Below are 72,089 nucleotides of genomic sequence, written 5' to 3'. Positions count from 1 at the left end.
ACAACCTTAGTGTGAAACACATTTATTTGACTATAAATTCTCACAGAGGCCTTTTCTCACACAAAATTTCAGTTTTGAGCTTGGTACTGAACTTTTTTCACGGTAAAAATAATAAAGATATGACTTGTTCTCAATCTTTTGCCAAAAGTCACCACATTCATGCTTTTACATGGCCAATTTTAGTATTTTAAATTTTTCCTCTTAAATTGATGCAATTACTTTACCGGTAACTTAAAATCTTAACTTCGAATACAGTATATTTCATTAACAGCAGATATTATTTCTTTTCAAATATTAAAAGGAAGAATGTATGCTGAGAAATATTGGTGTCTTTTCTTCAGTTGGGGACCAGGTAATACAGTATGTGTTCTCTCAACCATTCTAGGTTCTTTAACATCCAGTGAAAACTTTAAATTCTATAATACAAGGATAATACTCTGATAGATTTGAGAGGGGCCGATGACTAATTGATGCAACCCAGTCCATCAATTCTTCTTTTATAGCCATTCTTATCAAGCTGACATTGAGCAAATACCAGGAAGAGCCCCGGGCATGTCCATCACAGAGCTAACAGAGTGAAAAACAATCTCTCTCACACACACACACACACACACACACACACACACACACACACACACACACACACACACACACACACACACACACACACACACACACACACACACACACACACACACACACACACACGCACACCCGCACACACATAGGCATACCTGCAGGCAATTTGAAATAATCAATTAGCCCAAGAAACGTCTTTGAATTGTGAGAGGAAGCTGAAGTACCCAGAAAAAAAATCTATGGCAAGCACAGGCAGAACATGCAATGTCCACTCAGAAATTCTCTGATCTTTATTTCTAAATATATTCTGAAATTGTTTTCTAGCTGCATTGAGTGGAGTTGTTTTGAAATAGCAATTTTAATCCTGTGATATTGGTACTGTTGTCAGAGGCAATACATGTGTGTGAAGGCTTATATGTATCGTAGCATGATGTTGAAGGGATTCTCGGTGAGAGGTCACGATTCACAAGCAACACAACAGGGCTGTCAAAATAGGAATTTTTTTTCTCAGCGTGTCATCATTAGTATGAGGAAGTGAAACCTGGCTGCTTTTCCTCAGCCTTGTGAGTGAAGGCTACTTCTGCGTCGTGGTGGCCAGAGCAGCAGGTTCACAACAAATGGCGAGCACTTACTGTACATGACTAACTACAGCCTACATGGCTCCTATGTGAGCATTGCAATGCAAACAAGCAGAAAAGGCTTGCAAGGGTCAAACAACAAAGACAAGAGTGAAAGATAGAAGGAGCTGGGGAGTGGGAGGAAGAGAGGACACAGGAAATGGAATGAAAAGCACACTAAAACAATAATGACTTCCACTAATTGTGTTTCCTATGTCCAGTGCGAGTGTGGTGACATTTCAGTTCTGTGTTTGTCGGTCAAAGGATGCGCTAATTAATATGGTAATTTAGCCCCAACGCCTCCAGTGACAACCACACCCCCTCATTAGCAGCCACAAGGACAAGGGTCAGATGCACCAGGAGAAGGAGAGGGAGAGGGAGAGAGAGAGAGAGAGAGAGAGAGACACGGGGGGGGGGGGGGGGGGGGGTCTTTTTTTCTGGCTTTGCCTTCTCAGCAGCCCCAGAGTTGCACGACTCTGTAACGGGAACAAGTGATTATTTCAGAAAAAATGGGGAACTTTGTCAAAACGAATCCCACCCACACACCATCTCTCTTTCTCTGTGCCTCTCAGTGTCTATCTCACTTTCTGGCTCTCTCTCACACACAAGCACAAACTTTCATGTTGAGCATGTGTGGGCACACACATGCTCTGGTAGGTATAAACACACACAGCTGTGCAAATATGCAAACACATACTTGGAGCCACACGAAAGCATACACATATAGGACTTGTACATTGAGGCAAGTTGCTTGATTGATCCCTGCAAGCCAAATGGGTTCTCTGTCAGTGGTGACTCATGTTGCACAGAATTTATCTGCCACCATATTCAGTATCATTGATGAATGGTACAAGAATAAAAATACAAGTTCACATATTATAAATCACATTTGAGTTAAATTATAGGAGATACAATAGTATTTCACTTGCAACACTCCCGCTACACAAGTACACTGAAATATTTCAATGCTGCTGAAAAAATGATTTTACCTGTAAGAAAACGGGGGATGTTCTTGCTGTAAATAGGGGCAGTGATGAAGTAAAAGAGATTTGTCACTGTAATTAAGTAATGTTTCATCTTTACTTCACTTGAGTAATTTAATTTCTGATAACTTTGCCTTTTAAGTCATACATTTGAATGCAGATGTCTACTCCTTACATTCTCTTTATGCTTGTTTCAACTCCTACGATGATGACTGAACATAAAAGTCAAGTGAGTTTCTGATACACTAAAAAAGAATATCAATCTTTTCCAGAGGAGTTTGAATTCATCTTGGTGTGAAAAGCTCAAGGTTTTTGAAGCAGCATTATAATAGCCTGCTTCAGTACAAATAAATATTAGTAACTGGTCCCTCGCCAAGCTATAGGCAATAATCATCACTCACCATGAGATGTCAGAATAAAACGATACATTGGCTGTTGTTGTTGTTCAGAGCAAAGGCATCAGTGATTGTTTTCCCTTATTTTTATTTATTTTCCAAAAAGTGCTCCATGTTTCATTACTATTAGTAAGTTAAGCAGTCACCAGGAAAAATGCGGTCATAATAACAGGAAGTTGGAAGTTCAAAGGTTAATGCATGTGCTGCAGTGATTGGCTGATTCACATCACACAGCGGTTTAGTTTATATATATATATATATATATATATATATATATAAATACGTGTTTTACTGGTGTGTTTATTAATTAACCAGGCAAAAAATTGTAATCTTCACAAATAAAAAATAGTCTAAATAAACCACTGGAAAAAAAATGTATCACATTTCTTGGGAGTGCTATGGGGGTGCTTTGGCTATCCTAGGAGGAGCTGCAGCACTGTTTTCTGATGAAATGTTGCATTTGAGAGCAATAAACGGTGGTTTTAGTTTGACTAATATGTTTGTTTTAGGTGCAAAACTTTGGGAAATGTGTTTAATTTCAACTTTCTTCCACGGAGAGGTTTTTTGGTGGGGGACTGGTGTAGCCGTCGGCTGTTGTTCAATTGGCTCACAGTGCGTTTATTTCCTTGTGATTAGCAAATGGTGTTATTTGGCAGCATTTGGGGTACCACCACTCAATTCTGTCAGTTCAGATGGTTCGATAGAGGTGTCAATCACCAGGATTGGCCAAGAATGGCTGCGATATCACCCTGGGTGTCTGTAGAAGCACCAAGAACTTTACTGTCTGTCTTTACTGTCTGTCTGTATAGAAGGTAATGTGTAGAGATCAGGTAAATTTTAAACAAAAAACAAAAAGTGTTGTATTTGGATGTGACAGACACCAGTAGTCACATACTGTATATGTAAAATATATCATTTGGCATGAAATTTTAAATGGCACTGATGGTACTAAAGTGGCCATTTTGGAGATTCCGCATGACCCATCTGCACTGAAACCTCTATAATTCTGCTCTGCTTCACTCTATCAGAATCAAATTTGGTAGAAGTTATGTTTACATATTTTATTATTATATTTTAATGTTTTAAAGCTGCAATTGCATCATTCTAAAGGCATATTCTAAGTGTTTTTTTTTTTTTAAGGTAGATATAAAATCGTTCATTCATGCTGTGTGCTTTCATAGTTTAGCTGTTCCTGTCACTTATACTCAGATGTGTATAACACAGCTGGCATTAGGGTGAGCACTCGTCCTGTTCTGTCTCGGATGCACAGCGCTCTGATCTCTTTTCAAAAGATGATCGAGTATGAAGCCAACTTCATCAGTCAGACGATAGCATGGCCATCATGGCCCTACCTGCCCCTTGGTACGGGAAGTGCACGTTCAACCTGATGTGGGCCAGCTGCTGAGGTAAGGGGATGACATGATGCCTGTTCGATCCGGCCGAACCGACATAGCTACAAAGAAAAAACGTTTTCTTTAAAGACCAAAACTAATTGATAATGTCTATCCATGGCCAGCTGCTGTTGTGTTGACTGATAAAGTGAGTGTGGCATGCATGCGGAGGCCGTGGCTGCCACTGAATAGAAATAGAGTGACCGAACACAAAGAGTTAATTTGCAATAGTGAAATACAGTGCTCACTGCGAAGCCTATATCACCATGTCAGACTCTATTAAACCCTTCAAAAGGTGAGAAATCACACTCTATATACACACCTAATTTGCTTTCTTTCTGTGTTTTTTTTCCCTTGAAATATGGATCTGTAGATCAATTTGAGGAGCGCCCCTGGCTAGCATGTTCCAGGTTTCATTGCAAGGCGATCATGAGCCTGTCTGGTTGCCGTCTCGCACTGCTTTGGTTTTACTCTTGACTTGGCTTCATTGCACTCCAGCCTGGTCATGATTACTTGATCTCACCGGTGGTCAGTAGATGTCAGGAAAGTAAGAAAATATTTACAAAGACAGTAGTAATATATATTTTATTGGTTATGACATGTACAGTCTGAAACTAATATTTCATGAGCCCCAAAGAGGCCATAAACTAAGATGTGTTTATGTAAAATGTAGATAAAAAAAAAACCAAACGCTCTTCCCCTGAAGCTGAAGTGCTTTTTGTTTATGAATGGAGCTCGGAACTCATGAAGGTACCACCGATCTTTTTAATCGTGCAAATTTGGAGCGTGTACATGATAATGACAAATAACAAAGAGATGAGTCCAACAAACATATCCAAATAAATCACAAGCAATGCTGTCAGCACCTGTAGACACCAACACATGGGATGAATCAATGCTTGTAAAGACAATATTTTCTATTTCCCTCTCTTCCATTATTATTGGAATGTGTTATTTTCTTTAGAACTATTTAAACTATAATAGACTAATGAAGTCTGACCATTTTCAATTTAGAAAGACAAGTATGTTTGTTTATTACTCAATGGATCATGTGGAAATACTATGTATTATGTCGCTTCACAACAGAGGTCAAGCTGCATAAAAACGAGTTGAGTCCATAATATAAGTTACAATGGCTTCCTGTGCTGACCCAAAAGGGAGCAGCTGGATAGACACTTACTATATACAGTAGATGCACAACTATGATTGTATGGGGTTGGAATTTTTGCTCTTTCCCAGTGGGAATTTACTTGTTTGACAACACTAAGATTCAAGAAATGATTACTCTAACAATTGCCAACTATCCATGATGGCAAGCCATTTTAAATTCTGAACATTTTATATATTGCTTTATGTATGTTTATACTGCTCTGTATGAACACAAAAGCAGTCACAATAACAGAAGATTCTACCTCTCATCCGTTAAAAGAAATGTTCATGTGCATGCTCGTAAAGAAAGAAATAGCAACTGAACCTCTGGATTAATTGAAATTAAGGTTTTACAATTTGGTTTTCCTAAAGACACAGATAAGCACCAATACAAACCAAAAAAATCAAAGCCAACAGGGTCATAAAAACATGTTGAAGTGGTTGTGCTTCACTTTTTATTTAAATATGCAAACCTCTTCCACTACCACCAACTACATCATTCCTCTTTACCTCCCCTCTGTTGTCCTGTCCCATCTGAAAACACCTTCCACACAGACACAAACATTTGCTCGGCTCATTAATTAACAGCACAAACAATTTTAGCCAACTCCTTCAGCTTTCAGATGCAGGGACTTTTTTGTCCATTTGTGTGTGTGGGGAGGGGATGTTTGGATGATCTGAACCTTCTTGTGAATGTAAATAATTTACCTTTACCTTTATCCTGATGGAATCTTAATTGTGCCTCTCCAGCTTGCTTTGCAGTAATTCATCAACGTCCTCCATGACCAGAAAAAAGATGTGCTGCCTGTTGTTGGGAGAAGAAGAGAGAGCGAAAGAGAGAGAAAGCGAGAGAGCAAAAGAGAGAGAGAGAGAGAGAGAGAGAGAGAGAGAGCAAGCACTTGGAAACAAAGTATGGGGATGCACAGACAATGAGACACATGTACGTACGCACGCACACGCACCCACACACACACACACACACACACACACACACACACACACACACACACACACACACACACACACACACACACACACACACACACACACACACACACACACTGTTGTAGATTAATGCTGCCTCTCAACCAATTAAATGAGAGTTTGTTGTTTTCATCTGATGCTGCTGGTCATCCATTGTCTCTCGATATTGATCTATATTTCAATGGAGCAAATACAACAGAGAACAATGAGTGCATTAGGGGCTGAGGCTATGTTAGCCCAAGAACATTTGGAGCTTTATTGGCGAATCCATTCATTCCAGTGCAAGGTATTCTTTATCCTGTGAGACTGATAAATGCAAAGATGAGCTGCATGCACACACAGGGCTGGAAGCCATTCAGAAGGGCAAGATACCATATGTGTGTGTCTGTGTGTGTGTGTGTGTGCCTCTTTATTTGAGTGCGTGCAAAGGGAGAGTCAGAGTGGTGGAGGGGGATGATTGGGAGGAAAGGGGGGTCGACTCTTTATTTTTCATTCTCGGCATATCAGCCTTGGAGGGCCTCGGAGGTGCAGCAAAAAGCCATGCATCTCAGTCATGTGACTCACAGATTGTAATTGCGAGCCTCTCGGCCCGAAATGAAAGCAGCATTTGGCCATTTCTCAACACGAATGGGCTAAAACGAGACCACAAAACCCCACCACTTCCCTTCGCGAGAAATGTCCCTGCACTCCCACTCTGCGCTTTACCAGAAGCAGCAGCAGCAGCTGACAAGGCAACAGTGGCTCTGTGTAAGAGTGTGATTTGTCTGCGTGTGAGTGTGTGTATGAGCGTGTCTGACTATGTGTGTGTTCACAGACAGGGCCTACGCTGGTCTCTGCGGATTTATCTGTGCTTAATTATGTTGCACTGTGGAGTCACAAGCCAATTATTTGCCCTTTCAAAGCTTTAGAACACACTCCGACAGAGAAGTTCATGAGAGGCACAGTTTTTCAGCTCAGCTAAAGTACACAGATGTGTTGTCGTTAGTACATTTATTGCCTTCACGAGACCAAATGTGTTATTTCATGTCTTGCTTTTAAAGTATGACTGGTGTGGTTCGAAAGAGGAACACAGATCGTAGTAAAAAAAAAAAAAAAAAGAAAGAAAAAAGCATGTGCACCCTTCTGTTTTTTCCACTGTAAACAAAAGATGACAGAAACTGTGTTTTGGACTGGTGTGGTAATAAAGGTAAAAGGTCACTTTGTGTGTGTGCACGTGTACTTGACACACGCATGAACGTTGTGACATTGTGCGTGTGTGTGTGTGTGTGTGTGTGTGTGTGTGTGTGTGTGTGTGTGTGTGTGTGTGTGTGTGTGTGTGTGTGTGTGTGTGTGTGTGTGTGTGTCCTGGTGATGAAGGGTCAGCTGAGGGTCACAGTGATCCAGTTACACTCATCTCTCCGTCCATTGATCCCTACTATTCCTCTGATACACTACTGTTTCTATATTGACATCTAAACATACAGACAAATGCTGGAAGGCATACAGTCTTCCAGGGTCTGAGCTCTTTATTGAGCCATGCGAGAGACGCTAATGACCAAGATCGCTTCCAGCGAGCCTTGCGTGCCGTTCCCCTCCACCTACTTTGACCTCTGTTCTCATCTCAGTGGCGCACGACTGCCTTGCAATGTTTTTGTTTTGTTTTTTGTTTTTTTATTATTATCAATACTCACCTCAGCCTTCCTTGTAATTTGTCATTTGGTCTGCTTTTCATTCCTGCTTTAGTTTCCATTTTTCTCTCCCCTCTCTCTCTCTCACTCTCTCTCTCTCTCTCTCTCTTTCCTTCTGTTTGCCCCTCCTCCCTGTGTCTCCCCTACCCTGCACACCTGCTTGGAAACCCAGCCCTGTGCCTCCCAGCGCAGCCACACTGGAGAACAGACGGCCCCTGTGTTTTCTGATAATCATCACATAGCTTGCATGCCTGCTCCTCTTCTGTCTTTCTCTCTGTTCTTTCTCCTCTTCACGGTGCCCCTGTCTGCCAGCTCACTCCAGCAAAGCCTATGGCAACCTACCTACCCCCCTCCACATTCTGTCCCTCACTCCCCAGCTCCTCCTCCTCCTCCTGCATCTGCCCCACCATACATCAGCCTTCTGACATTCTGACTTAAAACCCACAATGCCTTAGTTACATCCTCTTCCCTTTTTACTATTAATTACATCAACTGTGGCTGTCAGTTGGAAAACAAACATGGTGGATATGTTTTCTCAGCAGCAGAAGAAACAATTGTAGGCTATGCCTTTAAAAGAAACAAATCCCTATGTCAACTGACCTTAGTTAAGCTCTTGGGGTTGATTTCTGGTCTGGCATTAAGGAGAAAAAGCCTAAAAGATCATATTGTAAGGCATTTTGCTTTGCATTTAAGTGTTCATAACTTACCCAACAATGCCAAGAATGCTCACATACTGGGCTAATTGCAAACGTAACTATTCTTGTGGTATTTTTTTTTTATTACACTCTGTGAATTCACTTCAGAACCTGAAATTGTTGTCAAAACAAAAAAATTTTGTCAGTAAAGCCACAGCATAACTTGTGTGCACAAAACAAGCAGTGTTGTTCTGACATTTCACATTTCTATAACAATGACAACATTTATGCTGGCATTTATTTTAATCAAACCAGACCTGCTACATGTCAACACATTAGAATGGGGCTCTTATAATCACATGAATTTCTCTCTTAAATCTCAAACTGACTACAGTAACATGTCAGGTCAGCAGTAGTCGGAGGAGGAGGATTTACTTGAGGATTAAGCAAATAGTGAACACTTCATGAGGTGTCTAATGTTGTGTTAATTGAGTCAGGCCTGCAATTATCCTTCTTAACGAATGCCAAAGTAAGCAACCCAGCTGCTAATATCCTGCATTTAAAGGGATGCATATGAGGGACAGTTTTTTTTTTTCATTCAACTTATAGTTAAACAAAAGAAAAATGTCTCTCTAAATGTCTGTACTTCATCCCCCTCAGCACCTCTCTTAACTATTTAACCTAGCCACTCCTGTTTTCTCGGCCCGCTTGCTCGTCCCATCACGCCTGTCTCTGGTGCAGGTGTTCACATTGCCGCGGGTGAAAAGCAAAGAAGCAAGAGGAGGCTGAGTGTTTCATTCAGCTATTGAGCTAATGGTTCCTCATTCACCACCCACACTGCTTATTAGGCCCGCTCTAAATAACCAAAAAAGAAACAGAGAAGCGGCAGTCGTTTGCTCCCGAATGCTATTCACAGATTCTACACCGTGTATTACTCCAATGGCTACATGAGCGAGGATATCAGCTCTTGGTGTCATTATGTGATCAAGTGGTTCTCAGTCATCCAGTGGTCTGTGTTGTTTGCACTTCAGGGAATGAACACCCCTGTGGGCCCCCCTAAGTGTCTATTGTGCCAGTGTAAAGAAACCCAGATGGAACAGGGGGCCCTGTTGTAGCAGAAATTGTTCATTTATTAATTCATGCTATCATGTTTCTGGGTTTCATGTTTTACAAAAAGCGCCAGCAATGGGCAGATTAGCCATCAACGCCAGCTGTCCAGACTAGACTCTCTCTCTTTGCGTCTACAGTTCCTGATGCACTGACCTATCTGCGCTTGGATCTGTTTAGCGTTGCTTCGCTATCGTCTTCCACCCTCCCCATCTCTTCTTCCCATGTACTCTGTGGCATTAAGGTCTGGGTCGGGCAGATGCACAGAGCCTTAGATCAATCAAAGCAATCAATATTTCCCAGACTGCCTGAGAAGATCAGCACAGACTGACAGACATCTGACAGCTCTGAACCAGTCCAGTCTGGGCCAGTTTCCTCTGATTATGGATCAACTAAGTTTAGTTTGTTTTGGTTTGAGTCACATCTGCTCTGCTCTTGTTCACTTAAGACACGGCTTCATTTAATTTTTGAACAGTGCTGCTGTTTGTTAAAGACAACAGTTTACAACTCATTATTCAATATTCCCAAGCAGACCATCCCTTATGGCTCCACTTCGAAAAATTTGATTTTAAGATTCCTCTGCATGTGAGTTTACTTCGGCTTTTTTTGTGCATGTGTGTGTATGTGTGCTTCTTCTTTTCTTTTTTTTCAAATATGTTTTTGGGAGAAAACTCAGTAATTTATTTCACATCCTGAGCATGAAATTCTGCAACAAAATGACAAATGTGTGGTTTGAATAAATAACAGCAACCTGTCTCTCTCTCTCTCTCGCTCACACACACACACACACACACACGCACACGCACACGCACACGCACACGCACGCACGCACACACGCACGCACACACACACACACACACACACACACACACACACACACCCACCCACACACACACACACACACACACACACACACACACACGCACACACACACACACTTCTCTCTCTTCATTCATAAGTCATTTACTTAAAAGACAGCTCTGCTAAATGTCAAGAACCTGCAGGGGAGAAACCACAGAAAAAAAACCTGGTTTCATTGTTGTGCTCTTTGATTTTACAGAGGTCAAGTGGAAAGTCTACAGTCATCTTCTGAAAACAACTTTTTCCTGCAGAAAATTGGCATGTACTGCATTTTGTAATTGCCCCGCACAAAGTAAAAGGCCTGCAGATGAATGAGGATGCTGCTGCCACTTGACATCAAATCTGATATTCTCATTTTCTCTTTTTTTCACTTCCCCCTACAGACAAGGCTGAACAGAACACAGTGATAAAAAGCAGGCTGTATGTTGGCTTACATCCTTCCCCACCTGCCTGACACCCCCATCTATGCAGTACTGCTCGTTCTAGGTCATTTTTTTTTTGATGATAGACAGCAACAGTGTTGAGCCGAGCTTCACGGTTCCTGCCTGTCTTCCGGCTGTAGCGTCTGGTGTACGTTTGATGTAGTCCAGGCTCACCGCCGGCCCTGTCTCTGACTGTTGGCCCATGATACTAAACGCAGACAGAGCTGAAATTGGGAGGGGAGGAAGGCAGGAAGCACACTTCACAGACAGTCACCTCAATGAGAAAAGGAAAACAACAACCAGTCATAACTCAATCAGAGCTTATATGTTGCGTGACACAGCAAGACAAGTTTGCAAACCTGCTTTTAGTAAAATAAAAAGAGATATGACTACAGCTCAAATTAAATTTCCTTTCGCAATAACAGAAGTTGAACTCTTTGGTGAGAATTCGGATGAACATGGCAACTCTGGTGATACCAAAGGGATACTAATTTGTTCCAGTTAGAAGTTATTACTATTGGGGGCAATGTTTAAAGATGTTTCAATGGGAACCATAGCAAATACCCCGTCCTTATGAGCAATTACATATTTATTGAACTGAATAACACAAAATCAGTATTAGCAAAAAAAACAAAACTGTGTTTTAATGCTTGCCAGTGGCTTAAACAGCCACATATATTGGATAGAGACTAAGTTTTTCATTAGGTTTCTAATGAGCTGCATACAGCTGAGCTGCCTCTAGCAGGAACCTTTCTAAGTCAGTCACTGTTTTTGCTCAACGTGTAACTCATCCTGTTTGCTTAGTACAATTTGTTGTGTGCATACAGGCCAAACATGTGAATATTTATTCCTATAATTATTAATAACGGACATCAATTGGTAACAACATAGCATTGGATAGTAATTAGTTGATTATCATTGTCATTTGATTATTTAAACAGTGATTCCCCCTTTAATCGGCTCTAAAAAAAAAAAATCTTATTAGCTCAGACTATATAGTCTGAGATACACCTTTAACTTTTTCATATTTTGGACGGTGGACGACCATGTCTGGGTACGTTTGCAGTTGTGCCATATTCTTTCCATTTTTGAATGATTGATTGCACGGTGCTCTATGAGATGTTCAAAGCTTGGGATACAAATAATTTTCTCTATCTTAACCCTGCTTTAAAATTCTCCACAACTTTATCCCTGACCTGTCTGATGGGTTCCTTGATCTTCATGATGCTGTTTATAGACAAATGTTCTATAATGAACATCTGGGGCCTTCACAGAACAGCTGGATTTATACAGAGATTAGATTGCGCACAGGTGGACTGTAATTACTAATTATTTCACTTCTGAAGGTACTTGGTCGTACTGGATTTAATTTATGGAGATCAGAGTAAACCTTTTGATTTTTAATTTGTGGACAACTTGCTATATATATATATACTGTGTTAAATTTATTATAAACAATTATAGCAAAACAAGGTTGTCAAGTCACACTGTGGCAATTGTACATGAGAGCACCAACAAAGTATCTTCAGTTTGAAATCAAATTCCACATCACTTTGAAAGCAAGTTATCGCTGTGCCATAGACTACATAACTCATGGAAACAAGTTTCCCCATTCAGTAATGGGCTGGTGACATTGCCATTAATAATATTTTGGGTGTAGCCAAATATATCTTGCAGTAATGGAGCATTGTTAAAAGGCCTTGGCAAAAAAAAAAAAAAAGAAAAAAATATCCCATTCAACTGACACAAATAAATACACTGTTAGCATGTGTCTTTGTATTCTTAGCACATTTAAATTTTCCCCCTGAGCACTTTTGAAGTCATCATGTGACAAGGTTTGGCTGGAGGTCACAGTGAGTCACAAAGCCAAGCGGCTCGTGTTTCCTGCCAGGGGAGGCGGAGAGCGACTCATGCTTCCTTGCTGGGACAGGAAGTGGAGGGGTAAACAGAGGGAATCCCACACTCTGACGAAGAAACTCCTCTCATCCCACAGGGACTCTCATGACTGCTACTTGCCTTTTTCGCTGTCTCTCCTTCATTCAAACCCGCACGCACACACGCATGGCTGCATGACTGCTCAGTTAAGCATACATGTGCATGCATGTCCTCTTCTTTGAGAAGAAAGGATTTCTGTGCAGAGCTCTGGCTTTGATGGAAGAGGTTTAATCCCATTTGTTCTTTAAAGATTTTTGCTTTGTTCCATTCAGTAACTTCACTGGATCCACTTTTCAAGCCATATTTTAGCATGCGCAGCGTGTTGTTTCATGGGGTGTTTTAATTTAGGTGTGTGCTTGTTTTGATGGCTTATGTGTATTGGACAAAGACTGGAAATAGTAAAAAGAAAAAAAAAAGTGCAATGAAAAGAAGGAGTGATCTGCTTTGAACATGATCACTGTTGTGATGCAATAATGTGCAACGTGCCCTTTCTAAATTTTCTGGGGAATTAGTCTAGTTTGTGAAATGTCATAGCCATTGCTCACCTTGGCGTAGCGCTTTCTCCCCTGTTAGCATGTGACCTTATTTCTCTTATCTGTGGCAGCCATGCAGGACCTCTGCTCATCTGTTTACATGTCATTTGGTTGTGGTACACCGTTATATGTTTGGTATAATCTGGGTTTGAGGCTTTTTTTTTTTTTCTTTTTTGGGGGAGGGCGGTCATTTCACATCTGTGCTGACATGCATATGTTTAGACACTGAGCGTAATATGCAGTATTCATTTTGTTTTGACAACACTGTAAAACCAGGGTCTGACTAATGGGAAAGTGATCTGAAGCCCCTGCATATTTGATGTTAATGTAATAGGAAAGTCATAAAAGCTTTGCAGGTCTCAATTTATCCAGGCAAAGCCGTCATTGATTTAACCTACGAATATATGAAACGATCACTTTGTGGTCCCCCACCCCTTCCTCCAGTTCATCACATCGAATGTTATGCCCGTAAATCGCACATCCAATTCAGAAAGAGTACTTTTTTTTTTTCCCCCACAATTCATTCCAAGAGGTTTAACTATCTCATCTGAATTATTTACTTGTGGGTTTGATGGAGAGACTGGGGAGAACCTATTGATCGCAAAGATTTAGAGTCTGTTGGCTAAGCTAAATGGTGGATGGTTAGTAGAAGCAGTCAGAGGTCTGGTTATCTCGTCTCAATTTTAAGAATAAAAGCCAAATAAATCAGCATGGACGGGAAATGCATCTGATTTCTATTTTGGTAATTTCTTAAAATATATTTTTACCAAAAGCCAAAGCACCTGTTCTAATTCAACCACACATTTCACGCTGACAGATTTTCATAGAAGGGAGCTGTCGAGCTTCACAAAGCTGTCACAACAGATTTCAGGTTGTGTTTCCGTCTTCGGAAGCTGCTTCTTCCTATGTAGAAGCAGCTGATATGTGGAACGTCTCGAGCAGCAGATATAACTGAGGGTCACCAGTAAAAGCCGAAGGCCACCGACCTTAATATTGGCTCAGACTGCCACACTTCTGTGATGATGAGGATGACCCAAGGAATTGCGCATGTGGGTCAATGAATGCCTGCTAGGGCTTCATCGAGGTTTGTGAGGGGGACAGGACAGAACGCAGGGATCAATACATAATATCTTACAAATTGAATTCGACCTGGATCGACCCAGAGGGCGTGTGTGACTGGCTGAGAATTGTGGACGAGTGCACAGTAAATCCTCCTGATCAGTATAGCGAAGTAGACAGGAGGGTGGGGTGTCCTCTCACAAAGGGTGTCTGCTCAGGGGGGGAAGGAGGCGTGAAGTGCTAGGCTTCGAAGGGGGTGATGAAGAGCAGTGAATATGGGGCAGGAGGGGTGATGCAGTGATGGGAGGAGACGGTGGGAGCATCGGTTTATCACCTCCAGTCAGGGGGTCACTCACTTCACCCAGTCATTACCTTCAAAAGGCTTCACCCCCCAATCCATCTCTATAACGGTGGGATTGTTTGGACATAGTCAATTTTATCGTTTCATCCAGGCTCTTCAAATGTCTATTTGAAGTCTTTGTGTATGTATCTCTGTGCATGAATCAGAGACGATGAAGTAGTATTCCTGTTTTTAAGACTAACCTGAGATCAAAATATGGATCATGTTGGTGTCACTTCAACACAAACCGCAGTGTTCATGATGGCAAGATGTTATTCTGTACATATGAGAATTCATGTGAATTATTCAAAAAACAAAACAACTGAGGGCATACTAGTCTCACAGAAAATGGTCATGACATTGAATGTGTCCTAGTCTCTCTGTCATGGCTGAGCTTGAGCTTGGTAAATCTTGTGATGTGAGGATTTCTCAAAAAATGTATCAGATTGAATGGTGACAAGGAGTGAAAGTAGATTCATACGTTTTGTTGTCTTTGAACTGAGCAGGACTCATTCCTAAAGCACGTATCTGATTTTATAACCTCATTATATATAAATCAAGAAAGACTAGTACCAGCTATTTTCTTTATGAGAAAAAGCCAAAGACAAAATGTAAATCATGTTGAAAATCAGTTCAACATGAGCTAAACATTTATCAACACATGTGAAACTTCTTGACAATGTTTACTCATGCACTACAATTCCTCGTTGCAGACCAATCATGAAAATAAAATGTTCTGGTGTTTTTGGGAATCGGACCAAATGATGTAAGCAAAACAATGCCAGACAGTTGTGTCATTTATTCTGTAATATAAATTCTACAAAAATGCTGTGTGCTGAGCTCAATGCAACTCAAGGCTTTCTAGATTGACACCAGCTAGTACCTCACAGACAACCTATAAAATATATGAGATTAAAAACAGCAACAACAGTTTCTCAGTTACAATGAACTACAAACATCTAGTGCTTCCAACTTGCATTCAGTGTTTGTTCTATATCACATTTTTTTGTTGTCCATATTATGTTCAGACACGTCTGTCTATAGTGAAGTTTGATTTCAAGCACACTGAGACCCATTATTTTACCAGAATCATTATGCTTGTTTGTTGTGAACCAAAATTCAGATTGTAGCATTTCCAATGCTACAACTGGACCACTTCAACACAGCAATTAACCAGGGTGTATTTTCACTAGAACTCAGGAATGCAATCTCTGTTACTACTGGATCTTCACTGTTTTCGGTTGTCATTGTTTTTTTGGCAACAATATAAAACTCAACATAGATCTAGATCTAGCCCTAAAATGCCAAACACTACTTTGACTTTCTTCAGCTTGCAGCTGTCACATTGCTAATGCTTAATCTGGAACAGATCCCAGCTAATTACAGCTAACTAATTCAATTTACAATCAATTAGAGTGACAAATTCACCAAATATGTCTATCTGTTGACTATGGCATGACACCAGAGTAAACCCAAATACAGGGAGGAATATGAACATGCTAACTCAACACAGAAAGACAGTGATCACCCATGGTGTACCTTTACTTTGTAATGAGTTTAACTTTATCAGTGCAGGCTAAAAATATCTGAATGATTAGGAATGTAAACATATAAGGTCACTGAAAATGGATCCACTCGAGTATTTCTTCCTGATTACAAAAAGTATTGTTTAGAAGAGTAACTGTTTGTATCTGTTTGTAACTTTTGTATCTGTTTATCAAATGTAACAAAAGAATAACAGTATGACACGCTAGTTTGCATGTCTTAACACAAAAGCTAAAAATAAGGAAGTTAACTGGGTTAGCTGTGCAACATTTTGGCATCTTTTCATCAGAAACACCTCTGTGCACTTTTTTTTCAAGCAATATCTAAAGGTTTTTTTTTTGTTGTTGTTGTTGGGGTTTTTTTTTTTGGGGGGGGGGGGGGGGGGGGGGGGAGGGGTCCCTACAAGTGCAAGCAGCATTGGTGTCAAGTTATCATTTTCCAAATTCAGTTTCCTCAAAACAAAATAAGAATCTACGCTGTTTTCAAATTAGAAAATGGAAGTTGTTGCCCCCCACCCCCCCACCCCCACCCCCGAGAAGCTAATGACAAAGCCAAATGAAAGTGAATTACCTACACATCTGCAGCTTTACACACACACTGCTCACGAGCAAAGGCCGGGGTCAAAGTGAAAAACAATCTGTGCAGCGGAACAGCTCCCAGTCAATTCTAACCCAGAAGGCCTTTTGGTATTGCCCCAGCTCCAGTGACGGGGGGGCTGATGGGTGGGTGTCGTTTACACGGCAGGCTCTACATACAACCGGCTTGCTGGGGTTGAGGGCACATTTATTTGAGTCTGTCTAATTGACATGTTGGGATCGATGGGGGAACAGAAAGCCTCTCTACAGAGTTTGCCAATACAGAGCCGGTCCCCTGGGCTCCGGTACACTGGGGCCCACCACCCTATCAGTCACAGCCATATCACTGAACTAAAAGACACATCGCCCCCTCTTCTAAACGCTAACCCCTTTCCTGCATCATTTTATCCCATATGCAGATAGAAACACGTGCTCACGAGTACAAAACAGAAACCATCCGACAGCCAGTGACACACGTTTGCACACAGACAATCAAACATAAAATCCCTATTGATCACCCCCCCCCTTGTTGCACCAGAGGCCCCACGCTGATTTGAAGGAGAGGGAGGGAGGGTAGCCTAGCAGGAGGGTCTTGGCTGATCCACTGATCCCACCATGGACAATTGGATCACACTCAGTGGCATCTAATGTAGGGCTGGTGATGTGTCACTCACTCACACCTCTGCTTGTTACTGGACAACACTGACACTCAAACGACATCGTTTACCCAAAAGTAACAATTTAAAACTTGAAACTTTCCTATGATTGAAAACAAGATCTGTAAAAGTCATAATCAAAGGAAAATAAGGGAGGATTTATATATTTAAGCATGTATCTAAGAAATTTGCACTTACAGCTCTATAAAAAAAAAAAATGCTGTTAAACAAATTCTATTTCATTAACTTGTTGCACATTCAGGCATCAATATCAGTCTTCTCCTCATGACTCCAGTGTAGTTTTAATAACACATTTACTTCCTGGGAATGCACAAACAGCTGCCATCCAACACTATCTGGGCACCAATTGTACTTCCTCTCAGTGTTTTGGTACAGGAACTGAGCAATACATGATCATATTTTGTACAAAGTATGGTTTTGGCACACTGAATCAAACATCTGTTTCTTGCTGTTCTGCTGGCTTTCATACACATTTGATATAGATTTGATGCTTTCAGAAACAAGTAAATGTACAAATAGAGCATATTTTCTTTTGTTTGTATAGTTAACCATCCAAATTATGTTGTACACAAGAGTGACCAAAAATATACACAAACACAACTCAACAAAGAGAAAACAATAATTTTGTTTATTATGTTCACACTGTCCACAGAGTTTTCAAAGACAGTCAAGTATTTTTTTTGCTGAAAATCTTTTGGCCAACTGAAGGCTGTAATTAAACCTTTCAGCCCCACACAAGTGTATAATTTTGATGACCAGAGACCTAAGGCATCTCGTAAAATAATTTTAACAAAACAGCGATTTGGCAACTTGACTGCTGACACCCAAGATCCTACAAACTTGTACAGACACAGATGTTCCAGCGTATGGCTCTTCAGAGAGATTTAGCGTCATTAATCATGCCCACTGACAGATATGGGATAGTCCCATACTTCCATACTGTGCATGTGTGTGTGTGTGTGTGTGTGTGTGTGTGTGTGTGTGTGTGTGTGTGTGTGTGTGTGTGTGTGTGTGTGTGTGTGTGTGTGTGTGTGTGTGTGTGTGTGTGTGTGTGTGTGTGTGTGTGTGTGTGTGTGTTTGATGGATAGATAAGAGTGCATTAGTTTACAAATACAAGTTGTATTTTTTACACCTTTTACAAGTTTATATTTTTTTAATGGGTTGTTGTATAACATGTTTGTTGGACACTGTGAAATAGCTATTGTCTTTGTTAAACATTTTTCTTCATTCAAAAAAGCTAATTTTTCACATTTGACTACAGTTCTGTCCACAACGTGTTTATGCTTGTTTTTTAAAGGAATTAGGTTAAGGTTGTTGTGATGGTACAGTTAGTGGGTTAGGGAATATATAATGTATGTGGGCCATGCAAACAACACTATTCAAATGTATGAGTGTATGCATTTGTGTTGGTCCACGTGTATATATTTGTGTTGAATGTGCCTGATGAGGATTTCTAAGGAGATGAAACCCCAGAAGGCTCAAGCACCTGTCCCTGTCTGGTTTTTAGAGTGGTATAGCAGAGGGGGGCTTAAGGGTGGTGAGGTTCAATGGTTATTGGCCTAAAATGGCAGATGCTTGTCTGTAGGTGTGTATTTGTGAGCTAAACTGGAGCAGAGCCTCCCATCTACAAGCCACACAGGGTCAGTGAGGGTAGGAATGGGCTTTGAGTCTATTCCTTTTTGCATTCACGCACCTCCTGTTAAGCCCTCCTATCCCCTTACATATGCTTTATTCTTCATAAGCACCCCCCATCATTACAAACAATGCGCACACACATGCATCCCCTCCCCTACTCCTTTTCAAAATGGGTTTGTCATCTGTGTATTAAGCCTTGAGGGCCAAGCAACATGAGACCCCCAACATTTCTTTTAAATCTCAACTCTGATATACAGCCTAAGCATCGGGAGGCAACAGCTAATTGGAAAGGATAACAGAGAAACACAGCTGTGGAGGACATAAATCTGAATAGATGCTTTGTGTTTGGTTGTGAGGTAGTAGTTTTCCAGGTGCAGGTTGTCTATCAGGAACAAATCACCTGCTTGGGTAGTGTGTGGTCATTTCACTTTATTGTGGCTTTTTTGGATGGGAATATAGTTTTATATTTTTACAGACCTGAATATTTTTGTTCATACAGACAATTTCAGCTAATTGGGTCAGCCAGATGAGTATTTAAAAATTAGGCTTGGTGTTGAGTTTGAAAAACTGAAATTACTTAAAATACAATTATGCATTGTTCTTAAAATACTCCCCAGCAGAGCTATGTTGAGGAATCGGTTAAATGTTTCAGCCTGGAGGGCATCATAGGCTGTGACATACCCTATTTGAGCCATGACCTAAAAATTTGACAGCATGACATGTGTGCTCCTGGCAATTTCTTTCTCTCCATTTTCTTTTTCTCTGTTCTTAATGCATGCATGCTGCTGCATGTTCACTTGCTGTCCTCCATTTTCCAATTTGCACCATTTTCAACACAATTCAAACACATGCTGATAATTGTTTTTTTTTTGGGGCTTTTATCCTCTGAAGCAACAAAACATCATTTCACAAAATTATCTAACTGGACCCACATTTTCTTTGTCATTTTAAGTGAAGTCCTGCTAGCATCCAGCTCAGCCAAAGAACCATCAATTTACCAAATCAGTGGTTTCATAAATGATCAAACTGAACTTGAGTCACAAAATACTAATCTGCAAAAGAAACAAGCGCTGAGAGCTTTAAAAGCTGTATTTCATTTACACATTGCAAATTCATCAGTCACACTTTTGATGGCGTGCTTTTGTTATAGTTCATGCTATAAATGCAGCTTTCAAAATCATTGTTCTTGATGGCAGTGAGCATATGGGGATTTTCCACTACAACAGCTTTCTTGAAACCGGTGAAGCTGGGCGAAATACAGAATTCGTCTGCTCATCATTTTTATCTTAAGCATAAGAAAGTTCCCCATATCTGTTTGTTCTGTGCATGCTCTGCAGCTGCTGCCTTTCGGTTGTAGTGTACTAGAAATGACGTCAAGACAGTAAAAAGAGGCGAGTCTCCCTCGCTGCTTCAGGTTTCGGTTTGTTACCATGGCAGCAGCTGCCAATTCCTGCCAGAGTGAGTCTTCCTGTGTTCATTCATGTTTGTGCGCACGCTTCAGAGGAGTTACCAAGCACTCTGTTTACATTACCATATAAGGGGTTTTATGAACAATGGACACAGGGCTTCCCCCAAAGTTAAACCCTGAACAACGACCCCCAACCCCACCCCGTCTCCACAAGAGCGTACACATACACACCAACATGCAGGCAAAGACGGCACTGCTCTCTGCATGCTCCTTATCAGGCATCCAAAACTGCTCCCGTTTGCACACAATTATCTCCACTTACAGTTAAATTGGTGTCCGACTTGACATGGGGTTTCAAAGGACTGTGACACAAAAATAAAACAGTTTTGGTTAGCTTTCCGTCTGTTATTTGATCCTAATGTTAATTATGCAGACGTTACTGTACCTCACACCACACAGTGTACACAACTTATTTTAGTGCTGCTAATGAGATGCCGTCCACCAAACAACTCCCACCATTGGGAGCTTATATCGTCCTTTTTTTCTGTTGGTTTTGCTGTTGATTTGAGCTTGGGGGAGGTTTGAAATTCACCTTTTCTCAGTGGAAACTGTTAAACCCACGCACACAACTGGTGTTTCCTCGCTACGTTCTTAACAAGGGAAAAATAGGAGTTGGAGGTGGGGACACGGAGAAAGCTTGCTGTCAAACAGTCTTTTTGTGGCAGAGGAGCAAGGACGTTGACTCACAAAAGGATATCTGTTACCTTCTAAATGTTGACTACTGTCGCACATAGTTTGGGCTGATTAGCAGGACCTCTGCTTGGCCTGCTCTCTCAGAAAGCGGGTAGACAAGATTAGGCAGAGTTGTGTTCAGTTGCTGGCTGGAGAAAGGCCAGCTCATTTACATTCAGCACACGAGGCTGCGTGCACTCTGTCTGTATCCATGACCTCAGCTGTTTCAGCACACTGTAAAGCCATTCCATAACTCACAGAACCGCATTCACTAATGGGGGGCAAGGGTGGAGAGATGGAAGGGTGGCTGAGTAAGTGGAGCGAGAGGGATCGAGGAGGTGAGCTTGGATGGCAAAAGAGAAGGATGCAAAAAGTGGCCTTATCTGCCCTGACTGCTCTGAGTACCTGTTGGAGGGCATCCAAACCACTGGCCTGCCCTCTTTCACCAAGTGCATAACAAAGAATCACGTCGCCTGTGCTGCAAATGTGGTCAGCACGGAGTCGTGATGCTACATATTTCTCAATTAACTCAGACACTGGTCTAATTAGACAAAATGCCAGAGCGTCTCCAGCAGGTGAGACTCAGGAGAACCCAAAGTGTGCCAGGCTACAGAGGAAGATAAGTTTGTGCTTCGTTAACACTGGATGGTACAGCACATTTACACATCTACAAAACTGGGTTACAGTTTTCTGTCATATTCTAGCCAGCCCTTTGAGTATCGAGTATTGTTTATTTCATATTGTTTAATGTGTTTTTGTCCTTGGATATGCTGTGCAATGTTCTTCTGTCATGTGCTGAACAAAAGATCTTCCGGGGGAAAACAAAGATATCTAGTGTTGTTATTATGCTTCATTGTCATTCAGGCTCACAACCATTCCCAAAGCAAAGGTCTTGAATAAATAACATGGCAAGTTTGTAGTTTAGGTCTGTGTATATATACAACAGTTAAGGACTGAGACACAAAAAGGGCAATAAAATGAAAAGCTCAGCCGGTTCAGCCCTCCAGCTGCTAAAGGTCACCGGAGTAACTGTTGAAAGGTACCTGATCTTCTTCTCTGAAGAAAGAGAGGAGTAGGCCACAGACAAAAAGAGCATTTGACATATAGCAGCTGCCAGAAAAAAAACTCCCAGGAGCTAAATTTATAAATAACAGTGACACTCACGGGTCTGATGCCTTTGTCTGTATTTTGATTTCAAACTAGGTTGAAGACTTTATGCCCATAGTATATGTATGAAGCACCAGAGGGCTTTTTAATTTGAATATGAGTGGAAAAAGGTGAACAAAAGCAAAACACAGGCAAAAAGGTCAGGGTGCACGGTTAACTGCCATGCAAGTTAATTGAATACATAAGACTCCCTTTTTTGAAAACAACAGGTTACAAGTAAGTGAAGATCAAGTATTTGACGTATTCTTGCAGGTCAGTACATATCCATTTAATACTGCACACAGAGACGATAATTTCAAGAGTATTATTACGAATATCACAAAGGAGGAATGTTACTGCTTTGCTTTGGAAATTCATTTGTTTATCTGTATTGTATTTTACTGGTGGCTACTATACTGTGGTAGGTGTCTTCATATTATGTGCTTTCTTCTTTGTCTTGTAATGGCAACATTGGACCAGCTGCTATTTTGGATTTGAAAACAACTTCATGATCTCAATCAGACTTCCTGGTAAAATGAAGCCCACATTTTAACATTTTAAAAACCCTAACAATTTAAGGCTTGTACCTAACAACCAAAAGAACTGACTGCACCACTGAATTACTGTTGCATGGTTGGAACACAAAACTCCACTCGACATGTAATACAGTGACATTTCTGATTTACTCTCACAATGATTCTCTCAGTCTTAAAATAAATTACAGTACATTTGATGAGAGAAAATCCTCCCTCAGTTCCAGAAGCTGGTTTTGTTGCTAAGCAGCTTCATCTATTATATTACATGACAGAGGTTTACTACTAATGCTGTGTGCTCTCAGCTACCGCAAAGATAATTCCTGTTTCTTTATGTTTTCCTGCTTATTCTTTATCTCTCTGATCAGCGGTGTTTGATTAGGGAGTGCCATATGCCTGAATGGGTGTACACATCCTGTTTACCCAGTTACAAGGTTTATTTTAACCATGACCCCTGTACCTTTTTCCCCCCGGGGGTCACAATGTCTGGCTCTCAGGTTTGACTGATGAGGAAAGACAGCTGAAAATGTTCTTTTCTTAAAGTAATTTTTTAATAAAATGTTTAAAATAAAATGCGGGTTAATTTTATAGCAAGACACCCGTCTAAATGTGTCCAGTTGGGACAAAATAAATGATATACTGACATGGGGTTGCTGAAAAACAAAAGCTGGTCATCCGTGTATATATACAAGGTCAAAAAGTAACAGTGAGATAGGACAACCCTTCCTTGTTCCTCTGCTGAGAGGGAAACATTTGGATTGTGTGTTGCTTGTGTGAACACAGGCCCGTGGCGCTATGTACAGTAGCTTCGCCAATGAAATAAAAGTTTGCCCAAAACCAAATTTTCCAAGGGTTTAAAATAAAGTCCCACCTCACTCGAATGATCAAATGGATTTTCAGCATCCGCAGAAACCACTCGGTCAGGAGTAGCATGTATAGTCAGTATGTATGATTTAAAAAAAAAAAAAAGTATGTCTCTTTTGAATAAATCCTGTTTGATCTGGGGATATAATGTGTGGCGTGCTTTTTCTTTAGCGTTAGTGAGGCATTTAGCTAGAGATTTTTATCATCGTTATAAGAAGTGAAATTGGTCAGAGTGGCTCACAGAGCAACAGTTGTTTTTTTTAGGTAGGAGATATATTGAAGCTTGTCTCAGAGTGGGGGACAGTTGACCTTTTGACAAGGCCTCATTGTACATGGAGAGAAGCAAGGGGGGCATGTTCAATTGAGAATGCTTTGTGAAAAATTGTGTTACCACCATCAGGGCCTGAGGCCTTGCTCGATTCCATGCTTCTAATGGCTCCTTGAACTTCCTCAATTGAAACTTGCTTATCGAGTTTTGTAATTTCAGTCTCATCTGAGCGAGGCAGATTTAAACCTTTCAGAAAGGAATCAATTAAAGTACTGTTTGCTTTTACATTCCAAGGCCAGGGTAGTATAATGTATATGCTAAGGTATACAATAGCATCCATTGTCCTATGGCCATTGTATATGTGTGATACCAGAGTGTATGTGGAGACGTCTTCACTCCATGGGAAGTCCCAGTTCACAGCCGAAGACAGCTAAAAATCTTGCATTGTAACTGGTGCATGTATAACCCGTCCTGCCATGGCCAAATGATCACTTGTTTGGGTGTTTGGGGTTTCACAGGGGAATTGTACACATGTGGGTCTGTGAGAGACAGAGAGAGACGAGAGAGAGAGAGAGAGAGAGAGAGAGAGAGAGAGAGAGAGAGAGAGAGAGAGAGAGGAGAGAGAGAGAGATGAGAGAGAGAGAGAGGAGAGAGAGAGAGAGAGAGAGAGAGATAGAGAGAGAGAGAGAGAGCATGTGTGAGTGTGCAGAGGCTGTGAAGAAAAAGAAAAGATATCAAAGGTTTTTCTTCGCGGCCTCACAGCTGCATAAATATCCATCAAGTAATGTTTCAAACAGAAAGCCATTCTTCTCTTTCAACTGCGCAGGGAACAAACAAAAATAGACAAAAGACAACAAGGTCCCTGCTGACCATGCGGACAGCCCTGGGTAATAGAGGAGGAGACTGTGAGGACAAGCTCGGATGTTTATGCCCTGACCTGAAGAAAATGCATTTTCAGTGTGTTCGCTCCATTACTCTCGTGTGCAGATGGGCTTTCATCAGAGCAAAGAGGTTGTTTTCCATACGTAATATCATAAAAGCATGGACTTAAATAAGAGAAGCACAAAACATGAAAAAATAATGTAGCAGGAGTGGGGAAAAGTGAGGATGAAAATATTGTGTAAGGTGGGCTTAAAAATCTATTCAAATTCAATTTGTGCTGTTGGATACAGAATAATTAGATTCACGCCGACTGCATAAAAGAAAATCACAAAGGTATGCACAGATGATGGGACCACATTGGAAAATATAGAAGTAGACGTTTATTTTATCAGAATAAACAGGTTATATTTATCTGGGTCATTGGTGGACAAACAAAAAAAAAGCCAATTGTATATGTGTTGGGTAAATTACAAATCAGGTCCCCATGTTTATTTATTTACAGGTGATGGTGAACATGTTTAGCTCCTAACAAGAACCCCCACAAAAAGGCTTATTGTTTGTTGTGCTGAAAAAAAAAGAGATAAGCACTTTGAAGCAGCACAGTTTGGTTGGTAAAATTGTTTTATAGTAGATAATTGTGGTTTGGGATGATGGAAGTCATGACATCTACTGTTACTTGACTGTTTCATGCAGCACAAGTTCATATGAGCAGCAGTGACACCCTCCATGAAGTGTTTGGTCCATCCATCCACCCCTGACCTCCACCTGACACTGACTCTGACACTCTTTGCACGGTGACGGTAACGCTTCCCATCAAAATTACAGTGCGAGGTCAAAATGAATGTCGTAGAAGCATATGTAGCCATATGCAGAACAGCACATCTAGAAGCTAGTCTCTGTTTGTGAAAATAGTTCTGAAATGTAAGCAGAAAAACCCATTTAGTTCAACCGTCGCACACCTCAGTACATGCATGCGACAAGCAGCGTACACAGGCATACACAGGCCGTCTTGCAGAGGCAGATGAGAAGACATACAAGCTATGAACTTTCATTATGACAAGAGGGTGTACGACTATTTTCTTGCAGGGCGACATCCTGGAATATTTTCCGTTAAACTTGTGTGCATGTGTCTGTTTGTGAGTGAACGCAGGATACAGCTGAGCATGCCTTATCTTAGATCACACAACATGTGAAACCCCAACACTGCGAAAACTCCTCTCAATCCAGAGCCACAGGGTTTCAGTTTGTGGTGACAGCTGAGCTACTCTCTCTCTCTCTCTCTCTCTCTCTCTCTCTCTCTCTCTCTCTCTCTCTCTCTCTCTCTCTCTGTCTCTGTGTGTCTCTGACATACTGAGGCTGTGAGACTGACATTCAGACGTAGTCAGGAATAGGCAGTGACTTCTCAGAAGAGACTCGTGATAGTTGCAGTATGACTGGAAGCCATGTGAAAATTATTAGTGTGCTGCTGCACTCCGTGCGTAATAAGCAGGACAACGTGAAGCGGTAAACAGCAAAAAGAACAGAATTAGTATGAGAAGTATGTTAGCTGCACTTGCCATATTCATTGTAAATATGTGTCAGCATGCTCACTTGTGGTTTTGTTTACTTTGCATCTCACCTAACTGACAGATGGATGGGCTTCCATCATAGTCTGGTTCATCATATATTTTGTCATCATTTGTTCCAGGTCTCATAAAACGATTTCGACTAATGTTCTGCACAGCATGTACAATAAGTAACATGGTCACTCAAAGCATCAAATTTGTCACTTTGAAGGGGCACATACACATGTACACACACGCACGCACAAACATCAGTTTATTAGTAGTCCCATGCAGACGTTCAGCCCAAACGCCATCCACTTCAAATCTACTTTCTTTTTCCAGAGTGAAAACCAAACATTGCAAAGTTGCTTCTCGTTTTCATTAAACACTTTTCATTCAAATTCTATTTTTGCCTTCTTTTTCCACTTTCTTAAGTAATGCTATTGTGTTTTTATTTTCCCTTATTTTCATTCATGTAACTTAATCTGCATTTGTTGATGTCCATTGCTTGTTCACTTTTCTTGGTGGATTGTTCAATACAAAAATAATAATAATAATAATAATTAAAAAAAAATAACTTGTCCTTGGCCTTTGGATGCTGCTCCTTGTTATTGTCACCAGCTCGTACATCGATTCTTTCAAGAATTGCTAACGATTAAATCATACAAGGTTTTCCTCCAGCTAAGTAATGAAAGTGCATCAGAACATCAGTCGTTATAGTGACCCACAACGAACAGACAGTTTCAGCCAGTGTGTCACAGCAACACTACAATCATACAACAATGTACACATTATTGGACAGACTGATATGTCGAAAATAACTGAGAGCAATCTGAGAATTGCACAATAACTGTGTGACTAACACATATTTGCTGTAAACAAGTTACAGAGCTAAATCATTTGTTGAGTCTGTAGCTGGGGTGCACAGTCACTGTGTTGCATTTGCTCAAAATGGTTGTATTGGTAAATGGTTGTATAAAGCATAAAGCTCTCTCTCTCTCTCTCTCTCTCTATCTATCTATCTATCTATCTACCTATATATATATATATATATATATATATAGAGAGAGAGAGAGAGGGGAGAGAGAGAGAGAGAGAGAGAGAGAGAGAGAGAGAGAGAGAGAGAGGGGGTCTGTGTGAGTCTTCAAACACTTTTTAAGAGTTGAGCTGGAGGACGCAGCACTTTTCAAAATGAGAACAGTGGCTTGGTAACCTTCAGTGGTGAAAGATAAGTTAATAAGTGACTCATTTATATGTGAATGGGAAAATACATATGACTAACTGTGTATTTAGTATATCTAATCCATCTGCTTTTGTCAAGTATATTTAATCTTTATATTTGAATGTTTGACTCCATATTTGTGCTATGTCTGTATGGTGGATGTTTGTATATGACAAAAGAATATGATGGAAACTCATCTCACCAATCAAAACGACTGTTAAATCAACCTCAAAATTTCAGTTTAACGTCACTGGCAAAACATCAGATTGAGCTGGTTTTCCTCCAGCACTTGCACCCATCATCTCCCCTTGTGCTTTTAGGGTAATGCATGACCACTGGCTATCAATAAGCTAATCAATAAATGAGCGCTCATTGACATTTGTCTTTCATCTCAATTCTCTAATCAAACCATGCTGGCCTCACACTCCCCACAGGCCACAGACAGAAAGGAGAAGAGTGCGCTTGTGATCAGGAGGCCATGTGTAGGAGGCTTTTATTGAAGTCTTGTCTACAGAAAGAGGCCAGGCATGAGAAAAAGGCAAGGGACACGTTTTTACTTCACAGCCATTATCAGAATAAGGGCGTAAACAACAGTAGGCATCTAAAACACGAGCAGCTTTGATGGATGTGTTAAATCACAAGGTAGCTCTCTATTTCCCAAAATCGCGCAAGTGTAAATATAATGATTTTGACTATTCATCAGTACACAAAATTCAACTTTCCATCACGCTGTGCTGCTTCTTCTCACAGTATTTTTCTTGCATTGTTTGAGTTATACGGAGGCCTCATCTTTCCTTGCCTTTCCTGTTTTAGCTTTTTCTTGACACTCCAAGCCAAAGTCTGTTTTCAGCCTGACTGGTTATAAGAGGAGGGAACGACGAGTGCAGCTTTAAAAATACATTTATCTGCGAGTACATTTGTCAGGAAACCTGCTTCACAAGAGGCACTGCTCTTTCTCCTTCAGTTTGTCACACCTCTTCCATATTCTGCCTCTTCTTGAGATAGGCTGCCCTCTCAGACGGGGAGAATATTTTTGTTGACTCTCTCTGAACCGCGCCACCTCTCCAGCCTCTTTCCAAATATACATACTGAAAAAATTATGACTTCTTTGGCTGGTACATTCACAAGGATCTGTCCATTTCTCCGGTGCAGCAATAGTTCGGTCCAACCATCAAAATGACATTAACTTGTATATATATGTATTGTAAAGTAATATTTTATCAATGCAATTAAGTTACCTTTTTGTATGTGGTTCGGGTTAAGTTACCTTATGAAATATATCTCAGATGTAATAGTACACTGGACAGCACTCACTTATTGAATGAAGTAGTAATGAATACTCAAGGAGACAAGCTGATGTACTCATTCTGTTTTTTATTTATTTATTACCTAAAAAAGAAAATGTTCTATCACAAGTCACACTGAAATGTATTGCTTAAGAAAAAAAAATATATTCATATCTTTTTTCGTTTTTGGGTTTTTTTTTTTTAATATGTTTTTTCCTTTTTCTTTTTCAGAAACATTACTTGTTTCCATTATATTCCACCAAAAACAAAAAAAAAAAGTTTGTTTTTTTTGTTTTGTTTGTTTTTTTTAACGGACATGAGCATAAGCTGCTACTATGTCCGGACAACTTCTCCCCGCTTTATAAAAGAAAGAATGCACAAAGAAATACATAATTCACAGTTACCATTTTGGTTTCATAAATTAATACAGTCACACATGTGCTACACCGGTCTAGAGCTAGAACATTGTAAATTGTATTCTTGAATCCTGTTATTTTCAATAGTTGGCTACAAGAAAGAACAGGCAACTTAAATGACATGATCAGAATTCCACCAACATACTGTTTCTTATCCTCTCTGTAATGCTTTTGTCTTCTTTTTTGTTTTGTTTAATCTTTTCAATATCACACAGAAGTGAGGCACACACAGAGTATAGTTCATACATATACAAAAAAAATCAAATCAAATAAATACAATTTTGGTTGGGCCAGGGGTTCAATTGTCCTTTAACGTTGTTGTACTCTAAAAAAAAAAACAGGAAGTGCATGAAGTCTGGGGTCCTTACAGGACTTTTGTCAATCTGAATCTGGGCTCTTTCTTGCAATCTAAGATCGATGGTGTCGACTTTTCTCAGTTACACCAATTGGTTGCTTTGTTGCAGTTTGTTGCTTGGGGGGGACCAAGTTAAGGAGGATGTAGGATTCAAAGAACAGAGACCAACAAGCATGGCAACACAATGAAGAAACGGGACAAAGACAGTATTTGAGGAACAACACCTACTTTTGAACAGTATCTGATTCACTCAAACAAGCCTCACCCCTAAAATCTACGACTCTCGTGGCAGCGAATACTACGGTCATGTGAAACGACCAATGAAAAACAGGCTGAACTTCGACACTGACACTGCAAGGGCAACATTTTTAAGGCACAGAAGCCTTGACATTATAGAGACTCCACCAGCTAAAAGCACTAAACAACAGATGCCCAGTGTCCTCAGTGACAAAAAAATGGCGCCTTGATGACGAGTCTGACATCGATACGCACAGAAAGGTTCAAACCCCCCGCCCCACCCCATCCCCATTGTCCCCAAGTGTCTCATTTTTTTTAGTGAAAGGTAAGGCCACTTAAAAAAAAGATGAGGTTCACCAAAAAGGTAATCTCTCACTGCAATCTCTGGGAGTGCAATCGTGGTACGGTGGTCGATCAGACAGACAGACGGACAGAAGAGACAGACCGGACGCTTCTCTTGGGTAAGTTTTGCGTAAATTCGCTTGTCTGTTGGTTCCCTGCGAGAATACGTCCACACAAGCCTCTGATGGCATTCAAGCCGAGTAGAAAGGTGGCGTCTAAACAGTTTGTAGACTGTCGGGGTCCTTGAGTGTCATTGTGAGGGGAAAAAACTAGCATTCAGGGAGTCGACAGAGAGAGTCTCTTCACTCACGTTGGGATCATCACCATCATCATCTTCATTGTCACACAACAGGAATGTTCAGTGCTGAGCGACAACGTGAGTCCACACTTAACTTCATCTGTTTTGGTTTTGCGTTGTAATACTTTAGCAGGACACTGTTGTTCAAACATTGAAAAACAAAACGGTACAAAAACCTAATCAACAAAAGCAGCATTGTTTATTTTCTTCACAAATTCATGCAAGTTGTTAACCTTCATTCCCACAGCACCAGTTTCTATTTTTTCTTCCATCAATAGAAAAACGATCAGTGTATTGTCAGACTTCTGCATGCAAAGAAAAATCACTTTTCGCCCCCTCCGCACTTCCTATGTTTTATTAAATTTATAATTTTTTTTTTTTTTTTTTTTTACTACTTTGAGTCCCTTTGTGTAGCAGCAAAACTGTGAAAGGCCTAACTTGATATGTCAATGGGTGTACTGGTGGAGGCACTAGATAATGATGCTGGATAAAGGTCACACGTATTCCTCTTTGCCATAAAAAAAAAAAAAAAATTAAGTCAGGAGGACTTGTGATGAAGATATCGGGGCCAACAAACAAGAACCAACTTCGAAATTTTCCGTCTTGTCCTGTTATGGTTCAAAACTTCTAACTCATGTATACACCGCAGTTGATATCTGTAATATTGGGGGCCGTCAGGGAGAAGACAACTGGACACAAAAAAAAAAACAACAAAAAAAAAACAGGGGAAACTCCAAATCAATTTACAGTAAAGTCAAACAAACACACACCCTTGTAAAAGTTTGCCAACTGTCACATTTATGTACACAAACTTTGAATCCCTCAACAAGTCCATTCGGGTCTGTAAGACATGAGGAAGGCTGGATGAGACTGAGCTTTCCGTATCTTTTGTTGTGGCTTCACAAAATAATTAATAAACAAGTAAATGAATGATTGAATGGATGTACATATTTGTTGGTAGTCAACGACTTGACTAAAGCCACAGAGGGCTGCTGTTTTTAAAAAACAGCAGATAGGAAGAGAAATAAAAATAGATTTTTTTTTTTCCCATATACATTTTTAAGATTTTAAAATCCTCTAAAAGCACTTTCTGTTAAACTTAATTCATTTTGTTTATTCATTAATCATTCCTATCGATAGCCTATGTCACTGAGGTTAATAGCAACACTTCCATATTCTTTTTTTTTATTTTTTTTAAATTCTATTTCAGGCCCACCTCCTCCCCTTTGCACATTTTGACCAGCTGTTATAAATCAAGAACATGTGCAAATCAACAACTACTTTGAACTGTTGTATGAAAACCTGAATGCTTTGTGAACAATGCTACATATTTTTTTTGTTTATAAAATATAATAATATGTTCAAAAGTGGAAAAAGAAAAAAAAAAAGTTTAACCACCCCGTAACAGGTAAAAACTGGACTCTGGTTGTTGAGTTTTGATCAATAAGAATGCCCATTGGAATAATCTATAGTCCGGCACTTCTGCCTTTTTTTGTGTGATTAGGAAACACTGAAGCCTCTGGTGCTTCCATCTTGTAAATAAGTCCAGTGTGGATCTCTTCATTTCTGCCCAGAGTGCACTTGAAGAAAGAAAAAGAAAAAAAAACCTAAACAATCTTAGAAAAAGAATCAAAATACCACCACCACCCACTGAATTCTGCTATGCTCAAGTTCAGGTATGTTCTCTGCAATCATACCGTGAACAAAAAGTCTTGTACACTGTTAAGTCCGGTTGTTGCCTGTCCAAATCCAAGCATCACAAGAAAGTTCAGTTGCTATTGTTGCCACTTATCACAAGGTCAGCTGTGAAGGGCATACATGGATTATAGTCTGCAGGGAGCCTTTTTTCACGAGGCAAAGAATAAAAAGGACATCGCTGATTTTCCTCTTTTGCAGTCATGTATGATGTCCTGCCTATCCACTCCCTCTCAACCACTCTATAAGTATATCCCAAGCAACGTTTGCACATCTTTGAATCTGTGCATCCGAGCAGACCACTCAGGCCATGACGAACTCGGACTTCAAGTCGGCCTTGACATCGGGCTTCCACACGGAATCGTCAAAGTCCAGGTCCAGGGAACCCTCGCTGGACATGCTGCTGTTGCTGTTGCTGCGACCGGCCTTGCGGTTCGGCAGCCATTGATAAGGAGCGCGTTGGTCCCGCCGGGCCTTCCTGCGCAGACGCTTCTGCTGCATCAACAGCTGCAGACGTTCCACCTTACAGCGGGTTGCACGGTTCTCGGTCTGGCGAATACGGTCACCTGCAGAATGAAGAAGAGAATGGTGAAACGATGAGCGAGACTTCTGGTTTATTAACCGCGAGCAAACTTTAACAGGGATTGAAATCAAAGTTGTTGAAATGTGTAGCATAGTGCAATAAAGCCCTTCAACCTTGGCAGCACTAGGACATGCTGGGATCATTCTCTTAGGTCAGACACAAACACTCGCACACTGTGTGCACATCGGGGCATTGAAATATAGTTATGAACCTCCCCCAGTGAGCATTATTAGCTCTCTCGGTGCCATTTAACCCCCTTATCACTGAGTGGAGAGACCTCCCTAAACCAAAGTCTCCTTGAGTAGAAGTCAAAAAGACAGTAACAGAAGAAGGACACACTTTGATAGCCGTCTATGATATTGGTAAACATAATCACAAGTGGCATGCCTTGGCAACTAGATGTGCTCCTAAGTGCATTTCAAGCTGTTGATGTGCCTATAGGAGAGCCCGGTCTCGGGGGAGAAGCCATGCATCACACTGTGAATGCTTTCCTACAGAGGCCGAGTCCAGCTTAATTTCATTTATTCGTATATTCAGGAGGCTTGGAAGGAAGGGAATGCAACCACAATCTATTAGCCAGCTCCATTAGTATCTGTCTGGGAATTAAATAATTAAATAATGGGCTGGAATGTCAATAAACCGAAGCAGAGCGGCCATCTCTGGCTTGGCTGCACACAAGAATACACACGAATACACAAAGACTCTCAAATCCGCATTGGAGTACATCATGTATGCACACAAACACAAACACATGCACACAACACACACACACACACACACACACACACACACACACACACACACACACACGCACACACACACACACACACACACACAGCAAGAGCAGCAACAGCCGCAGTAGCTTTTAACGTGGATCGATGGCAAATTAAAAAGACCTATTGATTAAACCTTAGCTCTAGTGCAGCCATCCATCTCAGGCCCCGGACAACGCTATTGGCTTTCAATAGAAAATGCAAGCGAATGGAAATTGTAAGCGCGGGGGGGGGGGGGGGGCAGAGAGAGAGAGAGAGAGAGAGAGAGAGAGGGGAGAGGGGGCAAAGATTGGGTTTTTTTCCCATCTATTTTTTTCTTCATTGCAGTCATAGCTTCCTACACTCAGCTCATTGACCTAACCCCCTCCCTGGCCACCCCCACCTACTCTACCCCTTTCACCCTGCTCACACACACTGAAGTCCCCCCCCCCCTCCCCTTTCCACTCCAGCTCTTGCCCCCACAACTCCCTAGAGACAGCGAGATGGGGCAGGGAGGAGGAGGAGGAAGCGCGATGGAGTGGGTTAAGGAATTCCTCCCCCAGGGGCGAAAAAGAGAGGCAAAAAGGGATGCAGGAAGAGGGAGGGTAAAAGATCAGCCGTAGGTGTCAGTTTTCCAGATCGATTGTGCTTTCCCCTGCATCCCCCCCCCCTTTGTACCCCCATCGGAATGAATTCCGGACCCTGTGTGGGCTTAATTTACCCCTTTCCTTCATTTGCTTATCGAATCGACCAGTACAGAGCCTTCTCTACCACTATAAATATTCACCGCTGTCTGCATACTAAAGGAAATTCCTCTCGAGCAACCTCAATGCTGCTTTTTTCTCTTTTCTCATATATGTTAACAGAAATAATGGGATTATTCATTTACAGTGAGTAGAAAAGAGTGTATCTCACACATGGCATTCAGGCGCAGAAAGACTCGGTTATTTTTTTTTTTCCACTTCCTGCCAGTGTGGTTTGTCCTGAAACAAATCTATATGCACGTCCAGATGCTGTCCGCTATGCATGTGAAGGCAGAGTGTCATCTTTGGAGGACGGGTGCTGAACACCAGAAGGGGGGCAGTTCTCCTACATTAGAGCCATTGTTCCGTTGCCTCAGCTCCATGTGACATCCATATACACGCTGCCACAGGGCTTTGTTCTCTCCCCCCTGGTCCTCCCTCTTCCCCTTCTTCCCCAGCTGAGACAATCCAAAAAGCAAAACCATCCCTCAGCAGTGGTGAAATATGGCCAAGCACAACGAAACAACAAAAAGCAAACACATGTCTGTTTAAATTTGGCCTTTGTTGTGTTTCAGTTTGAATTATTTGTGTCACATGAGTTATTTCTTTGTCATAATGCTGTATTCCAAAGAGGAACACATTCACAGCGCAACAATAAGCACAAACACACACGCACAGAGTTAAAGGAAGTTTTTCGGTGCAGCAGGAGGCCTTAGCCTTTGGCTTGGCAAGAGCTCTGGGAATGCGCTTGGAGCAATACCAAACTTGCTTGAGTGTGTGAGTGCGTGTGCGCCCGTGCATGTGGCCATTCATCAGCGTCACTACCGGAGCCCTGGGCGGCTAGGCCGGACACAGCTGGCCACAGGGATCTCCAGACTATGTTTATGACAGAAGGGCTATTATTAGGGCTGGTTAAGAAGGACACACACACACACACACACACACACACACACACACACACACACACACACACTGCAAGGAACAGAGTTTGACGTGAGCACAATAACCTTGAAGGACCCAGAGAGAGGCGACTAAAACACATAGTCAATGAATGGCGGGAGGGAGGGAGAGAGAGAGAGCGAGAGAGAGAGAGAGAGAGAGAGAGAGAGAGAGAGAGAGAGAGAGAGAGAGAGAGAGAGAGAGAGAGCATGAAACAGATGAGGACGCAACAACAGAACTTTTCTTAGAAAAGCATAGTAGAAAAACTCAAAAGCAACACAGGTCAAGGGCACAAAAAGGAAGGGAATGCTCGTCTTCTTTTTACCCCTCCCCTGCCTGCCACTCACCAATAAAACTCAATCAGCTTATTTTTCCCTCACAAAACTCTCCTCTTCCAAACAATTTGATACAGGCCCTATCAATACAGTCGGTACTGCAGAGAAGAAAAACAGTGGAAGAAGGGGTAAGAGAGAGAGAGAGAGAGAGAGAGAGAGAGAGAGAGAGAGAATGGATGATCTATGAATAATCGATGCGTCAGTCAGTTTTCCTTGCCCAGCCCAGCAACACAGCAAGGTCTGAGATACGGAGCACACAGGAGGGAGGTGGGTGTGTGTTTTAGTGTGTGTGAGTGTGTGTGTGTGTGTGTGTGGTGGTGGGGGAAAGGCATTGGATAGACATAGGAAAAAAAAGAGGAGGAGGGCTGCAGTATGCAGGCCACAGAGGGAGATTAAAGGAGGTTCTCCTTTTATTGATTGTATAAAGATTGGCCTTCATTTGCAGTTGTCTTAGTGCTGTTGTTTGTTTGTTTGTCTTGATAAGTCTTGTGATCTTGCAAAAGGACATTCTGTTTGCTCAGCATCCAGGGAACCAGGGAAAAGAGGGAGGGGTGGATGAAGACACAGAGAGAAAGAACGAGTAGAACGAGGGAGGGAAAATCAAAATGAAAGAAAAACCCATTGTAGGTAAATGAATGATAAAAGGGATGTGGTAAGAAAAAGATGATAATAAGAAATGCAAGAAAGTATATTAGATTACTATTGCAGTCCACCCTCAAATTTTTCATTAAAATCTTAGCATAACATTGCTACACACTTTACAGGTTGTAATCAAAACACTCCCCATCTCAGTGATCTAAAACAATCAATAATTAGACAACTCAGTATTTTTGCCATAAACTCTGGTTAAAAAAAAAAACAAATGTCTCCTGTCATAAAAAAAAGGCTATAGAACCAGAAACAAACTAAAGCAACCAATCAAATCTCAGCTAATTTGAGCATTTTGACAACCAGTGAAAGGGCACTGACAGCCCTGCAGGGACACGAGCTCTTCAATGACTTTTAGACTTCATTTGCATTCCCCCTTTCCCTCTTGCTCTCCTTGTCGACAATGAAAGGGCACCTGATGTGCTTGGCTGGCTTTGCTAGATAGCTCTGTGCTGCTGCAGCGTCACAGGGGCATTTGTTGAGCTACTGGCGCACGTGTGTCCTGGCAAACGTCCGTTTGTGTGACGGAGAAGAGCAAAGCCGGCCAGCAGATAATGTGCCATGCCTCAGTCACACGGGTCAGGGTTTAAATACAGGACTCAAAGAGGTTAAAGGCAAAAGGATCTCCCTCTGTCTCTCTCTCTCTCTCTCTCGCTCCCCTCCTCTTCCTCTTCCCCCAACTCGCCTGCTCCCATGGTGCACAAAGAAATCCTGACCTGACAAATCGAAGGGGGGACTAGAGGTGTTGTGAGTGATGCAGGCAGGACACCGAACTAAACTGAACTAAGGCAGCTGCAGTGGGTGTGGGACTAAAAGGCAGCCCAATAATCCTACAGCCCTCCCCTCCTCTGCCCCCACAATGGCTCAGCCAAGGTCCCCTGTATGCAGCCTCTGTCCCCTGGCCCCCGCACAATGGGTTTTGGCTGGGCTTGGGGCTAAAGGGCCGGAGGGGGTGCCGAAGAGTTCCACCCTACTAAGTGAAGGAATTTAACTAACAATCAGCCAACCAAACCACCGTTAAATCTTCCTGTTAAAATTCAACGAGAATCCCAGGCTGAAAAATAAAATAAAAAAAAAAAGAACTTAAGTGACACTATACAGGAAAAGTAGGAAACCAAGTCGGTTATCTTAATCATTCATCAGGCAGTTGCTATTGGGGCACGTGTCTATGTTTCCAGCTTTTTATTTACACTCGTCTTCTTCACCTTGTACATGAACTTGCAGTGGAAAGGTTAAAGGCTCTCACGAGGCTGCAAAGCTGTGTGACATTTATGGAGAAGCAGTCACGACCTGAGTTTGACTGCACACACGTATTTAGGCAGATAGAAAGCACGCATTTGTTATTCTTAATTTTTTTTTTTTTTAGCTGAATGAAGGGAAGGTTTGTGTGAAACAGAATTAAGCCGCAGTGTTAAGTCCAGTAAGTCTTCCATCAGGTGTCAGGTGATAAGACCGCCTGAGAGCTCTTAGTCATTGGCTTCCTTAGGACACCATGTGGAGCGTGATACAAATCGGCACATCGCCTCTGTCCATACAAACACAAGAACATTCATTGTCTCGCTGAGCTTAACAGTGCTGAGTTGAGACAGTTACCCATTCACATTGCTTTGTGGTATATAATATGCAGGAAGTTGCATAGTGGCAGCCAAATCAGAAACGAGACAAGCCACCCCATCCCATTGCCATTGATTAATAAGTAGACAGTTGGTAGACAGACGGACAGGATCGAAATACCCCTATGATGAATAGGGGCTTACTGTTGTGGTTATAATAAACCCCATCTTCTGTGACCCCCCTCCTCCTCCTCTCCCTGCCCTCAACTTCACAAAGAAAATTCTTTTCAGAGCAGCATTTTGGAATAAATCTATTTAAAGGCCAAATGAACACAGACAATGTATTGATGCACAACACAGACATGGAAAGAAAATGGGTGAGGGGGGAGGGGGGGTGTGATCAGGAGGAAAACGGAGAGATGTATTTTACAGACATTGCTGTTTTTGGACAGCAAGTCGGAGGATGGTGTGGGATGTGGATTACAGACGAAGAGAGATGACGAAAGTGGGAGAAGAGGAAAAGGGCAGGGTGAGCAAGTAGTTGGGGGCAGCAAAAGAAATGTCTTCCTTGAGATGGTAACATAAGCCATTTGTTCTAACCATGCAGTGAACACTTGTTAAGGACTTTGGAGTAATGTAGTAAAATAGTGGACATTCCCAACGAGTGTGTTTGCGACAGAAAGTCACACAGTGAGGACAAAGCTTCACTCTTACAACATCAATGTAAAGTCTTGCTTATTTAAATATAAGAAAGCAGTAAACATTAAATGTTGTATTTCCCATAAAACTGTGGGTATATTTCTCAAAATGTTTAGGAGCACTTCATGAAAGACCAGCTGGACTTCCTCTCTCGAAGATAAGGAGGAGGCGCGGGACAATGATGTTTTTTTTTTCACCACATTCAGTCTAACCTTACATCACTGCCTGAATGTTATCTGCTCTGGACATCTGTCTGACACTCAACATCCCATGTTTCTGCGAGGGAAAGACAAATTTGAAAGCACCGAAAGTCCAACTCAGTCCCTAAAATGATATAATCTGAAGCTCAGCACATGCCCTAACCTGGCCCTTGAACAAGGATATATCAAGGCTTGTCCAGCCGCAGCCCATGTGTGCCCCAGCTGCAGCCTTTCTTTAGGCGATGGGTTATTTCCAAAGCACAATCTAATCTAAACATACCCCATCAGCCCAGGCTTGAAGGGGTAAACCTATCTCCTCCAAAACAATGCAAACTCCACTGCCTGACAACTGAAGCCTGACTGAACAAGTCTAGAGAAGCTAGTATTGCATTTCTACGGACCCCCCCCCCACTTCCAACCCACTTCCTCTTCTCATCTGTTCCAAAACCCAAGAGACATATAGGCACATTTTTTTTCGGCTCTTTTGACTTTGCTCTTCTCGCCTTGTCAGTATTTTAAAGATGAAAATAAGTACTTGAATAAAACAGAATCATCCCAACAAAGCTACGCTAACCGTGATGTACTAATGGCATAAGAAAGGCACAGATGACAATGAATCCCTCATTAGCTATCAAAGTAAGAGCAGAGTTCAGAGCTCCAGACTTGTCATTTTGCACGCACGCACGCACGCACGCACGCACGCACGCACACACACACACACACACACACACTTCCAAAGCTGCGGCAACTGCAGGAACATCTGCTTCACAAGAGGTTTAAGGGATGAACAATGACTTCATGTGTGTGGGGGTGTTTCTGTTTGCGTTCATGACATGGTTGCATGAGCAGAGGGGGTGCGGAGCAAAGTCACTCACCAGGGGGCTTGCACATGCGGATCTGGCTCTGGCACTGCACCAGCGGGTGAAGAGTCGGTGGAGGTCTGCTGGGGCTGCCTGTGGGCACCGAGGTAGCTTTGGCAGAGAGGCCTGCGACAGCAGCAACTGGGGGTGAGGGAGGTGGTGAGGGGGAAGGGGAGGTGGGCGAACCACACTGGGTTTGATAGCGGAGCTGGGTGAGGGAGGGCGGCATCCCCTGGTAGTGGCGTGTAGCACTCAAGAGGTCATTGAGGATCTGTAGGATGGTACCAATGTCTCGTCGGGGACGCCCATTGCTATCCTGGCAGTTAGGGTGCAAAGTGCCTGGGAAACATGAGAAGAATTTCAGTATATGTGTATATATTTTTTTTTAATATTCTACTGGGATACAAATGCCCATAACCATCCCTGAGAGCCTGTTTGCAAGCTGATTCAGTTAAATCTGTTTATTGCTTCAAGTATTTAAAGGACATCTCGGCGTCCCCTCACCTGAAAAGGTCCCTGAGAAAACTCCGGGAGCATGGTTGACAAAGCTCTCAATGATGGCACCAGGTTTACGGGAGCGTGTTGATGGACTGCTGCCACTGTTGGGGCTGTTGCTGCTGTTGGTGCTGCAGTTTGCCTACAAAAACACAAACAAAATAAAACATTATTGTAAAATGTGAGCAGACACTAACACATAGATAGTCTTCACAAGGAATAGCTCTCACTGCTTACTTGTGCTATACAGGGAGGCTGTGTAACGACTATTTGCACTATGTAAGACGCTTATGTCGTAAAGGTTGTAGGTTATGAGAAACCAAAGAAACTGGAAACTTGAGCTTTGTGCTACAGCACAAACCAAAACAGCTGGCTGTGCTATCTGGTTACTTCAAACTGTGATCCAAGCAAACTTGTCCACCTGACAGCATCACCTAAGCTTAACTTGGATTATTCAACTGACAACTGAAAGTAGACCCGAAACCCAAGTCCAAGTCTCCACATTCGTGTGTTAGTGTGTGGGCTTGTTTGTGTGTGAATGATGTTTGTGAAAGCCTGATGAGGAACAGCCATTTCTGTTTTTCCACTATCGAGCAGTTTTTTCTTGCTATAGAGATAGTGTACGTCGCCCATTTCATCTGGAAATACAAGTAAGTGTGTGTTTATGCGATATTCTTAAACTTGACAAAATATAATAACTTCTGATGAAGATTATTGATAAAATACATGCTTCTTGATCCCTCCAGATTTCTTGTACCCTCCAATTTTGACTGAAACCTAACTAAACCATGTGAACAAGATTATTTCATAAATCTCATTGAGGATGATAATCACATAATTGTAATTAGTTTTTAATGAACCATGAATACCGATATGGAAACTTGAAGTAGGTAGTTGAGAGGCTTACCTCAGGACAGAGGACTGGAGCTACGGGGCTGACCTGGCTCACGTCATGGCTGGGCTGGCCTGAGGAAGGCTGATGGTAGTGATGGTGGTGATGATGGTGATGCGCCGGAGAGCGAAAAACACCCCCTGGGACGTGCGACGGACGTGGGGAGTGAGGTGGAGGAGGAGGAGTAGGAGGGCTACAGTGAGCGGTGGAGGAAGAGGAAGGTGACTGGATGTACATGGGGGGGAGTGGCTGGTGGTGTGTGGAGGGCAACGGGAAGGAAGGTGAAGGTGGGGAAGAGGGGGAGGACGGGACTGGGTGAGGCTGTGACAAGTGGGGACTTGGGTGACTGTGCGAATGGTGGGCGTGCTGGTGGGAGTGTGGGTGAGGATGGGGGACACGGGGCTGCCCTGCGGGCTGGCCTATGGCGGCCTCTGCATTGCCCCGAGTGATGAGGTGCCGGTGTTGGAGCTGGGGCCCCCCGGACTGCTGTGCTGCCAGCTGCAGCTGGACGAACATCATGTGATCACCCACGCGAAGTGCTAAAGTAAGCGGGGAGCGGCCAGACAGGAAGTCACTGACCTGCAGGACGACAAAGCAAAAGAGCTTGTGAGCACTTGAAAGTCTCTTCACGTCATTGTTAAGCACAACATTGCGATTTAAATAAGACATTTTTATATGAATTTTGATTACATGGAACAGTATCAGCAACAAACCTATGTGCGGAAAGCCAAAAACAGAAAAACCGACATCAACACCAACTTCCTTTTATGTAAGTCCATGGATTGGATGGCAGTCATAACACACAAGACATCGCTTTGAGCTCCCCCACTTACAGAGACACACATATACCACATAATCCTGTCATGCAATCTACTGCTATTCTGAAACAGTGGCCTATTTACTTCAACTAGGGAGCTACAAATAAGGAGACCTATTGGTAAAAGCGCACACAAATAGAACCCACTCTTGCTTGCATCCCACTTGCCCCTCTGTCCGTTCTTAGTCAGCAGTGTCATTCAGCCTCCAGACAAAGGCCACCCTTCTGTCTGGACTGCGGCCTGAAAAATCAGTCCCACATTCAGGAAATACACCCCGCCTGCCTCTCAAACACAGAATAGTCAATTGTCTATGGATCTGTGGCGGATCTGGAAGGGCTGCCCATTTTTGGAGCTTTGGCAACGACTAACAGGAGCCAAGTGTGGAGGCCTTCACTGACCCACCCGTGGCCCGGATGAAGGCACACACACACTCTCACACACTTCATAGCAAGCGTCGTCATGATCTTGGCTGCAAGATTCACAATAAATAACAAAAGTTCTCTTGTGCTCCGGCATGCCTGTGGCTCTGTTGCTGTGCTTTGCCACTCACTGCTGAAGCCTGTGCATGTGTGTGTATGTGTTTTTAAGTGCGAGTCACTCTGGGGTCAGAAAGCTTCTTTGGGTCTTGGGGATTCAGCAGTAATGACATCTCAGGTTTCTCCAAATAGAAGCAAACAGAAACAGCAAGCACTGGCAAATACAAAGTGACGCATCTGTCCAAAAAGGTTTCAACAACCTCTACTGCTTGCACGCTTTTAGTCCCCAGAGAGAAAGGGAGGGAGGGGCGTGCAAGAAGATGCAGCACACGAGTGCAAGCCTGCGCACAACAAAGATGGGAAGTAGAGACAATGAAGAATAATGACAAAGCTGAGAAAGAAAGTAATAAAGACATACATACAAAGGCAGCAAAAGAGAGCCGAAGCATCACTCCCTGCAGACCGTGAAGCATTTGGAGTGTGCTCCTAAGATGTTGGCCTGTAGTTAACCCTGTGAATCACCAAGCTCTGCCCTCCATCACTTCTCTCCCTTTTCTTCTGCTTATTTATTTCTCTATCGACCACTGCCTCTCTGTTGCCAGGGTGACCTTTGCGCATTGATATTGACATGGTGTGGAGAAAAAAAAAATAGGATGGAGGGAGAGAAGAGGCAGGTGAAAGGACAAAAGGGGGTTGGGATGATCTGAGGGCTGGAGTTCAAAATGTAAATAATAAACTGCTCAAGCAGAAGAAATCAGCATAAAAGGAGGACGCACGGTAAACAGAAGAATGTGCATCCTCAGAATGGAAACTCAGCCACTAAAAGCCTGTTGATATAGCCCACACCCACAATGATTACCCCGCCGTCGTAAAGCAATAAACCCAGCAGGCCCAAGGCGGGGTGTGAAGTGATGAGGACAACAGGGCAGGGCAAGGCGTGAGAAGGCTGAAAGAAACTTCATATACACAACTACTAAATGAAGAAGATGGGGTGTATTTCTTTTTTTGGGGGTGGGGGTGAAGAAAAGGGATGACGGTGCAGAGACAGAAAGAGAGAAAAGAGAAGAGGCGTGGGGCAGAGATAGTGGCAGGTTCTATGATTGACAGCTGTCCTCAAGTAAACGAACCGACAGCTTGCCACACACACACACACACACACACACACACACACACACACACACACACACACACACACACACACACACACACACACACACACACACACACACACACACACACACACACACACACACACACACACACACACACACACACACCACTGAGAAGTCATTTTCTACTTGTCTGTGGTGCTGCTCAGATCCTATATGAACATGCATCCAAGATGAGTCAATGACCAGCTGATGGAGATTACATTTCAGACCTGGCAATAACATGTGTCACCATTAACCACTTGGGATTCAGTTTGCTTCTTAAATTAGATCTTTTTTGTCCCCATCTGTTGCTCCTCAAAGAAATGTTGGATATTGGACACTAAGCTATAAGAGAAGATTTTTACTACATTACCACAAGCATCCTGCATGATTCTGATTATACGAGGCCGTTGCTTTATCATTGTGTTTATGTGCCTGCGTGCAAGCACAGGCAGGAGAAAGTGAGAGAAAAAGGCAGACAGTGAGTGACAGCAGGAGAAACAGAGAGGTGGCTTGATTACCCTTATAATGACTAGTGTGGATTATTCAAAACCACCAAGATGAAATTCATGTACTCCCACTGAGCTTCCAACACCACATGGCTGCCTTCAAATTACCCTGCAAAAGAAGCAAGCTCTCCAACTCACACCTCTTTTTTCTTTCCCCCTTTCCACTTCCCAATGTCAAGTTTTGTTGTTTTTTTTTCTTTCCAGGTCTTGGAGGCTCAGATATTGACTCATAAAGTCAGTTTAGTTGCCCCACTAAGTCTCACAGACGATAGCTGAAAACATGTGTAACTATGCATGTGACTCATAAGAGGTCTACCACATGCACACGCACATGCACACGCACACGCACACACACACACACACACACACACACACACACACACACACACACACACACACACACACACACACACACACACACACACACACACCCTACTATTAAGACAAGAAAGTAAAAGGCCACAAACCCACATAAACACAGGCATCCCATTTGCAGGGAAAATGACAGGGGGGATTTTAGCTACTATAACCTGACTGGTCTCCCTGAAAGAGTTGAGGTTTCCTGCTGTTTCCCCCACAAGATACACAAAGACAGCCAAAGTTGATGTTCAGGTGTGGAGTTTTGTTCCTTCAGACTGATAGCAATATCCTTTTCCACTGACACGCTGCTTTCCGGACAATTTGCAACACAGTGCAGAAGGAAAGGCGAACAGCTTGGGCTGTAGTTGTGAGCTGTGGAGTGGAACACCTGAAATAGGGCCTGTTTCCTGAGGGAAGGGAGGAGGTGGAGGATGATACAGTGCGGCCTGCCTGCCTGCCAGAGGCTAGATTGGCAGAGTGATCGTGTAACAACAAGCCTCTTCCAGACGGACAGAGACTCAGAGAAACAAGGGGAGGGAATGTGTTAGGGTGTGTGTGTGTGTGTGTGTGTGTGTGTGTGTGTGTGTGTGTGTGTGTGTGTGTGTGTGTGTGTGTGTGTTGGGGAGGGGGGTGTTCTCTGGTGCTGGGGAGCTGGCTAGCAAATGATTCCCAGAGGTCTCGGCTAGCAGCTCAGCTCCAGTCCAAACATGCCTGTCTGCTCTTTAGGAGCACAGCCAAGACAGGCAATGTGGCTGGCTACCACTGACGTAAGGACAAACACCAGATAGCGCTTTCTGCAACATCACAGGCAAACAAAAGAGAGTCTCAGGGCTTGAGTTTAAGTCGGCAACCTTTTCGTTTTCCGTCGTTCCTTCTCATGGCACACTCAACAAATTTGGATTCTTTGTGAAAGCAACAGCTGTGGTTTGTTATGAGAGTCACAAGATAGGGCAGCCAGTGAGAATCCAGCCCTTCATTGTTTTCTTTCTAACGCAGTAGCAGTGGTATGCAACTAAAAGAATCTGTGCCTCAAGAACAAGGTGTGTGTTTCCTGAAACCAACGCTTGCATTAAGCCATGCTCCTGGTGCAGTTTGTAGTGAGTCCGATAGTTTATTCAGCCATATGCAGAAAGGAAAAAAGCAGCTCCCCTTGATATCAGTCACCAACCACGTCTTAAATAAGTGACCCCAGAGTAAGCCCCGGTAACTATTTTTATAGCTGTGTTATTTAGGGGGGGGGTATTTTATTTAGCAGCGGCTGCTGGTTGCTTTGCATAAATGGGGCGAAAATGATGAGGAGCTGTGGGAGGAGGGTAGGGGACAAGATGGCAAGATGGGAGTAAAAAAGAAGTGTATGTGGGGGGTGGCACAAGGATGGGAATAAGGATGGTAGGTGGGGGATGGGAATGCGGGCAATGGGGGTAGGGTATCAGAGTGGTGGTGGTGGATGATGAAATATTCAGTGAGAGTGTGCCTCTGGCTACCTCCCCTCTTTTTCTCCCCGACATCTCTAGCTGACAGTTTTATTTATTGGGGTCCCTGTGGTTCAAGGAACTCATTTGCAGTCGTTCTTCCTTTGCACACTAAGCGAACTAAGGGAGGGAGATAAGGAGTGAAGGAGGAAGAGAGAAGCTGAGGGATGCAGGAAAAGAAGGGAGGGAGAGGGGGAGAGGGAGGGGAAGATAGAGCGCACTGGCAGCACTGAGCTGACATTCATGAACAACTGAGCAGCTTTGTGCTGGAGAAAAGAGGATAGACGATTGGAAGGCGGGACAGGAGGGTGGAGAGAGGGAAGCCGAGAGAGGACGAAGTCATCTCTCCGAGCCATTTTTGAGCTCTACGCAGCTGCTCACCTGTCGGATCACTCGGTGAAAGGTGCGTTTCAAAAAGCTGCTTATTAACCCGCCAATCGACCTTAATGTTTTGATCGCACCAGGACACTATTGATAGTCTCTCTGCAGACACAAACCAGCTAAAGATGCAATAACAGGCTCTCAAAAGAGAGAAGAAAAAAAAATCAATGACTTGCATCATGCCCCAAATCCTAAAGGCAGCCAGAGGCTCTTCAAAGGCCCCATTAGAAAGATAGGCGTCTGTAATGCTGCCTGATAAGAAAAGAGAAAAGAGAGGACCAGCTGTCCACCACAGAATTTGATTGGGACAAGTGAAAAGAGAGATCACAGAGGGAAAGTTCAGAATGATCAGGTTCCTGAAGAAAACAGTCGTTATACTCCCAGCTGTGCCAATGATTAGATGGTAAAGCTGATCACATTCACATGCATATACAACCCCTCCAGTCCTGATCCAATTCAAGTGAAGCCAGCAATAGGAGATAAATCAGACGTCTCTGTTGTGCTTTGCTGCAATTCACACTCTAATGACTCCAGTAAATATAATAGGTTAACATTTTGTTGAGCTATTTCAGAGTCAAGGATCCCATGTTGGGTTGTAACAACTTCCCAGCAAATTTCGACATCCAGTGATTAAAATTTGGAATGGGTGTAAAAATAAGATAATCTGGAGCATCAAAGGATGACTGCACCCAATAGCCTCTCATCAGTTTGAGATGAAGTAGGTGGGAATGAGTAAATGAAGAGGCTGGAGAGATTTCAGGATTTTGTAACCAATATAATAGAGGTGATAGTGAAACAGGGAGCAAAAGCAATGCTATCGTTCTTCATAAAATGACTGTCTTTGGGACCAGGGTCTTAAAACCCCCAGTCTCTCTTTAAGGACTAGCATATACCTAATTGACTTCATTAGTCATGGTGGCGGTGGCTATCAGACAGGATATTCCTGGCCTCCCTCTGCTCACATAGTAGCCCCACTAGTCACGATGCCTGCTACTTGAATCACAAAAGCGCCGTGTCGCCAGGGAAAGAGAAAACAATGACGGTCACGACTCAGCTATGGAGAAATAAGACTCCCCTTGCCGCCCGGCGAGGAAACACAAAGGCACAGACATTAAAAATGAATGTTGGCACATGCACACACCCACATGAGCACATACAACCAGATGCATATGCACAACAGGACAATGAAAGCAACCACCCCCCCGCAACAAAATCCATCTCTCTCTTGCCCACATAACACACCTTGATTCCTTCCACCCATCCCAATGTCCCCCTCCCACTGTGCATTTAGGCATCACAAAAGGGATTACACAGGTGCAAAAAAAATACTGCCTGATCAGCTTATTAATGCAATTTTCAAGGCCAGGGTTTAGATGAGCGTGGACTGAATAGGCCTTTAGATCAGCATTGTCTTTTATTCCATACACAATTTGATTTACACATTCAGCAACAAATTAATTTCTGTAGCTTTCATTTAGGTAACAAAAAGCAAATTACCATTCTAAAGAGCATAGACTGCATCTTTTAAGCCGCATGCATTTAAAAAGCCTCCATTTCAATGGCACTGTGAAGGACAGAGGGAGCTGCCTGTGCTATAAAAAAGGGGGAGAATCCTCTCATATTGACCAGCTGACTGACTCAGTCATTTTTCAATTCCTGACACTCCCAAATACTCAATACAATTACTCTCCAATGATTTCCAGTAGTGTCAATTCTGCTGATTACCTAGCATCTAGATAAGGTTTTGTACAGGATGCAGGACTGAAAAGAGGAGCATATTGACCATCCACATTGAGCCGTTTTACACACATCCTCTCTTCTCTTTCTGTGCACACTAACCCACCTCACTGTCTCTGATGTTCTCCATTGGTTTCTTTCTTTAATTCAAATTCTATCCTACTTGGTAGATTCATGAGCATGTGTAGTATTTTTCCCTGGTGTTCCCAACAAACACGTTCCTGGTACTCAAAAAAAAAAACCAATTGGACAGGTTACAGAAGGACTTGTGCACAGCAATCCTGTTTTTTTTCTCCTACGCAGTCAGGCACCCAGTGGCAACCATGAGGAAGGCAGTGTGAAAGAAAAGCAGCCGGGGTGACCCAGAGGTGAGTCCCCACAGACTGCCGGATCCTGCTTGTTTGCATCCGTCTGCTTGCGGAGGCAATGACAAAACTGTGCAGCATCCAGGTCTGTTTTTTGTAGACTGAGAGGAAAGAAGCATGAGGACACGAGGCACTTGTCTGCTTGAGCGAGAAAAGTAGAACAGATACACAACTGTGTATTCCGCTGGGGCCAAGGGATGCCAAATCAGCCTCCTCCCCATGCATTCAAGGTAAAAGATATTCTCAATCTATGGCCTTGCTGAGCTGGTGTGAGGCGCCAGTGTTGCAGACACATAAATGCACAAAACTGGATATATGTCATGTCTGCGGATGTGTATATAGGATGAAAAAGGGGGATTGCAGGAAAGAGCCAAACTTTAGTGACCATCAATCATTGTTACATGTTTGAGGAGTTTGACAGCTCGGCAGGTTTGCTGCTCATGCTTTAAGACAGGAACAAAGAGGTGGCTGTATGGGGGAAGGGCAGTGGGGGAGGGATGGTAAGGGTAAGGCTTTAATTCTAGCATCCATGAGTATCAATAAGCAAATAGTCTTTGTGTGAAAGAGAGAAGCTTTTAATCCTTCTACTTCTGTCAAAGATCAAAATATGATTATGAGAAGTCGAGGTCACTGTCAACAAACCCACTGATGCCAAATGAAGATACATTAATATTAATAAACATCTTCTCATTCTCTCATCAGGACCAGAAATCCTCTTAAATATATCCTTTTTATTTCTGGTGCGTATGTGTGTGTGTGTGTGTGCAGGCCCATGTATGGCTGCAAATATTAGCTGAACATACAACCTCTATTTAGTCGACAGAAGACTGTGGCCCAAGCGAGTGTATTTTGATGGGCTGTCAGGAAAAGCTGCAGCTTAACACAGCTTAGATGCCATGCAAAGAGGCTCGAGAGTTGTCAGATGAAGAATTAAGGCAGTCAGGATTGTCCTTGTTTAAGAAGCCCAGCATCACGGTCACACCGAGGCAACTCGCCGGACTTGCAAACCACAGCACGTTTAAATTATAATGACCGGTGAGAGCTGCTAAGCAAAAACAAGAAAGAAAAGGAGAAGGAGAGATGGGGGGGGGGGGGGGGGGTCCATTTTCATAATTGTAATGGCTCATAAAACATTTGTGCATTAACTTATGCCACAAAAGTCTTAATCAGCCCAAGAAGATATCATGTTCTACAGTAGACAGACGTTTGCAAAAAAAAAAAAAAAAAACACACACACACAACCTAGAAGTGAGAACTCACAACATTTGAAGCCCAGGGGTTTATACCCAATTCTACCAAAGCTCAGGACCACCAAAGATCTTCTCCATGCTATTTTTGGGTGTGTGGGGCATATCAGTTATAATGTCAGACACTTTTACGAGCTAAGTGCATTGATTGATTTTTGATAGCCCCAGAGTTAGGGGGATAGAGGAGGAAATGAGGAAAAGCTTTTGTGTTCCTATTTTCTAATCTTACTCAGATCCGTAATCTCTCCGCAATCTATATCATTCCATTTCACTTCATGAATTATAAAGGGAAATCAATTTCACTGGGTATAAACACACTGAAGGAGCTTTATGAATTCATTTCCCCATTTTCCAATTCTTAATATGCATTTTTTCTTTTTTTTTCTTTTTTTACAGTAGAACATCAAAATCAATGTCAGAATATTCATTAAGAAAAAAAGGGTTGTATGTGGCAATGTGTCATAAGCAAATCTTTGGTGAAAATGTAAACATCTGACTCAGTCTAAGAGTAATAAGGTTATGTGGCCAGAGCCAGAGAGATACAGGGAGGCGGAGTGAGAAATCCACTCTTCTGGGTCGGCGGTTGAATTATCATCTGCCTCTGGTGAAAATGACAGTCACTCTTGGCTGCCCAGCAAAAGGCGTACCACATGATGGGCAAGGCTCGCTTCCAGCCCACTAACACTGTGACACACACACACACATATACAGTAACAGACACGTCCACTTGCACACACACACACACACCTACAGACATACAGGCTGTCAGTGCTACGAGATGCATGCTGAGTGCACGCACACACGCACACACACCAGGATTTCCACCAAAGATTGTCAGCAGGACAAGAGGCCATACCAAAGAGACCACACGCACCCAGCTATCTGGGAACAGCCCACATCCGTCAGTGGACAAATTCATGAGGACATCTTGCTGACAAACCTCCTTACAGAGGTTCTGTTTCACCATCTCGTACTATTTGGACATCAGTCAACAGCACACTGCTGATGTACTTATGTACATCTCTGCATTGGCCAATGTTACACAAAAGGAAATGGATGTGAGTCAGTCGGCTGCAAAGTGTCTCATACGTCACAGCGTTGCCTGAGCGTGTTCAGAAATATCGACATTGAACACTTTTTTTTTTTTTTTTTTTTTGCTTCACTCTGACTTTTGATCATTTGGTGAGTCATGCCAAACACACTGACTCAAATACATACTGTACTTATGAAGGACTACAGAACTGATTCCCTGTAAGCACAGGGTGTAGGTCCCCGCCTGTGCTATGTGCGCACGCTTCCAGGAACCATATGCCTAATGCCGAGTGAGAAGGCTGTCATCTGATGATCCAGCACTTTGTTTATGAGTGAGCAAGACAACACTTAATCGCCATGCAGCGCTCTAGAAACCTGTCTGTGCACGTGTGTGCGTGTGTGTGTCGATGTGGGAGTTTGAATGCGAATCGCAAGAGTACAGAGAGATTTTAGAAAAAGGTGTGAACAGAAAAGTGGAAATGAGTTCTTATCCTTTTCTCAGCAGCTCACAAATTGTGCTCTGCTCACTGTGGCTTCCTCTGGTGACGTTTGCACACACCCGCACGCACGCACACTCACACAGCATCACAGATGTTACTAGGATACAGGACTGTGTTGCTGCTTATTATAACAGCTCACACTGGATGTCTAGCTTGGCTTGTTTAAGAGGCTGAGATTAGATAAGTAAAGAGGCTTGTGTGCAGCCTGCTCTTCTCCCCTCGGTCTCTGTCATAGCGAGTGCTATTCTGCACTTAAATAAAAAAGGGACAGCCTTCTTCATCCACCACGCAAATAAATGCAAAAGGTTTGATATGCATTCAGGCTGTTTTAGACAAAAGAAATTCTTACCTGAGTTTCTGTTAGGCTTTCCAAAGCTTGCATTACTGACTGTTCTGGTCTTGATGCTTGCGACTGCACAAAAGGAAAAGACAAAATGCAAAAGATATTGATATTAAATTAAATTAAAGTGGTAGATTTGACATATTAAGCAAATTATTCCTTGTCCATGTTATTTACAGTTAGACTCTAAACCAAAATAGGACCACAGCACGTTGAACCTTACCATTAATCCTGCTTCGACTGTTGGCACAAGTGTTAACTTGCTCCCATCAGAGATGCCTAGATCCTGAAGTTTGCCTGAACTTAGTCGCCTGCAGGGAAAGAGAGAAGGAGATAATTAGACTGTGCTGACAATATCTTCTCTCTTCAGAAACACAAACACCCTTCACTTGGGGGGCGGGGGGGGGAACTTCAGAACTAGTTTGGAAAAGAGCCGTGGGTGAAAAGCTCCATGAAAGAGAAATATTGATTGGACTGTCATATTTCAATTTCGAGTATAGTGGAGCTTGACAACTGCTCACAGTGGATATTTGGCACCGCTGCCACTTACCTGAGTGGAGGTAAGTATTTTCATTTGGCAACTTCCGTCGTACAAATGAGGAGCAGAAACTCCATTGCAAAACTAAAACCCCTATCTCTTTATTACACTGAAAGATCATTATGACAAGTAGTGATTATCATTGTTGCGAACACACTGTTCTTTAGGTGAACAGCACATTATGAGAGGCATTAACAAAGTTTAAGAGCACAGCATTAGTGCCTGTCCCCTCAGTATCTGTTCATGCATTATAAACATCCCAGTGCAGCTCTTCGCCTCCTTTAGGTTACTGAAGGATGTTTAGGACAGCCGGCTCTCCATGCATGACCCAGATCTCACCCCACGCAGCTGAACAAAACCCCCCCAGCCTTAACTTGCTATAAGTCTACAGTATGAGGCACTGGATGGGATTAAAAGGTGGGGGGGGGGTTCAGGTCTAAACAGTGATTAAAAGAGGCGGAGGGGCAGAGGGTTGAACAACAATGCAGGTTGTTTGCATACAACCCACTTCTTTGTGTAACACCACCTGCACTATTATTTGCTTGATCCCAATCATTTGCATCGTTTTAGGTACCAAGTGGTTTTAAATATTAAAAAAAAAAAAAAAAAACGTTCACCATTTCAGTTCTCATGCAGCTCTGCCTGCATGATAGACATGTCATCCCAAGTGCCCAAGTAATAAGGAGACACTTTTCACCCTCAAACCAAAAACCCACAAAAATCATCAAAGAGTTATTCTGCTTCGAAGTCAGTTTGCTATTATCATGTAACCGCCACTTACATTCTCTTCGAACCACAGGCGACATTCACCCCCAATCATACAGTGAGCCATTAAAGACGAGCACTGGATGAGCAGCAGCACAATAAACAAACTATAGGCAACCAACTCTGGCTTTACTCATCAATATGTAGCGTGTTTTATTCACACAGCATTAAAAATTCAGAGAGGCTTCAATATTTGTAGTGAAGGGCGGATTAATCGATGCAAGCCTGCAGATCGCCCCGTCAATACTCTTCCAGTGACCGGTGCGTCCCCTATGCGTAATTCCAATACCATGCGCCTTGATGGGCAGCAGTTTCCTTGAATGTATTGACGTCGAAAGCAAGCATGGTTGTCTGTGTATCTTCCGAGATCTCAATCCAGCCTGGATCCGAGGTATGGATTTAAAATACCACATCGGAGTTGGATTGGAAAGTAGATGTTTGCACATTTTAAAAGCGTGTAAAATGTAAAACAAAACAAAAAATGAAGGCTATCTTTTGTCGTTGCAGCTCCTACAGAATTACAAGCAGCACCGCCTGGGTAAATAAATATTTTAAGTTAGTATTTGCCTCGTGTGGGCATATTTCTTTTTCCTTTCTTTTTTTTCCAGGTACACTTACGTTTCTTTGTGGAGCAAAGCAAGTCTCTCTTTTGGTACTTTGAGTCTTTGCGACAGCCTCCTCTTCAGTCCCTCCACGGTCTCCTCCAGGGGCAGGGAGAGCTCGAAGCGTGTGCCGGTGGTGGAGTGGATGAACAGATTCATGGAGGGTTCAGTCGGGACGGCCTCGCAGGACGAAGCCCCGCGACTGGTGCAGCTCCGGGCGCTGGGATGCTGGTCCATCCGATAACCTGTGGTCAAAGAAGCGGGGAGACACGGCGGGCAAGAGCCGAGAATGAAGCGGTTGGATGCGGGATTGTGGCGAAAAATAAGAAGGGGAAGAAAAAAAAAGAAAAAAAAAAAGCAGATCCGCCGCTTCGACTAATGTCCCTTGTTCTGCTTGCGAGTCAAAGGCAGCATCCGAGGAGCTTTTTTTCTCTCCCTTCAGCTCCCGGTGCCTCTTTTCTCTCGCTCTCCAAACAGTCAATACAAAACCCGGTCCGTCTTCTCTCCGGTCGATATCATGAGAATATCCCCGAAGGAAAAAAAACAAAAACAAAATCAACTACAAGACTGGCTTCTCCTTGGTTTGATCTTTTTTCTTTCTTTCTTTGTTGTGTTTTTCCAGCATGCGAGAAGTCTCCTGAATTGCTACATTGATGGGCAAACGCCAGGCAGAAACGTAAGTATGTTGTCAGCAAAAACTGCCATGGCTCATTTTGCGCAGGCGCTCATCTTCTGAACAAAAAAAAACAAAACAAAAAAAACAACTAAGAGGTTTGATGAATTAAAAAAAATAATAAAAAGATAGAATGCATTCCTCGTGAGCTTTCTGTGAGCTTTAGAAGCGTGGAGGACGAGGACCTGGAGCTGCAAAGCCTCATGCGGCCAGTGGTGAGCGGCTCTCGGCTGCGCTCTCGTACCGAGGGCAGCTCCAGTGAAATATCGACAATGAACATTGTCACAAAGTATCGCACTTCCACCATCGATAGAATCCGCCCACGGCTCCCCGAGCCTGGCCCGACCAATCACTGGAGCGCTCTTTCAGGACGCAGTTCGCCTCAGCCAATAGGAAAGCGAGATCTCCACCCACGTGGAGGGCAGGGAAGTTTAGGCCATTCATAATATATTACGGCACAGGGCAAATCGTGTGCCCATAGCACACTTTGCTTATAGCAGCGGCTGTTAAAACTAAAGCCCCTGTGTCTTAAAGACACGATCAATTAATTCTTAAGAAGACTTTGAATACCACAATACCACTTTGAATAGCAATACAGGACTGGGAAAACAAAAACATCTTAACAGCCCAGACATTTATTTTACTGAATCCAAGACTGGCATCTTCCCACACACAGAGACAGTTGCAATCGGTGCCAGGTCACATCTCTAAAACGGCTGCCTGCTACAGGATACTATTCAAAAGGTTTAAAATAACATCTAAAAAAAATCTACACCAACAGATTCAAAGCTGTATACAAATGGATAAAAGTTGCTTCGATTAAAAGCATATCCAAACATGCACGTCTAAGATTGAGTTGCCTTTCTAATAGCGAAGGCACGCATACAGCCTTCGTTGACTTTACTGCGTTTCCTTGGTACGGCAAGACAAAACGTACAAAACCACAACGATTATAGTTATTCTAATACAGTCCGGATAAATACATGATTTCACCGCCTTATAAATCTAACTTATCGGGTGGGATATGATGGCATCTATAGTGCTGACGCCGTCCTCTTTCCCCTGACCTCAGCAAGACGTACAGACTATTACAGTGAATATGCAAATAGCACTTTGAATAGAACAGGAAGAAGGTTCCCAGGTAACTAGCAGTGTTTACTCTTCATACAGCTGCCATAAAGCCAGTGTAATTATTTTTTGAAATTATATAGACACGGAATAATCAGCGTTTGGGTTTGCACTTTTTAAGCTTGAACAGTCAACCACCTTTTTATTTTCAAAGAGGCAATCGACCAAACTAAATTAAGCAGAACATCCTGCAAAGACAGGTAGTGATTGAACATTTAAATCACCACAAAGCCCTACACATGAGTCAACTTCCCAGGTACGAAGCAGCTCCTTGATCGCCACCTACTGGCACATGCGCAATCTTTCGTTTCACCGCCGCTCAAATCTTTTCCACTTCTCAAGTCTGCATTTGTGTGTAAAAACGCGAATTGACCCGTTTCTACTCCACTTTCCGGCATGGAGAGTTGGTCAGATTAATGCAGCTTGACTGTCACTGGTACAGTTTGCTTAATGAGTTCATCATGCTTCCGAACAGACATCATCCACAACGATCTACTGTCTTGCACTAATTATAATTTACTGTAACAGTGACTTTCTGCTGCTGTCAATAAAGGCCGTATCGAGCTGATCCCGTCCCCGGTATTTACATGCAAAGTGCGTCTCATACAAGAAGCTGTCATGCATGCATCGATCTGTGATTGACAAAAGTCTCCAATCAATGTCCTGCCGATCAACACGATGAAGTCACACTTTGCAAACATGTCCTTAACATCACATACGACCGTTTTTTTTGTCCTCGAGACTCGAGAGTGAAAGCGGACTTACCGATTATTGTGGCGAAAACTGTAAAGGTTCGCGTAAAAGTCCGTTGTGTTCCAGTCTGTTCCCCCAGCTTTGGTGTGTGAAGTAAAACCAGAAAGTGGGTAAAATAAAATAAAAAAATTAAAAAAGGAGGGGGGAAATCCACCACACTATTAGAAAAACAAAACAAAAAAATCCACAACAATTTTTAAAGTAAATTGTCTGGCTGGTCCGTATCTATCCACTGCACCAGAGTCCGGGACCGGCGAGGAGCTGCCCTGAGTCTCGAGACGCCTGCGTGACTTGTGAGTGCAGCGGGTGTCTTTCCTGGCGATAAGAGCGCACTCGGAAAGGTGAGACTCCCCGTAGGAGACGCTTCTCGGATATGGGTGGAGAGTAGAGTTCTTGTTATGTCAGCACGAGTTTTAAGGTGGCGTGGCTTCTCTGTTACCGCCTCCCGGTCCACCGTGTCTTCCCGGTCCACCGTGTCCTCCCGTGTTGGGGGAAAAGTGCGTCCACGCGAAGGCGAAACCGATTAAAAATAAACAAAACAAAAAAAAAACGCTCGACTGAGGGTCAACGGCGCGCAAGACGCGTCTCTTCCCGGCCTTGCTGAGACACAAGGCACCGGCTTTCAGCGGCACGCCACCTTAAGAAACAGTCAATGAAATTAATGTTTTGGCGATACCAGGGGTGTTGCCTGTATTTGACGACAGAGCGAAAAAAAACAAAAAAAAAACAGTCACCGGGAAACCGAGCAGGTAAACAAACTCCCTGGATACGAGACACGTACAACGACAAACAAAAACTTTGTTTGACACGACTCACCTGTGTTTCAGCAGATAACCGACGTCTGATAACAAAATGGGATTGTTTGCGATCACTAATCGAAATCATGGCATGGTTACAGTAAAGTAACGTAAATTTTATTTGACGTCAGACGAAAAAACGATCAAGGTTAGAGGAGTAAAGAAAGTATTTATCATTGGACTTGGATTAGTCAACAACAGCAATAATAATAATAATAATAATAAATAATAATAAATAATAGCAATAATAATAACAATAAGTTATTTTAAACATAAAAAGTTATTAAATGCTTGTTTTCATACTGATTACATTTTAGGACAATTGTCCGATTTTTAACATAATCATAGTGTTCCACAGGTTAATCTCAAAGTGCGTCACATGTCACATTTCATGAACACATTCATGACATTATGAAATGTTAACATGTTGTGGATCGAAGTGATTATGAAAAAGTATTAAAGAAAGCCTAGGATCAAGTTCATCTATGCTTTTGACACTCCTTAATGGAGACTAAAGAAAATAAAAAGAAGAAGCACAATGCAAGTCATTTAGAGTTTGTGGAGTGGTGGCCAAAAGATTACTGAAAGACAAGTAGGAAAATACTTACTAATGTTTCTGGCAACTGTTATAAATAAGCCACAGTCTTTCTGGGATTAAACCAAACATGTTATATGCTCTTTGATGCTCAGCTTCAGTTTGTTTCTGTTGATATAAATACCTCAAAGAGGACTTGTTCACACAAGATACCCTTTGATCTATTGAAAGTTTTACGGAATGCTTAAACATAGAAACAAAATTATTGGATATGATCACGATCTATACATTCTGGCTCTGTCTGAGGTGAACATTTGTTTTTGTTTATGTCTTTGGTACTTTAACAGAAAAAATAGAACAGAACGAAGAAAGAATTGAGAAGACACAATGGTTTTTGGTTGGTTTTTTTTTTTTTTGTTTGTTTTTTTAGTAGCTACCAACAAGTTCTGGGTTTAAATTGAAGTCCTTTGAAAAGACCTGACATTGATCTCTAGCAATCTTGAAGAGGTTTGACCTCAATGGAGGAGAGGCAGAATCTATACACGTTTGGTAAATCATACAAGAACTGAGTGATTGTTCTTGCCAAATGTTCAGCCAGCAAACTAGTTGCAGGGTGTCCACTACTGTTTCCTACTTATTACTGTTCTGTTACTGAGTTATTCCAGCAATACTGGTGTTTCATTTTTCTCCGTGGCTCAATAAACTTGAACCTTTCTTTTTGTTCATTTGAACCTGAGAAAAATCCTGAAATCTGTACATTATATTCTGCTCACTGTATACAGTAGCTGCGAGCAGGTGTGAGTTTCTCAGCATTTATTGCATTCATGCAAGCCACAAATGTGATAATAATCACAATAAGGTGCATTTCGAGGACAAGCGAGATGTTGTGCAAAGTGTCATAGAGAATAACGACCTGACTCTGCCTTCAGAATATGTTAACGTGCGCCCGCTTCGAACTGTCCTTTCCTCCCGCCTCGGGACCAGCACAGACTGTCTGTCTGATTACAGAGACACACTCCTCTCCTCTATGCAGGGGACTCAGTGCCCCACCAGCATGTTATCACACTGTCTGAGAAGTGAATCACCCTCATCTGTTTGTGTGTGTGTGTGTGTGTGTATGTGTGTGAGAGAGAGATAGAGAAGCCAGTGTGTGTTCAAAAGAAACATTGCTGTTATCTCTCAGAGGCTCCGTGAGCAGACAAAGGTGGCTGTCTTTGCTTTGCCCCGACAGCTCCCCCTTTCTCCTTATCTGTCGCCATCTCTTTCGCGAACTCTGGAAGATGCTGACTCAGTGGAACAAAGTGAAAGGTGTTGGTTAAGGTGCCTCACTCTAACTTGAAACACGGCCCTTTGTTTGAGTCAAAACTCTGCGCTCCGTATCTTGTTTTGATGAATGTCGAGCCGGCAAGTGTGCATTACAAGGATATCTGTGCTCCACGAGACTCCAGTGAGGAGGGGGAGCCATTGTGTGCTGATGTCCATCACTCGGGCTGCTGGAGAGTCGAGGTCCTCTTTCAGATGGCTTTGCTTTGCTTGTCAGCAGGTCTGGCTGTCGGCACAGCTCATGTCATGCTGAACACCCTGACCTCGTTCGCCCAATTTAGACCTTGCTGTCGAGGTGACATCCTGACACATTTTGCGACAAAGGCGCAGCTCTGACGACATGGAAACCTGACCCCAGCATTGTCTCGCAAACTTGCAGTTTTTCCTTCCTTCAGTAAAGTAAAATGCATTTTCTCTGGCGTCTTCTTTCAGAAACGCCTAGAAAATGTTTTGATGTTGCTGCATTCCCCCATTCTATCTGTGCTAATATGACAAATCACAATATGATGAGAAGGAAAAAAATTGCGGCCCTGCACTAATTCATCACCTTGCAGTCTAAAAGCTTAAAGTGTGGCGCTCTGTCCTGCATGCTGCACTAGGATGCACATGGATAGTCCTGTGATGGAGGATGTAGGAGCAACCCCCACATGCAGCCATCTCCATGATAATGTATCACACATACTTCTGGGAAGAGTTTATTGACAGGGGAGGAAGGCCGTGTGGGCGGGTCGTAAACATTTCACATTGAATATCGGGTCTGGTGGGACAGAGCAGCCTGTGTGTGACTGTGTGTGTGTGCGTGTGTGTGTGTGTACTCATCTACGAATTTGTGTTTGTGTGTCCATGTGTAAGCAATAATGTGTGAGCGGTTGTGTGAGAGACTGAGTGCGTGGGACATGTGTGGGCGTGCATGTGTGTGCGTGCGTGCGTGTGTGTGTGTGTGTGTGTGTGTGTGTGTGTGTGTGTGTGTGTGTGTGTGTGTGTGTGTGTGTGTGTGTGTGTGTGTGTGTGTGTGTGTGTGTGTGTGTGTGCGTGTGTGTGTGTGTGTGTGTGGGTGAGCAGCATTCCTATCCATCAAAGTCACCAGTGGGCCGCCCTCTGCCTCAGGAGAAAAATGAACCATGCCCGACACATTCGGCCCGCTGCAGTTGTTCTCCTGCCACCATTTCCCCCCTGATTCACCTGAAGTGACTATGAGTGGGATGGACACACCCCGACAGCCATTGCCACCCTGCATACAAAACGCTGCCGCAGGAAGCTGACACATACAGCAAAGATGCTCGCATGCCGTACATGCTGATACATACAAAAACGATCATACAGGGAGTGTCACTCTCACAGAGATCCTTTCAGGTCCCCCCCCTCGCCAAAAAAAAACACATAAAGCCTGTCAGTCACGTAAACTAAAGAGCAGTTTCCTTATATGGCACTGTGCAGGTTGAGATCTGTGAACAAATCTGAGAATGTTTTTAACGGGGGTGGAGGGTTGGGGCAATGTTGTTTTTTTTGGTTTTCCCGGAAAGCCTCATTTCTTTTGTTTTTGTTTCCAAGAAGTCTTGTTAAAAAATGACAAGTGAAGAAAACAAATATTTATTACATGTCACATCTATAGAACACATTTTGATGTTTATGCAGTGAGGACAAATTGCGATGACCAAGTGTGACAGGTTGGTCAATTGTAGTTGTACATACATGTACGCAGGTACGCCTCTATCATCCCCCGACAATGCTTTTTATTGATAATAGATCCGAGAAGCTGTTAACAAAAAAAAATGTTTTTCAGTTGAAATTTCTTAAGAATTGAGACACCAACCAGCATCCTGTTTATCGTCAGATTATATGTACCCCATGTGATCTTTGAATTGACACTCTTACTTTCACTCGCGATGCTTGAGAGTTGGCAGCCCGGCCTTAATTTCAATATTTTGGTGTGTTTATCCAGTCTGCCAGTGAAGAAGCTGTAATCACTATATGAGATTTAATTCCTCCCAGAGCATTAAATAAAAAGAAAAATCAGTAGACGAAGGATACCATGACCAGAGGCAGAGTTGATCTGCCTCCTCTCAGTAAATGTTAAATGTTACTATGCTTATAGGTTCCTCTCTGTTTCACTTGGAAACATCTATGCCAAATATGTCACTTTTTTATGTTTTACACATGCATAATACATGTATAATAGACTTGCTTAAAATGATTTGGCTTTCCTTGTGGATCTTCCAGTGTGGGAACAGATGATAAAACCACTATTTCCCAAGTGAAAATCCTTACAGTTTGTTGCTACTACACTGTTCCGAATAATTCCCACTGTTAAATAATAGTCAGGACATTTTACATTACACGCAACCCCAGCTCATTTCAAGACAATCATCAAGACTTCCCATCAGTCCAGTTCCGGTAGCAACTGTTTGTCAGAGATCAGAGGATATGAGTATTTTAATGTTTTGTATTTTATTTGTTCATCAGTAAAACTACTACATGATGCCAATCAAAACTGTACCCTGTCCTCACTCATAGTCAGCTAGAATTGGGTCCAGCAACCCTGAACAGGATAAACGTTATAGAAAATGGATGGGTGGTTGTTAATCAAAGGCTAACATATAATGTGCCACTGAACTAGTGCCTGTGATTATTTGTTAAATTTATGATGTCTATAAAGAAACTGTCTATTTTACCACTATTTCATAACAGCAGTTGTAAGGCTCATACCAATCATTTTCATTTATGAATCTCTTCTTTCTGGAGTGTGTCGTTATGTCACAAAGTACTTTCCTATTGTATGTCAAGCTGCCACGGTTCACAGTTGTCTCATCAAAACATATACGGCAGAGCCAGTTATACGGCCGCCAGTTGCTTTTGATTGATGGGACGCCTCCTACACTCACATGACGTACACATATTGACAAGTGACAAGGCAATAATAAGTATGGGCAGTATTAGGAAAGATTGTATATGCAAAGATGTGGGTAATGTTTACCGTGATGAATACAAAAACGTTACATGAATTTGTAGTTAAAACATGTTCAGATAAAAAACAATCAACATTGATCTGATGTTAAATCTTGCCTCCAAAAGCTCTTTGTAGAAGTTTATTGCACTTTTAACAAAGTAAGTTTTGCTGAAATATATTGTGTAGAATATTAAAAACGACACCGGTTTCATATTTTGGGATAAAGTTTAAAAAAAAAAAAAAAGCAGTGTGAAACTCAATGTATTGAGACAAAAAAGGAGGCAACAGAGCGTTATGAGGTGAACAGTTGATTAGGAAAGGTTTCAGTCTGGACGGGGCCTCTGGGACAGAAGAAGAAGAAGAAGAAGAAGAAGAAGAAGAAGAAGAAGAAGAAGAAGAAGAAGAAGAAGAAGAAGAAGAAGAAGAAGAAGAAGAAGAAGAAGAAGAAGAAGAAGAACAAGAAGAAGAAGAAGAAGAAGAAGAAGAAGAAGAAGAAGAAGAACAAGAAGAAGAAGAAGAAGAAGAAGAAGAAGAAGAAGAAGAAGAAGTAATGATCCAATGGGACAAGAAAAGAAAGTGTCACTTCAGCCGTAATGACTGAGTGAAACAAACATCCGGTGACTGAAATGGGCCCTTCGGCTCACTGGACACAGTCCAAACATTTCACAATTGAGCCCACAGACAGCATATTCATATGGTTTGGTATGATATGCATGCATGCACACGTGTGTGTGTGTGTGTGTGTGTGTGTGTGTGTGTGTGTGTGTGTGTGTGTGTGTGTGTGTCACAATGAGTAATATTATGTACTGTTTTGCTATTATGACACTTAGAACATATTAGTCACTGTATCCTTAATCAACACATTCCCAAGAGGAAAGTAAATTTGACGAGACATATTTTCGATAGCAAATGTGTAATCAGAAAGCTCTTCCTGTTATCCAGGAACATGATTGTTTTAATTCTGATGTCTTTATTATGTGACGTGGACAACTGTTAAACTATGTTATCATAATCTTTACATCAGCTCTGCTTTGATTATGAGACTGATTAACTGGTATTCCTTGTAATCAGGTCAGGACAGTTTTTGCCTGCCCCAGAATGATCCCGGATGCCCCTCTACCCCGCAAAAAAAATCAGTATATCTCTTTGATATTTAGACTAATGAGTGGATATAACTTTTAATTACTTTATTTTGCATTTGATATAAAGTACTTTGAAAGGAAAATTACATATCAAAATATTGCAAATACAAAATATTGCAAACACAAATCCCTACAATAGGGAGAATGTAAAATATTTGAGTTAATCTTTCTCTTCGTGAATCTGTATTTTATACTGTTAACATCAATATTAGCTTGGAAAAGCCCACATGTTAATAAGCTAACAGCGTCATAAACATTTCCATGTAAAACATTTCCTTCAGTTGTTGTTATTGTGCAGTCAGAAACTTGTTCTTAAAATTATTCTCAAAATGGAATCAAGGTCAAGCCCGGTCTTGTTCAACACACACTGTTTTAGTTACACTTCACTTCTCACTTTCAACCAATGAAAAAAAAGCAAAGTTCCAATGTCTTAACTGCTTTAAGGCTTGTCTTTTGCCGTTTTTAAATCCACCCAAAAGACTGCCCAGTATGTGCATTTGCGCCTCGTTGTAGTATTTACAAAAATAATGCAATGCCTTGTAGTAGCAGAGTAATGTGAGTCAGCATGCCACTGTGTTCTGAGCCTCCACATGATTCCTGTGAGAATATAATGTACTGCTATGGCTTTAGCCTATCACGTTTGTAACAGGACACTTTGCACCATGTTCCATATTCTGTCCAAGCGCGGTGAAACATTTGTCTTGTTCACAGTCTCTCTCGTGTCGTGACACCACGGAACTCACAGGATGGTGTTGTTGCACTCGTACTCCCGATAAAGGCCAGATCTGGACCCATCGAATGCTTGCTGCATGGCCTCATGCATGGTGTAACTTTGACACCTCCGCAAAGTAGACCTGATAATTGCTGCCTTTTACAGAGCTGGTCTGCTCACACTAAAAGGCCCACAATAGGACAGCCTGGAACTGGGTTGAATGTGCTAAATAAGCTAATGAAATCCACCCACAGGACACAAGCCGGGCACGATAAGAACCTTTATAGCTGAGAAACTCGGCCAAGCTGGGAGGGTGCTCGCTGTATCTGTTTGTTTATCTGTCTGTTTGACAGCCCACGGCGTAGCGCTAAAGGGAGTGGTGGTCCGACAAAGGTTAGGTGTCAGCGTGGAGTGTATTAAATAGAACCCTGCCGAAAGAAGGAGAGCGAGAGAGGGTGCGAGAGAGGCTGGAGGAAATAGGAGTGAGAGAATGAAGATGAGAGAGACTCAGGGCAGGAAGTGTGGGTGGCTGGGTAGGTGGTTTTGGCAAGGCAGAATGGACTTCTTGCGCATTACTTCTGGTAAAACAAAGATATGACTTTTGCAATGGTTCTACCCATTCACTGAGTAGTATCAGTTGTAAAGACTGCGCTCTTTGAGGTCAGCGTGTGTGGAGGGGACACCGATTCAGTGTACGAGCAACAGGTTATGATGTGCACCAGCACTCTCAACACTTCTGCACAGAAATAAAGCAGATAATGTAATAATAGCTGTACGTGTGTGTGTGTGTGTGTGTGTGTGTGTGTGTGTGTGTGTGTGTGTGTGTGTGTGTGTGTGTGTGTGTGTGTGTGTGTGTGTGTGTGTGTGTGTGTGTGTGTGTGTGTGTGTGTGTGTGTGTGTCTGTGTGTGTGTGTGTGTGTGTACACGGTACACAGTGGTGATGATGAATACCAGATGCAGGCATTTCCTTTGTTGGTGCAGGCAAGTTCAGAGCTTGCCAAATCGCCCTGCTCTCCTCCCACACGGTTGAAAACGTCCACAGACTCCCACACACACACACACACACACTCTACTATCCCAGCCCACTAATCCTCCTCCATCCTAGGCTTAGGGGTAGCCAAAGCTGCAGGCTAATTCAATCTTGGCTGGTGCTGCACTACTTTATATCTCACCCGTCGTCTTTGTCTTTCCACCCTTGGTCCTTAAACTCACACTCTTGCTAATTATTTTTTCTCTATATATATTTCTTCTGCACCCCCCCCCCCCCCCCCCCCCCAAAAAAAAAGATTCTGCCTTTTGAAAAGTACTTTTTGATTCTTCTATCTAGTTTTGCTTTCTCTACTTTCCTTTCGCATTAACTGTGGCAGTGCGCCTGTGCTCTGCTGTTGACATGCGGTAATCTAATCACTGATAGCGAAGGTCATTGCAGGTCACATGATCAGGCTGGCAGGTTTGTGCCGGGAGTTGATCTCATCTGTGACGTTGGTTCAGGGGAGTGCGCAGCGGCATTCTCCCCATCACATTCCTAAAATAGCCAAAAGTATCCCCACTGACGACGTCATCTATTCCTACCTCTGAGGCTCTCTTACACGCACCGCCTCATATCTTACTCCCCCCCCATTTCCACCTTCCTGTCCTCAACAGACTTTGCCACTCAACCCTTGTTTTCTTCTTACTCTGTGCGGTCTTGTTATGTTTCATCAGGATAACAGCAGTAATTCCATAAAAAAAAGAGGGTTCATTGCACTTTGTACTGATTGCTGTCCAGCAAGCATCAATCTGTCACTGTTGGATGAAAATGTAAGACTTCTTGCACAACAGCTCCCATCACTAAAATCTCCTTTAAGGCACTCCATCTAAAATATGATAACTTGAAAGCGCGAATGACTGCGCTTTTGATGAGCCGGCACTTTTCCCAACACTTGAAAAAAATACAACTTTCTAACCTTGAAATGAATGACATGCCACAGTCATTTTGGAAAAGAGGGGCATTTGGATACTGGATACTGGATACCACCAATGACGTGTAGTTAAATATTTACTGTGTATGGGCGTAAGCCTGTGCAGCAAATGTGACTCACAAAGAGAAGGCTTTGCTGACCCTCTGTATCTGTGTAACTAATGATCAAAGGTGAGGCTTCAATTTAACGCCATACAGACAGCGTTTGTTCTCCCGCGACCCACACAATGGCTATCTGGTTCCTTTTTAGAGTGTGTCGCAAACTGTCATTAGTGCTGGGAAGATTTAACCGAGGCAATGATCAACTTAACAAGTCATTCTTCTGGTTGTCTTCCTAAGAGAAAACAGATCCTATTCAACAACAAAAGATTTGTTAAGGACAACTGATAAGAGGTGAGAAAAGTCATGGATAAAAGTGGAATGGTATATATAAATAGTTTGTAGATAATTGGTAAATTGTTGGACTGTGAGCTTTAATTTTGTCGATGCCATAGTGTGGGTTTGATATTCTTGGTAAAGTTTGATTTTTATGGTCTTGCACAAAACCTTTGAATCCATTTTGGATTTTTATTTTTCCCCCAACAACATGGATTACATCACAGCTCATCAGTCCTCATCGCTTCACCACAGTGGTACCAACCACAACATGCTGACTAAATTAAAATACAAAGAGACTTCGACATTGGGAATCTATGCGGTGGGTATAGTGCTATGAGATTATGTTATTCTTTTAGTTCTCACATTGATTCTTACGTTCTTCTTAAAAACTCCATCTTAGCACAACCATCAAACCAAAATGTCTAAAATTATTCTCTTTTTTTTTGTTCAGCTCCAGTTTGAGTAGTAGTACTAGTAGTAGTTGGTGTTGTGGTTGTTTTTATTCATGTGGTAAATTTGAACGCTAAATATAAAAATTATTTTAACAAGTTGTCCAGGGGGCAGTCGAGCACCAACAACAACAACCAACAACTCTGCATGAAGTGTGTGAGGTTGGACGGATGGATGGATAAATGGAAGGATATCAGGCTTCTTTAGCTTCTAGCGATTACAAGTCCAATCAGGATTACCTCCACAGAGAATTTACATTAGCATCACTCCCTTATTTTATTCGCCCGCACTTAGTGGACTGGGATTAATGAGAAACAATAGCTTGTTGAACAACTGACATCACTCTTCAGTTACAACTGACTATCATCCGATCCCATCTCTCACTACCATCCAGGACATCATCATGCCGACAGTATGCTCTAAATGACAACTAACCTCACTTCACTCACTCCAAGCGGCCTTTTCACTGTCTGTGTTTCATCATGTGTCTATTCTTTCTCTTTGATGTTACTCGATACAGCCAGTTGGCCAACTATGAGTTCACAGTTAATTAGTCAGTTGTGGCTATTTATATACTCAGCTGACGTGTCTAGTGTTGACTGCTTGTTAAGGATGTGTTTATCGAGCTTCCACCAGTATTTGTCACACAAAAGCAAGAACCACACTGTAAAATGTATGCCATCAGACGCATTTTGTGGTGGGCTGGCTGTGATGTGTGAAGTTCAAACAGTTCAGGCAGTTTAAAGGGTGACTTGAGAATACAAATGGGGGTGGTGGCAAGAATTCACTGGTACATGGTGTCTCATGATAAAAGGAGTGCCATGTGAGGCAATATTATCAGAACAGGTTAATTCAGAACTTTGATTGTAGTGGATGTGACTGAGTCCATGTGTAATAATGTAAAACTTGGTCGCTAATGATGCTCAAAAAGCATTCCCAATTGTACTCAAATAATAATTAATAATTAATTCTTTCATGGACTGACAACATTTATTATCTACTTTTTCTTCAACTTCCTCAAGCTATCATTGCGAGAGCTAATGTAATGTAGACAATGAGCCATAATAACGTTGACCTTTGAGTTTTTGGCAGCAGACTAATCATGGACTGTATAGCCATATGTCTCCAGTATGTGTCACACATTTGCTAACACATCACCTACAAGAGGATATTTACATGTTTTAAACAAACACACACATTGATGGAACAAATAAGAACTTATCATTTACTCAGATAGATATTGCAATAGATTTTTAATACTCACCCACCAAGAGGAAGTTGATATGTTTAATTTAATGACAATTATATAGCCACTCATCCCAGAAGGCACATATTTAGAGTATTTATTAAAAAAAAATGTAAGTTTCCCAATAGAAATGCTTGCTTGCTTGTTGGGGTAATCTATTCTGTGTTAGAGGGAGTTAGTAAACTAAGGTCTGCTTGGCAAATATGTACCATTGCTAGGGCATTCAGTCTAGAATCGTTTCACAGTAATGTTACGATATTTCTTTTTCCTTTTAAAAAAAAATCTCTTTCAAATGTATCTCTCAACCATGGCAACTGCAACCTACATGTACATTTTGTCTGTGTATTTAGCCATTGCGCCTTTCTTCCTGCATTTCACACAGGAAATCTAAATTTGACGTAAGAATGTTTTAAAGACATAAGAATGTTGCTTCACCAGAAATTGTGGGAAAAGTTGAATTTCTTGCTGGCAGGCTAACACACTGCTATGACAGGATGGTTGGGTTAGGGTTACATGACCCGAGGAAGAGTGGTCACGTGGTGACATTCAGATTTACAACCAAATAATAATGTTCTTTAAAGCTTGTATGACCTCGAGAAATGCATCTCAGTGTCTGTTCTGTGTTTCAAGAAATTGCAACTTTTAAACCTCATTGGGATAAAACTAAAACAAAAAAACAACAGTTCCAGTACTGTCATAATGACATTTGTATGTCAGTCAGTTTTTTTGTGGTATTTACCCCCATCTTAGGTTCTTGAGGTCCAGGAGCTTAGAACAGTACAAAATATAAGTAATGTGATATTGCAACTAACCTATTTTCTTTTCTTTCTGATAATATCCATTTGAGACGTGACTAAGTAAACAGCTAGCGACGGTATTGTGAATAAAAGTCGGGCATTTACTTTGAACAGAGCCGACTTATCAAATAGTTGTGCTATTCTGAACTGAAGAACCTGTTTGTGTAAAACATGCAAGAGACAACAGTCTCATTATAAAACAGGAAACTGAGTTGAGATTATTTTTCCTGGCATGTCTAAAAGTTCTCTAAAATGCTAAAAATAGCATATTGGAAAATGTGTAGTGCTCTGGGCTAGTTCTCTTGTGTAGTGTTACGAAAAATTCTGTTATGGGGTGTTTTCTGAAAATTTAGATTATAAATAGTTTCTGTACCTAGAATCATTTCTGTACTGGAATCCATCTATGTGACCTTTTCAGGGCTGAAAGCACCTTGGATTTCTATTTTGGAGTCATGGAACAACCTCTCCACGTGTGAAATCAGCCAGTAGCTGCATTCAGAGCATGTCTGACCCGGACTGAACCCAGGCGAAACACGCTCAACGGGGACATGGGCTGCTTGTTGCAACACACCACGCAACAGCAGAGTTTACTGTACATGGACTGATAGTGAAAGAGAGTAAAGACGAGCTTTTGATATCTATAGCGTAAACGACTCTGCATGTGATCATGTATTTATGGACATTTGATCGTCACTGAGTGTCATTACGGTGCTATCCCACAGATGCTGTGTGACTGGAAAACTAAAGGTGGAATGGACACTGTGGACGGTTTCAAGGGAGGAGGGAGGCAGCGTAGGGCGAGCAGAAAGAGGAAAGCTTCTGAGTAGGGGAGAGAATCTACATGGGGATTTACTAATTTGATTAAGAAAACAGACATGGTGCTCGATTTAGTATCTGCTAGATATAAAAAAAAATTCATGCTTGCAATAGGGCTTAAGATGGGAGTTTTAGTTCTTTTATTTAAAAAAAGAAAAGTGGTGGTTGCCTAATTGTAAGCTGTACATAATGGATATCTTACTCATATTGAAAATTACGGACATACCAACCTCAAACTGTATTGAAAATAGACCGTGTCATCATCATTCAACGGACACTGTCAACTTTTAAATTGGACTCAAGCCACAGGTGCTGTACACGTGATGATCCTGCCCTGGAATCCAGACCGAAGAAGGTCCATGCGTGTTAATGGAGTTATTCCTGCCTGCTTTGGGTGTGGAAAGTAACGTGTTGGCATATTTTCCTATAGTGCCTCAGCAGAGGAGCGTGTGACTATGAAGCCATGATGAGTTGTCACTCACTTTGGGTACAGAAGTGAACATCGCCCAGCTGGGAGGGATTAGCTGGACCAGTGAAGGTTAAAGGACTACATATAGACCGGTCATGAAACACACAAGTCACATGTATTTCATCTCTATGATTTGGTAACATGGGTTTATTTAGGATTAAACATAAGACAATAATGGCTTCATCGTACGACAACATCTATGTGTGTGTGTGCTTCCCAGTGAAAAAGAAATGGAAAGAGCTTGAACTCAAACTTATAGACCACTATTACACTCGTGACCTTTCTATGTCTATTAGATTAGGCACCTGTGTCCCTAACTTCAGTGGCTCGAAGACAGCTTTTCTACTGTTGTGTTGGATTACAATCGCTGTGTTTGAAGTCACTGAAGTATTCACAATAGTATAGTGTAGAGTGAGCATCATGAACAAACATGTAAATCTGATGCCCCCCAAGTCCACATATGCCATCAACCACGACACTGATATCATAAACAATGAACATAAATACCGGCACAAAATATATGATGCTGTCCAAACAGTGTCCAACAACTTTGTCGTCAATCGTCTGATCGTCGACTGGGAAAAAACCACATACAGTGTGCATTTAACATGTTTTTCTTTCTTTTGCCTTGCAGTTGCAAGCTTAGGGTTGGTTGAGAAACTGACCCTGACTCAGGTCACCGGCAGTAGCACATTTAGCACCAGGTTGTCTTTCAACAAGATCTGCGTGGCAGCAGAGGGGTGACTATCATCCAGCCGCACCCCGCCACGCAATGGTTCATCACCTTTATCCTACTTGATTGCAACAAACCACAAAACAGCCAATACTTTTCTTGGCTATTGAGTTACCCGTATAACTGAGTTATATTTAACCCAGCAGTCTTTAACACCGTGTTGTGACAGTCTGGAATAAAACCAGCCGCCTTCAGTGATGTCATCGAGTGTCACCATTATTTTTTGCTTACAGGAAATGTCATATCCTCCGTGAGATTTTATGAAACTCAGTGTCAGTTGGAAAGTTTCAAAACAGCACAGGCGGCAGAACAGATACCTTGACATGAGGATTTCAACACCGCTCAAGAGGAAGGAAAGGCAACCCGGAGGTGATCCTCTAGTGTTATTTTCACTCGGCTTCCTCTTTTGGCATGTTGTGGGTGAGTACATGTATAAACACACGCGTGCACACTTATGTACGGTCACACAACGGGACCTTCACCTGTGCAAACCATGCAATTAAAGAAATGTGTATGTGTGAGTGTGTGCATGCATGTGCGCACGTGTGCGTGTGCATGCGTGCGTTCTTTCGTGTGTGAGTCTTCACGTGCCCAGACACATCCAGTTGATGTTGTGGAAAAAGGGGGCAGAGCAGCTTAACCTACAGGAAAATGTGTGTGAAGAAAGCCCCAGGGGGCAGACACACACACACACACACGCACGCACGCACACACACACACACACACACACACACACACACACACACACACACACACACACACACACACACACACACACACAATGCAACAGGCAGATCACATGGGAGTGATTGATGTGAGCATCAGAGGGGGGAAAGAGTCTCCAGAAAATTGCAATCAAGACATGACTAACCCTACAAAAGGACAGAGGAGTGAGCAGATCTTATTTGCACCACGCGTTCAGCATTTGGTCCCTTGTTCAGGCGGAGTGGTGTGTCTGCACCAGGATTGATGGTGCCCCCCCCCCCTCCCCTCCCCCCTCCCCAGGAGCCATGCTGCTAATCATGTGCCCAACAGTCACTATTATTTACACAGGGAGCAAGTATACTGTTATCTGTCAAGGCAGTCAGTCACTGTGACGATTAAGCTGCCAAATCAAGTAAAGCAAAGTTTCACAACCTTTTCTTGTCAGCTGAACTCAAATGCCCCGGCACCAACAGCTCCTACTACTTCAGCCGTTCATTGAAAAGCATTTTGCCCTTTTCAGCTTTGTCCGTTAAACTGTGTGTGGTTCATTAGTTAACCTTTCTAACTAGCAGGCACATTATTTGATCAAAACTGTTGATCAACTTTTTAAACAGTTATAATTTTACTGTCATTCTCAGTGTTATCTTAATTGCTTAGGTATTGTGGATAGAACTCTTGAAGCTTGCACAATTATTTCCCTTTCGTACATGCCAATTATTGCACATTATTTATTTTAACCTTTTCATTCCATGACTCTAACTTCAGCTTTCCTTTTGTCATGATATTCTTGCATGTAGCATTTTTATTTTATTTTCCTGGGAAGAATTAAATATTCTGAGTAGTTGCCTATATTAACTCTGTAATTAACATACTTAATAGTTTCTTTGTTCATACTTGCTGTATCAATTATATGCCTTGTCTTATCGAACTATTTGACTCATTCATTATAAGCTGTCATATTTATGCATTATTGTTATCTATTTTCAGTGGTTAACTGTTAGTTAACTATGCCAGGAGCGTATCTATTTTAAACTAGAAGGGGCACTCGGTAGAGCGCATACCTTTGCCAATGCCACCTTGCTGACGTTAAGCTTAAATGATGATGTCCTGTTAGTTCCCATTCTTTTGTGTTACTTGAACTCGCTGTGAGAGTGAGTTGGCATGTGATTGGCTGATTGCATTGTTAGCAGTATGCTCACAGATGGCTAATGGCACC

The 72,089-nt window shown here is 42.3% G+C and overlaps 1 protein-coding gene across 1 annotated transcript; it reads right to left on the bottom strand.

Moving 5' to 3' along the window:
- Window positions 1–30,283: 30,283 nt before the first annotated feature.
- Window positions 30,284–56,144, bottom strand: midn (midnolin). Its single transcript, XM_080506002.1, has 8 exons — window positions 55,876–56,144; window positions 53,326–53,554; window positions 51,628–51,715; window positions 51,414–51,476; window positions 41,032–41,595; window positions 40,134–40,266; window positions 39,645–39,968; window positions 30,284–32,883 (listed from the first exon to the last, which is right to left on the bottom strand). Exons 2-8 carry the CDS (start codon window positions 53,544–53,546, stop codon window positions 32,621–32,623), a joined length of 1,656 nt encoding a protein of 551 aa, XP_080362128.1. The 5' UTR covers window positions 53,547–53,554; window positions 55,876–56,144; the 3' UTR covers window positions 30,284–32,620.
- Window positions 56,145–72,089: the final 15,945 nt, after the last annotated feature.

Source organism: Blennius ocellaris (assembly GCF_963422515.1).
Source record: "Blennius ocellaris genome assembly, chromosome: 12".
Taxonomy (NCBI): Eukaryota; Metazoa; Chordata; class Actinopteri; order Blenniiformes; family Blenniidae; genus Blennius; species Blennius ocellaris.
Note: the sequence above shows the minus strand (reverse complement) of the source record. Positions and strands in the feature narration are given on the sequence as shown.

Excerpts from the sequence above, each read along its gene's own strand:
- midn (XM_080506002.1), bottom strand. The coding sequence starts at position 53,546 with ATGGACCAGCATCCCAGCGCCCGGAGCTGCACCAGTCGCGGGGCTTCG. Across the intron at positions 40,267-41,031 it reads CTCCAGTCCTCTGTCCTGAG|GCAAACTGCAGCACCAACAG; the intron begins GTAAGCCTCTCA and ends GTGTTTTTGTAG. Across the intron at positions 32,884-39,644 it reads CCGCATGTGCAAGCCCCCTG|GTGACCGTATTCGCCAGACC; the intron begins GTGAGTGACTTT and ends TTCATTCTGCAG.